The 70,938-nt window shown below is 38.4% G+C and overlaps 5 protein-coding genes across 10 annotated transcripts; 2 read left to right on the forward strand and 3 right to left on the reverse strand.

Moving 5' to 3' along the window:
• Window positions 1–788: 788 nt before the first annotated feature.
• LOC143879313 (alpha/beta-Hydrolases superfamily protein) lies at window positions 789–13,653 on the forward strand. The gene is made up of 5 exons (XM_077381655.1): window positions 789–1,871; window positions 3,017–3,053; window positions 3,995–4,231; window positions 4,341–4,388; window positions 12,856–13,653. Exons 1-5 carry the CDS (start codon window positions 1,573–1,575, stop codon window positions 13,261–13,263), a joined length of 1,029 nt encoding a protein of 342 aa, XP_077237770.1. The 5' UTR covers window positions 789–1,572; the 3' UTR covers window positions 13,264–13,653.
• A 2,852-nt stretch (window positions 13,654–16,505) lies between these two features.
• Window positions 16,506–20,780, reverse strand: LOC143879322 (putative xyloglucan endotransglucosylase/hydrolase protein 30). The gene is made up of 5 exons (XM_077381667.1): window positions 20,549–20,780; window positions 20,378–20,478; window positions 18,902–19,110; window positions 17,043–17,366; window positions 16,506–16,851 (listed from the first exon to the last, which is right to left on the reverse strand). The coding sequence occupies exons 1-5, from the start codon at window positions 20,724–20,726 to the stop codon at window positions 16,656–16,658; spliced, it is 1,008 nt and encodes a 335-aa protein (XP_077237782.1). The 5' UTR covers window positions 20,727–20,780; the 3' UTR covers window positions 16,506–16,655.
• Window positions 20,781–26,131: 5,351 nt separating this feature from the next.
• Window positions 26,132–32,581, reverse strand: LOC143887061 (protein AE7-like). 3 transcript variants are annotated; one of them, XM_077391188.1, is made up of 6 exons: window positions 32,451–32,581; window positions 32,028–32,222; window positions 30,227–30,320; window positions 30,009–30,108; window positions 26,720–26,765; window positions 26,132–26,621 (listed from the first exon to the last, which is right to left on the reverse strand). In XM_077391188.1, the coding sequence occupies exons 2-6, from the start codon at window positions 32,173–32,175 to the stop codon at window positions 26,521–26,523; spliced, it is 489 nt and encodes a 162-aa protein (XP_077247303.1). In that variant the 5' UTR covers window positions 32,176–32,222; window positions 32,451–32,581; the 3' UTR covers window positions 26,132–26,520. The 3 variants fall into 3 exon arrangements, with proteins under 3 accessions (XP_077247303.1, XP_077247294.1, XP_077247288.1); XM_077391179.1 differs by lacking the exons at window positions 32,028–32,222; window positions 32,451–32,581 and adding an exon at window positions 31,058–31,536 and having other exon boundaries at window positions 30,227–30,284; XM_077391173.1 differs by lacking the exons at window positions 32,028–32,222; window positions 32,451–32,581 and having other exon boundaries at window positions 30,227–31,530.
• A 5,104-nt stretch (window positions 32,582–37,685) lies between these two features.
• LOC143879330 (4-coumarate--CoA ligase 2-like) lies at window positions 37,686–48,397 on the reverse strand. The gene is made up of 6 exons (XM_077381678.1): window positions 47,033–48,397; window positions 41,220–41,418; window positions 40,012–40,157; window positions 39,787–39,854; window positions 39,411–39,513; window positions 37,686–38,009 (listed from the first exon to the last, which is right to left on the reverse strand). The coding sequence occupies exons 1-6, from the start codon at window positions 48,101–48,103 to the stop codon at window positions 37,896–37,898; spliced, it is 1,701 nt and encodes a 566-aa protein (XP_077237793.1). The 5' UTR covers window positions 48,104–48,397; the 3' UTR covers window positions 37,686–37,895.
• An 11,440-nt stretch (window positions 48,398–59,837) lies between these two features.
• On the forward strand, window positions 59,838–67,546 carry LOC143887080 (bZIP transcription factor 1-B-like). Of its 4 annotated transcripts, none has more exons than XR_013254025.1 (13): window positions 59,838–60,188; window positions 60,831–60,910; window positions 60,998–61,054; window positions 61,139–61,231; window positions 61,589–61,678; window positions 61,774–61,946; window positions 62,294–62,348; window positions 62,795–63,028; window positions 65,850–65,927; window positions 66,096–66,221; window positions 66,475–66,770; window positions 67,214–67,341; window positions 67,419–67,546. XR_013254025.1 is itself a non-coding variant. In XM_077391194.1 (13 exons), the coding sequence occupies exons 2-12, from the start codon at window positions 60,857–60,859 to the stop codon at window positions 67,298–67,300; spliced, it is 1,158 nt and encodes a 385-aa protein (XP_077247309.1). In that variant the 5' UTR covers window positions 59,838–60,188; window positions 60,831–60,856; the 3' UTR covers window positions 67,301–67,341; window positions 67,419–67,546. The 4 variants fall into 4 exon arrangements, 3 of the variants coding, with proteins under 3 accessions (XP_077247309.1, XP_077247324.1, XP_077247316.1); XM_077391194.1 differs by having other exon boundaries at window positions 66,475–66,585; XM_077391209.1 differs by lacking the exon at window positions 66,475–66,770.
• Window positions 67,547–70,938: the final 3,392 nt, after the last annotated feature.

Here is a 70,938-nt window from a genome sequence, read left to right on the forward strand (position 1 = left end):
CATTTCCCTTTTTTCAATTCTTCTCATCCCACTTTTACCCGTAAACAAACAGAAATCTCTTGGGTAAGCCCTGGGGATTTCCAATTCCTGTCACCACCATGAACCCTACATATTCCCAAATTTAAACTGCATCCAAACGTACGCTGCAGAATCAGGCAATGGAATCAACAACCTATTCTAATTCAATCTGAAATCAGTGTTCGGTTGAACCAAATGAATAGAATCAAGGACTTGTAAATGCCATTGGGACAAAATTAAAGTGGGAAAATGTCAAAAATCTATTTTCCCCACCAAGAGGTGGTATTCTAATTTTGCCTCTCACTCAAAATAAATTTTGTTAAGATTTTTAAAAAAAAATGGGAAGATCTAGGATTAGGTGTTGGTCCACCTGATAAATGGCCTAATCACCCTACATGGGGACCAGGGTGCACCTTAGTTTCCCGCAAATGATCCGATACACTTTTGTTGTCATTTGCCGGATTTAGCTAATAATAACATTGAACACACAGGGTTACATCATCACCACCATATTTGATAATGGGACGAACTCACCTTGTCGCTTCTTTTTAATTGGCTGTTGTCAAAACCTGGTACTGCCAGTGCCAATATCAGTAGCCTTTCAAAATCACACTAAAAATCGAAGTGCGAGATATGTAACGATAAGTTCATAGATAGGAATCTATATTATCACGAAAAACTGGGTGTTTCTGTGGAACTGACACAAACTCAATGAAGTTGGAGTTAGAGCCTGAATTTCACTCTTTCTCTGCATGCAACCTCCTTTCACCACCATTACCACACACACACACACTCTCTCTCTCTCTCTCTCTCTATCTCTCAGAAAAAAAGTCAGAAACCCAAATAGGAAAACCCTCACAGCTCTGCTACTACTTGATCTTAAGTCTTAACTTTGGAAGAGGGAAAAAAAACCCTCAACCCAAGAACCCTACTGTAAGCTCTGAAATCTCCCATATCTGAAATCTCTCTCTCTCTCTCTCTCTCTCTCTCTCTCTATTCCATGAAACATACCCAAATGATGAAACCCTAAAACACCCCTCTCTCCAACTTCATCATCTCTTCCAAAGGAACAACAATCAAAACCCTAAAACCCTAAGCTAAACCCTGTAGTCTCCCCTTCTTCAAAACCCCACTTCTCTATCCACCCCCTTCCCCCTTTTTCTCAGTAAAATCCACAAAAAACCCTAGTCAGCTCAAAAACCACTATCCTCTATAAATAAAACCCCCCCATCAAACCCTCAAATATTGCCTTTCCCCACCTTCTTTTTCTTCTTCTCCTCCCTCTAGCATTCATCGTCCGATCTCAGCCGCAATCTTCATCAGACTGAGATCTAACGGGTGTACAGTTGCAAGCTCGCTGGTGGTGTACCTACATACCACGTCAGGGTTCCTGATCATCTTCCATCTCATCGGATCGTAATCTCATTTCATGTGATTGCGTGTTCTTCTAATTTTTTTTTTGAAATAAACCCATCTCCAAATCCCCCCTCTCTCTCTCTCACACATTCTCTCATGTGTCAATGAGTTGGTTTTCCCTTGATTTTCTTGGGGGAAATGGGGTGTTTGGTTTCATATCTGGCAGCAAAATTCGCCTTCTTCCCGCCAGATCCCCCAACTTATCGTGTGAAGAAAGAGGAGGATGGAAGAGTGGTAGTTTCAGGGATTCCTCCTGACAATTCAATGGATGTTCTTTTACTCGACACCAAACGTGGAAACAAGATTGTTGCTTTCTACTTGAGGAATCCCTATGCGCGATTGACTGTGCTCTATTCGCACGGTAATGCTGCCGATCTTGGTCAGCTCTACGATCTCTTTGTTCAGCTCAAGCTCAACCTTAGGGTTAATTTGATGGGGTTAGTGTATGATTATCACCACTCTGTTTGAACATCTTTAGCATCTTGTTTTATTTTGATCTTTTGGCCTTTTGTATATGTTGATTTAAGATAGCCCATTAAGAGTTCTTGATATTACCACTTTGAACATCTATGACATTTTGTTTTATTTTTATCTTTTGGCCTTTGTTTGATGTTGATTTAAGATTGTTGTTTTTTTGGTATAAGTAAGCTGGGTTTTCACAAGGGTGTCAAACACCTTATCTCATGGTCAAAGATATAGCCCATTAAGAGTTCTTGATAAGTTTAAGAGGCATAGGACCCTTTATATAGAGCAAGGAACCCAACACTAGTTGATTTAAGTTAGTGGGGGAGTTCTCTTTCTGGGTTTTGTTTTTGCAATTTTTTGGGCTTTTTTTTTTTGGTTTCCTTTTCTTTTTCTCGACGATGTATATTACTTTCTGGGTTATCCTTCTTCTATTTCCTGTCACTGTCTTCAAGTGATTTAAGTTTGTAGAAGTTTTCGTTCTGAGTTTTTTTTTTTTTCATTTTGTTGTCTTTTTTTCTTGTTAATGTTTATTTAAAATGTTTAAACATATTTCTTTCTAGGTTCTTTTATGGGTATTCTCTTTGTTTCTATGGTGTTTGTTAGTTGATTCTTTTACTTGTTACAAATTCCCGGGACATGTTTATGATTTTGACTTTTTTCCCCTTCTATTTGGAAATGGTTTGTTATTGCTTTATGTTGTTTGGATGGAGATAAATTTTCCAGTGCTTTTACACAGTTGGGTGTATTTGATTTTCTAGAGATTTGTCTATTATTCTCCACTTTTTATGCATATTTTTTGGGTTTTTTTTCGAAATTTATCTATGTCTTTTCACTACCTCTTCTTTCAAGGCTGCCGGCTTGATTTTTGTTTGAAATGGTATTGCTGGTGTTGCTGGTTTCTGTTCTTGTTTTCTTCTGTTTCAGTAATAATTCCAGTTTTTCATTTTTTTTCTTCAGAAACATTTATTTATTTCTTATTCTCTGAATTGAATTTTCTGTGTAGAATCATTTACACTCCTGCGGTTCCACTGTGATCTGTTTGTACCATGCCATTTTAGTTTCTTAATATTTTCTTTCTTTGGATTCTAATTGGGCAATGCTCTATTTTTATCCGCAGATACGACTATTCTGGATATGGAGCCTCTACTGGTAAGGTATGGAATTGTTCTTCTTGCTCTTCCCTAATGCTTCGTTTGGTTGCTTGGGGTGGCTCGGACAGTAGTGGAATAGGAAGTCAAAGGGAAGGGACAAGCATTTTGATTTGCCTAGTGTTACCTTGGAAAATTGTGTAATAGTGTTTAATTGCACGGCATATACTCGGAGAGTAGGAGAAAAAGTAGGGGGTGTCATTACCAATATAGGGAGAGAGGAGAGAGAGGGAAAGCGAGAGAGAGAGAGCATCATTCCCTAGAAAACTAAACCATGATTCTTAGCTTCTGGAAGAAGGGGATAAGAAAGAGACAAGCAATTATTACATGAGAGACATCCAAGGGAATCAAAGGGAGTCCAATGCATTTTGGGAACCAAACGTGGAATGGCATGCCAATTCCAAACCAAATTCCGACGGCTGCCGAGCTTCTGTGCAACCAAATGAATCATAAACTTCTTTTATTTGCACTTTTGGGACGTCCCTTTGACATATTAATAGTTTGTTATATTTGGAGTTGTTGGATTGATTTTATTTTCCTTCAAAACCTTAATTTCCATAGAATCCTGAGGTACTCCAGAAACATTGTTCGTTATCAGTTCTGTTTTGTAATTTAAAGTAAAGATATTCTTGCATCTGAATTAATTTTTGCTGATTAAAGACGCTATCAACTTTCTCGTGTATCTTTGGTCAAATCTTCTTAGTGAACATGAAGAGATCATTGAATCTACAACCCTGCTATATTAATTACTAATCCAAGCAAACTACTTTGAAGGAACACCCAGATTTGCAAGACTGTTGCAGTATAATTCCCTTCGTTGTAAATATGAAAGCTACAAATAACCAAAGATGTTATTTAGCTTATCAGTCTTTGGCACATGCTTGGTTAGTGGTTGGATGAATCTATTATTATCCTGAATTTTTTTTTTTTTTTTTGATATGATTCAGCCCAGCGAATCCAATACTTACGCAGACATAGAGGCAGTGTACGAGTGCCTGGAAACTCAATATGGAGTTAGCCAGGAAGACTTGATTTTGTATGGGCAATCTGTTGGTAGTGGTCCAACATTGCACTTGGCGGCTCGGTTGCCAAGGCTGAGAGGTGTTGTTCTTCACAGTGCCATACTCTCAGGTCTTCGTGTACTCTGCCATTCGAAGGTCACACTATGCTTTGACATTTATAAAGTAAGTCACATTTATTGGCTACTACCATTTACCAATCGGTATGCACTGTTGATTTCTGTATTTCTGTATTTCTGCTTCGAGCTTCTAATTTGTCTATTGGGAAATGCAGAACATCAACAAAATTCGAAAAGTGAAGTGCCCGGTTCTCATAATCCATGTAAGTAATTGTCAATTTGTTGTTCTATTTATGTTGACATGAAATCAGCTGTTCAAAAGGAATGAATGGTTCTTTTATTCATTTCCATTCAATATCTTTCTGTATGATGACTGTAATTGATTGCTGGATGATGATAAAAAACTAACCAACATTTTCCTCACTTCAACATTAGTTACATTACTGATTGGCTACAAAGCTCACCAAGATTACTTTACGTAGGACTCCTCTATCTGCTCATTAAACTTACTATGCCAATCCTTGCGTTCTGAAACATTTCTGTCGGTACATGGATGGTGGGCATGAGCTGACTCTCTGTGAACTGTGCTATAAGTTGTAGGATGAGTTGTGATTGAATTGGGAGTAGTCAGTATTTGATATATCAAGTATTGTACGAAGCCAATCTTCAGTCAGTCCTTGTAATTGATATCACTCAAAAAAGAATCAAGAATTACCTGAAAGTGATGGTCACGTGTAGAAAAGATATTCCTGCTTTCCTTTTCTACTTTTAGTTCATTGTCATGTTATTGACTTTGAGGTGAGGCATTATTCACATCTGCTGAAACAAAGCTATATCATGCTTTGCCTTTATTCTTCTGGATATTAAAGTGGACCTATTGTATGTTCTCTTAAAGATCACAATAAATGTCAAAAATCACTCATGCCTAATGACCTTTGCTCAAGAATCTTCTGAATGATACTTAATGGATTGCACTCCATCAACTTACTTTGCACCACAATATTATAGTATAGGCATTTCTAGCACAAAAATAACAGTCCTCAGTCTTACACTCCTGAGATGGACAATGCAAAATTGATTAAGTGACATTACAAGTGGGAAATTTATTGATGATTTCTTGTCATAGTTACTTTGCCACGAAATTGATCAATGGTGGTAAGCTCCTAACACTATTGAAATGATTTATTATTCCATCTCCATAGCCCATATGAAGAAGTAAACGAATGCTGGATAAGCATTTTAAGTTGCTAAAACTTAGGCTGTAACAATCTGAAAAGTATGTGTATTATATCCATTGATTCTAGTAGTGTAAGTCACCGATAAACTAGAATAACAAGGATTTACACAATCCCGGTTCTAGTAGTATGTGTAGCTTTTCACTCCTTTGACTTGAACACTGATTCTCTGTGAATGACGGTCCTCTGTCTGTCATATATGAATCCCCTTAAGATGATCAATGTGTTTGCATTTTGCTACCTTTATGGATGTTGGAAAGGCAGATGAATGAATTCACATTTAGGAAAAGCTACCTTAATAATGGTGGTTTGCAGATGCTGTCGGTAACATCCATTGCAAGGAAATGTTGTCCATGATGTCCCAAAGGTAGTCTGATGTATTCATAGCAAGAGATGGATGGTGATAGTATATCTTGTTGATCTTTCATTGAGCATCCCACAAAACCCGTGCACATGGTTGATGGTTCCATCTAGGGTGGTATACCTCAGTAACATCCCATTTTAAGGAATGGTGACTATGATTTTCCGAAGACACTTTTGATGTATTTATATCCAGAGAGGGATGCAGATGATATATCTTGTAGGTCTCCGTTGGGCATCCCTCAAAACGCCAGCACATTGTTCCATCTCTCTTCTATTCCCACGTAAATTTCAAAATGTCTCCCTTTCGTGACATTCCCCCCTTTCTCCTAGATATTTACTCATATAGTGGAAGAAGGTTCTCAAGCTGATGCAAGTGCCGCCTTGGGTTTAAGGCATGGTTTATTTTCGTAAGCTTTCTAAATTTCCAAATGACATATTAATATTTAATCTAAGTCATGCATAGCATGGGTTGACCTGGTTGTATAAAAATATTGTTGGAATTTCAGATGTCATAGTTACTTAACGAAATGAACTAACTGACAAACATGAAATGATCAACAAATGTAATAATTGTAGATGAAAGTAAACATTAAGATCATTCAATATCGTGTTGGGGCACTGGTCAAATCTTGCTGCTCTTAAGGCAAGATTGCACTCATCGGCGGTGCAAATGGGTTGATGATGGTTGCCTCCATGATTCAGCTATTCCCACTGCTGGGAGAGTGCACTTATGGACCCCAGAAGCCTAGCAATCACACCCTATGTGCCTTGGCGTCATAAAAGGAAAAGAGAGAATTTGTTGCAGAGAGAAACCAAAACTGTTTTAAGGTTCCTTGTACATAACTAATCCTTATATACTAAATCCCTAAAAACTTGACTGCTAAAGTGAACATTAACACGTGATCAACATGTAACCCACTAATATCACTAAACATGATATTAACAAGTAGTTCAATGGAACAAAAACGATAAAGAAATTAAATGCATTAAAGAGGGGTAATTTCATAAATTCGAAAGAAAACATAAAATAAAATAGTAAAAACAAAGTGGGATCCAGGAGATACAAGCACAAATACTAGCATAAGCCATTAGGAGTGGACATGGTTCGGGTCCGACCCAAAGAACCGAACCGAACCGGCCTATTCGGTTCGGTTCGGTTCTGAAAATATATGGCTGTCAGCATCTGCGGCTGTCATCACTTGCAAAGGACGGAGCGCGACCGTGCTTCTGCGATGGAGGCTAGCATATCCCATATCAAATTTTAGATTTTCAAACTTAAGCAAATATGGGCCATTGGATCGAGCGAGGCTAGAAGGAAGTGTTAAAACTAATAGTCTTTTTTGTTTTTCATTAAAAATAAGAGAAGAGGGGGGCTGAATTTGGAAGAACCGAGGGGGGGTGTCTTTTTTGTTTTTCATTAAAAATAAGAGAAAAGAGGGGCTGAATTTGGAAGAACCGAGCGGGGTGAGGGTGGCAGCGGGGGGGAGGTGGGGCTAAAAAAATAAATTAAAAAGTTGGGTAAACCTAGAACCGAACCGAACCAACCCGATCAAGATCGGTTCTGGTTCGGTTCCAAGGTTCGGTTATGGGTTTACCCCATAACCGAACCATGTCCACCACTATAATCCCTGCCACGCCGTGTCCAAGACCTAGCTTGGCTCAGCACTGCTTGGTGTACGCACCACGGTGTGAGAAGTTTCTTCTCCAAATGTCTCCCATCTTCTTTAGATCCCAACCTTTACGGAATGCTATTATCTATATATGCACAAGAATAGTCTTATGCATAACCAATGTGGGACTAGAATTTGTAAGATATAATCAAAGACGAGTACTTTGTCACTAAAGACAAAATAAAAAAAATACAAAAATAAAAAAGGTATTTTAATATACCTTTTACAACACAAAACAAATCAAGATTTTGGAATATAATCATTTAATGACAAATCTTTTAAAACTCATTAAAAGATAACAATATAATATGCAGTTGCAAAACCTCAGTAACTTCCAATCGCATCCTTATGGACGATCGCAAGACCATACTAATTATGATTGCAAAACCCTCTAAGATAGAAACTATGTCACAACGAACTAAAAGGCCTACGATGTTCGATGGATCATACTTTTGTAGATGGCAACGGAGAATGTTGTTTTTCTTAGCCTTTGAACCTAGACTACTTGTTAGTGGATCATAACACAATCGAGCAAGAGGATGAACTTGCTAGTTCTCATATAGCTGACAAAAAGGAGAAGCGAAAGATTTTCACTGTAAAAGATACATCCTAATATTCTCAGTAATCAACTATTTGATTTGTTCTTTAGAATTGAGACTGCCAAAGAGTTGTGGGATACTCTTTTGACGGAAATACCAAGTTGAAGTGATAGGATCCAAGAGGCCTCAAATTGGAAAATACTCCCATTATTAGGTGGTTGATGAGAGATCGATAATGAATCAGGTCAATGAGATTCAGCTATCAGTGTTTGATATACATTCTAGGTGTATCAACGTAGATGAATTTCAATATCTGCAGTTTTTAAAAGAAAGGGTTTTGCTAATGAGTGCCTTTAGTTAAGCATCATTTAATTGCGCTTGGGATCATGAATTTACACAGACTCTGAGCAAAAAATCTCAAAACATGTGTAAAAGTCTCAAAGTATGTGTAAATTCATGTTCCCAATAGCAATTAAATGATGCTTAACGAGGTCCCAAAAGCCTTAAAAAATTACCACCTTCATGGGAGATATATGAAGAAACTTCTTGATCATAAAGGTTATTCACTTTGGGACTTGTTTGTCTATCTTGGAACAAAAGATGATAGCCTGCCTTTGCAGAAAGAAGTAACTGAAGTCCTCTGAATTCATTTTGAAGGTGAACTTGACTGATCCTGCATCGGACGAGAAACTTAAGTTCAAAATGCTGTATTAATCACAAAAGAATCGTGGTGGTCACTTTAAAAAGAAGCCTATGAATTTCAATGAAGAAAAAGGGCGACTGCTTTATATGTGGGAAGGCAAATCATTATGCAAAGGAATATAGGCATACGAAAGGGAAGAAAAACTTCCAAGCGAATGTGATAGAGAATAGTACACCTCAAGCAAATGTGGCTGAAGATCAGTATTTGTTGGTCATAATATTTGAAGTGGGCCTAATTAGTAATATAAAAAACTCTTAGGTGGAGATTGGGGCCATCAGACATATCTATAATGGCAAAAGTGCATTTTCCTCCTACAAGATTGTTTGAGATACAGAGCAGTTTTTCATGGGTTACTCATCGTCATTTGTATTAACCGGTAAAGGGAGAGTGCTTTTGAAGTTCACTGTAAAAAATGACGTGAAGCTTGGTGAAGTCCTTCATGTACCATATATTTGAAAGAATTTGTTGTCGGTTAACTCTGAATCCTGATCAAGAAAGGGTTTATAAGCTTGTGTAAGCTTGTGTTCGAGGCAGAAAAATTGTAATTTCAATAAATGAGTCTTACTCTATTGAGGGTTTGCTTAAACTCAATGTAACTGAGAATATTATGTATAAAGCTTCTTTTGCGTGCATTGTTGATTCTTTGGACATGTTGCATGGTAGATGAGGTCATGTGAATTATACTACTCTAAAGAAAATGATGACCTTAGGGCCGATTCCTAAGAATAAAAAAACATTATAAAATAAACTTCAAATCTATATACAATCTAAGTATACAAAGAAACCTTCTCATAAGGTTAAAGAAAGAAAAGAGGAGATTCTGTGTTTAATTTATAGTGATGTGTGTAATTTGAACAATACACTCACTAGAAGGGGTTAATGGTATTTTATTACCTTTATAGATGGTTCCTCAAGGTTTTACGTTGTGTACTTAATCAGAAATCAGAAACAAAGATAAAAGTTGAAAACCAATTAGAGAAGAAGATCAAAATATTTAGTTAGGAGGTGAATATAATTCCAATGAGCTTGGTGAATTCTGTGAAAGTCTGACATAATTAATCAAGTGACTACACCTTATGCTCCACAACATAATGAATTGTTATCTTTAATGAGTTTTTAAAGAGTATATTTCAAAATATTGTTTGTCTTTTATGTTGTAAAAGGTATAATAATTACCTTTATATATGTATTTTGTCTTTAGTGTTTGGTTTTGTCTTTAGTGACATTTTAGTTCCACGTTGATTGTGCACAAGAACATTCTTATCCATATAAAGACAATGAGATTCTCTAAAGGTTGGGATCTAAATAAGACTAGAGACCTTTGGGGATGAAACTTCTTACACGTGAGAGCGTCGTGATGAATCAAGCTGGGATGTGGACGTGGGGTGGTGCGGTATGGCTTGTGCTTGTGCTTGTTTCTCTTAGGTTTTACTTTGTTTTTATTAATTTATTTTTCTTCTTTGCAAATTTATGAAACTGCGCTTCTTAATGTGTTTATTATATTTTTATTATTTTTGTTCCATTGCACCCTGCAATGGTGGGAGCCTCGTGCGCTGGGCCGCTCTTATTCTGTTCCATTGCACTACTTGTTAATGAGACTGTCAGTGTTAACAATGGGCCACATGTTGGTCACATGTTAATGCTCATTTCAGTAGTTAGTTTTTAGAGTTTTGCAGTACAAGGAGAAGTTATTTTTTCTCTAATATATACAAGGAACCCAAAAACAAATTTGGCTTTTCTCTTTGAAACAAGTTTTGTCTTTTTCCTTCTAGTTGTCAAGGTTGACCGGGTGTGTTCGTTTGGCTTCTGGGTTCGTGAGTGCACACTCACAGCAACAAGAGTTGTTGAATCCTGGAGGCAACCAACAACCCATTTGCACCAACGATTCATCGTAGTAGGGGCCATCTTTCCTTAAGGACAACATGATTTAACTCATTCCTTAACTCTTTAAGTGATTTAACTATTTACTTTCATCTACAATTGTTACAGTTGTTGATATCATTGAATGTTTGTCGACCTGAATGAGATTTTATCCACTTGAGATGTTAATTATCTGTTAGTTTATTTGGTTAAGTTTATGCATTCTGAGTTCATTATTGGGAATTATATTAGATCTAAAATTCAAGCAATACTTGTGAATCTTAAGGTTAGATTCAAACAGTTCGATTTTGGAACTTGGAATTGTGCACTGGAACTTTGCGATTGCAAAACATTAGTACTTGCTGGCGCATCCAATTCTGAGTTCATTATTGGAAATTATATTAGATTTGAAATTCCAACAATACTTCCAGTCCAATGACCTGGCAGCTAATTGAAGTAAGTCACACTGGGGTCTAAATTCTCCAGGAATTCTTAGATTCCAAAGTGACTAGTTAGCCGTTCTTAGCAAATATTGTATGAAGCAAACTTCTAAATTATTTTCTAGCAGATGTCTCCCATATTTTCTAATTAGATAGTTGAGCTTGAATTAAAATGCCTTTTTCTTTTTTCCCGTACTCTTACCCAATCTCTTCTGTACGGGGCTGATTCTTTTTCCTAAATGACTTGAAGTAGAGAGAGCCCTCGGCTTTTAGCGTCGATTTAGAGCTAAATTTTAGTCTAGCCTGTAGTTGTGTGAAAGATTTTTCGTTTCCTTCCATTCCATTTCTCCCATGTGGTGTTCGGTAGATAAATTGAGGAGTAATGATGGCAATGGTTGTGCTACCTCTTCGAAGACCATTTCCATTGCAATACTCTGGAGCATATGACATTAAAGAGACCTCACATATTGATCGGAACCATCTGCCACGAGAATAAAAAAGGAGTTAAATAGGGTGATGGGACCCATCATTAGTGTTGAAACTGTTTTTATTTTAGTCATGGAGTTAAATAGGATGATAGGACCATGTTTCAAGTCCACTGATTTCCTAGTGATGCCAGTTCTGCATCCGCTAACTCCCATTCAGGATGAACTCCATTCAGGATGATGCGGCAAATGATCAACACATCCATGTGCCAGTATCAACTAGTATGTCAATAAGAAAATCACAGTCCAGCTTCAGGTTGAATCCCAGTTGATAAATTGTATGTGGATTATATACAATTTGCTCAAAAAATAAGATGCTTGAAATTCTTGATTGTTTTTAGTTTTGAGAAAAATACGCTTAGACCCCCTTTGGTTTCTGAGTTCTGACACATTCAACTTAACCCCTGATGTTTAAAAAGTTACAAGTAGACCCCCTGTGGTTTCAATTTGTGTAAGGTAGACCCCCTCAGTTGACGGTTCGTCCACAGATTGAAGGGTTAGGATGATCCTATGGAGCTGATTTTTTGGGCACACCCTATCTATGTCAGGGCCCATCAAATGAACGCTTTGGATCATCCAAATAATGTGGGCCCACTGTGTTTTTGGTAGTGTTTGGATTCGGCTATGGGGTTTGGGCCCACTACCAAAAACACAGTGGGCCCACATTGTTTGGATGATCCAAAGCGTTCATTTGATGGGCCCTGACATAGACAGGGTGTGCCCAAAAAATTAGCTCCATAGGATCATCCTAACCCTTCAATCTGTGGACAAATCGTCAACTGAGGGGGTCTACCTTACACAAATTGAAACCACAGGCGGTCTACTTGTAACTTTTTAAACATTAGGGGTTTAGTTGAATGTGTCAGAAACCACGGGGGGGGCCTAAGTGTATTTTTCCCTTTAGTTTTTGGTCTACCTTGTGGATTGAAGGGAGGTGGGGTTGCTTTATCAAAATGCTATTTTTTAATGCTATTAATACATAAAAAAATCTTTTAGAATGTGACCAATTGATTTCGATTTGATATATAATGCTAAAATTATTTTTGATTTAGACATTCCTGACATAGGGATGCACCTGAGTCGATAGGCTTTCTGTTGAGTTAGTGTTTTTGAGCCTTTAAAGTTACATCAAGTCGGTGTTTTACCTTTCCCTTGGTATGTGGGAGATAAACCCCTCTATTCTAAGGACAAAATTCGAAGGTTTAACAATTTTTTTTTGAATGGTAGGTTTAACACTAAAATATAAATCCATTAAAAAACATTAAAATCTAAATCTTAAACAACAATGGGCTGCTAGTCAGTTCAGCTTTCCTTAAATCTCACATCAAAGAAAATTTCAACAAAATTTGTAAACCTCATAGACTTATGAAGATCTTCTTTTTTTCCTCTAAATGTTTTGTTCATAGATTCTAATTGGGTTGGTGGCTTTCGACAGGGTACTGAAGATGATGTGGTAAATTGGTTTCACGGGAATGGGCTGTGGAAGTTAGCAAGGGAACCATACGAACCCTTATGGATCAAGGGAGGTGGGCACTGCAACTTAGAGCTATATCCTGACTACATTCGCCATCTTTGCCGGTTCATACAAGAAATGGAGAACATAACCACACAGACCCGTCTCAAGAAGATCCGCTCGAGCCTTCATCAACCTGCGAAGACTGTTTCCACTAAGGGATGCTGTTGTAGATTCAGACTCCGATGGCCAAAATGTTCAAACTGTTCGAGACCCGGATGTGTAACATTATTTGTCCCGCAATGCTCAACATGTTGTGGGTCACAATGCTCGACATGTTGTGGGTCCCGCTGCTCGACATGTTGTGAGGAGAGAGAAGGATGGTGTTAATGGTGGGTGTTTGTACAGGAATTGTCAAAAAGTTTACTAACCCCTTCCCTTTGCAGTGCAATCAAGAGGAAGTGTTGTCTGATGACCCTTTGTAGTGTAGGTAGGAATTTGTATGGATGCTCTTTATTGTTGTTGATTCTGATTTGGTGATCTCCATGACCACCTCTGTAGGGAAAATTTTATTTAATTGGTATCTGGCGATGCTCCGGATTTCATCGTAACCATCTTGATCGCTCAGTGGTAATGTTTTAGCTGGGGGTTGATATTTTAAACTGTGATTTGGCTTATTGTAGACAATTTGAAATCTGAAGTGATCAGCTGTTGTAAAATGAGCCTGTTGTTTGCATAGTTTTTCTTAACATATAATTAATTTTCATAAATTTCAAAGCTGCTAAAATGACTCTTCTTTATTAGGAACCCTCTGACTGTCAGGGCTCATTTGGATTGCTGAAATCTGGTGCTGGGATTGGCATCATATTCTGATTCTCCTTGAGTTATTGTGATTCTTTTAGGGCCTGTTTGGATACCCCTTGGATTTGGATTTGGAGGTGAATTTGGATTTTAAATCCAAATTCGGCGTTTGGCAAGCCTTTTATGACATTTGGATTTGGATTTGTGTGAAATCCACAAGATTTACAAATTCCTCATGTTAGTGTAATTTTTTAGATTTATAATTTTTTTCTGCGAGGGGTTATTTATAAATCTAAATCTCACCCATAAGGGGTTAAATGATTAAAATATACCAAAAAAAGTATTAAATGACTCAAGTACCCACATGACATTAAAAACTGATCAAAATACATCGTATTAGGTAAAATGACTAGAAAACCCCCGAGTCTGGCAAAATGATAGAAATACCCTTATATACCAGGTAAAAATGACAAAATTTCCTGGAGTCGTGCAAAATGACTAAAGTACCCTTATGAGATAAAAATGATCAAAGTAATCTCATACAATGTAAAATGACTAGAATAACCCAATATCATGAAAATTACTAAAATACCCCTAGATCAAGTAAAAATGACTCATGGCTCATAAAAAATGACTAGAAATACTCATATACTAGGTAAAAATGACAAAATACCCCCGAGTCCTGCAAAATGACCAAAATACCCTTATGGCATAAAAATGATCAAAATAATCTCATATAGGGTAAAATGACTAAAATGACTAAAAATACCCTCATGAGATAAAAATACGCCATATTAGGTAAAATGACTAGAATACAGGGTCCTGCAAAATGACCGGAATACACCTATACCGGGTGAAAATGACCAAATACCCTGAGTCATGGAAAATGACTAAAACACCCTTATGACATAAAAAATTATCAAAATCCCCCATATAGGGTAAAATGACTAGAATACCCCTGGATTATGGAAAATGGCTGAAATGCCCCTATATCAAGTATTTTAGGGTTTTTTGGTTTTGTTAGATTTCAAATTCAAATCCAAAGAGGATCCAAACAAAAAAAAATTAATTTAGATTTGAAATCCAAATCTATACGTGGTCATCCAAACGGCATTATTTATAAATTTGTGAATTTTAAAATTCTTGATTTCAAATCCATGGATTTTGGAAATCCAAATTCACCTCCAAATTCAAATCCAAGAGGTATCCAAACGGGCCCTTATCGAATTTCCATCCCTTTTACAACGGAATAGGAATCAGAATCCAAATAGAGCGCAGATCATAAGTTCATGTTTGGATGCACATAAAATAGAAGTAGAAGGAAAGCAAAATTACATCATTTTCCAAGTAAAAATCCTATTTACTTTTCCTTTCTCCAGATTTGGGAGGAAGGTCATTTGGCTATTATTTGAAAAATTCCTCGCGGACAAGAAAATGAAGAATGAATAATGAAAACCGACTACTCCAAGTGGGATGACGAGTGTGAATCTCTTTACGGGTCTGTTAGTTTTAGATTTTGAGAATTAATTTTTCAGTCCAAAACTGATTTTTTTTTTTTTTTTGATGGTGAGATATCATTAAAAGAAGATCGAGATGGTAAAAAAATACAAAAAAGGAGAATACAAAGAATATACAGAAAAACAGAGGAAAAAGATGTTTCTCAAGGTGGAAGGAAGTCGTATTGCTCAAGAGACTCCAAGTGGACCCCTCTTCTAGCTAACGATTCCGCCACATCATTATGCCTAACGTGGATAGAAGAAACAGAAGAGGAACCCACGATGTCCTTAATATCGTTGAAGAAGTCCGCAAAGCACCAAGGGAAACTATGTGAACCGCAGAGCCAACGGATAACGTTGATGGAGTCTCCTTCCACAACTCCACGGTTGAGATTTTCCCAACTAAATAATTAATACCTTGGTGCACCGCCCGAACTTCCGCCTCATTCGAATCGGCAAAACCAATAGGGGCATCAAATGACTATCACACCACTCCATTCTAGTCCCTAAAGGACTCCCCAATGCCGGCCGGGCCCGGATTGCCTAAACGGGATTCCAAAACTGATTATTAGACTCCAAAATATGTTTAATCATGGGGCCAACACATAATAAGCATCACAAATCCTAGATTATCTAACACAACCAGAGGTGGGCCCATTGCCTAACACAATTTTTAATCAAAACCAAAACAAAAATTAAATATTAAATATTCTACGTAGTAATGTAAAGCCATCTATAATGATCCAAATTAAACAGAGAATAGTATCCATGCTGTTCCCTTCCAAAGCCCAAATCCCTCCACCTAGCTGGCCACAGCTCACCCACACCAAAAGCTCCAAAAATACTAACCCCCACTTTACAAATTTAGAATAAATGGAAATGGTTGGGTCACACACTCCACCAAACTCTCTCTACTGAATTTCACCCCTTTTTGTTTGTCATTACAAACAATGAGTTATTTTCAGGGAAAGACAGAGAAGGAAATGCTGGGAAAGGGCTGGAAATATCATTTTCCGTTTCTTATTTACATCCAGTACCTAACAAAGTGGAGAAAACCAAGGTTACCACTATGCAAGTATACAACTAGCACGCTATATGTCACTGTTCCAATGAACCCAGAGAGAGAGAGAGAGTTTTCCTTTGAACCAAAAGCTAAGGACAAAAACCTATTTCCTATAGGTTGTTAATTTGTCTTAGACTAAGGACAAAAACTATGCAACTATACAACTTTTGTTTTGGATACAAAAGCCATTGAATGCCCAACGTCTATACGCTACACTATACACTCAAAAACAAAAGATAAACACCATTTCCTCTACACTGCAAAACGAGAAGAAAACAAATAACAAGGCCTTAAATATAATCAACCAATTCCCCCTTTAAATTCCATTTCATATAACACAGTATAAATCATCATTATTCATATGTAATTGTTCTCTTCACAATAGAATTTCCAAACCCAACATCTTATCTTCATAAATCCCATCACATTGTAGCTGCATGGTTATCGGATTTCGTCATTGATGGAACCCGACTCCGGCGCTTCACATGCCGGTGGTGACCACCGAATTTTAGCCTCCCGGTATCTCGGAAACGCTTCTTCTCAGATGGAATTATCACACACTCTGGCGGTGGGACCGGGTACCTTAGTGTGTCATAACAATAGGCATAGGTCATGTACCTGTTAGAACATGTGAGATTAGTATCTATTTGTGGAATGAGACAGAGACAGAAACATTCTAATTCAACCTAAATATCACATCTAGCTTAGTTGCCTAATCAAAGCATATTTCCCTAATCTATCACCCAAGTAATCCAACTGTGAGTTCTCAACTCAATCTAAATGTGAAATCTCATATAGTCTAATACTACCTCTGCCGGAACTTTCGCATGGCAAGCCTCCTCTCCGGCGTGACAACGGCATAGTCAGCAGCCAACAATTCGGCATTGGCTTCGGTGCACTTGCCAGAGGGGAGCTGTTGGATGGGGTCCACGGCGCAACCTTTCAGGACGAGATGGGTAAATTCGGAGATGAAGGGGGCAAATTTGTAATTCACCTTGTATCGGCCACCCGACGTGGCCCAATCTGAGCCGTCCCATATGGTGGCATAGAGAGACATCGGCTTCGACGGGTAGTCGCCGCCCATTGCATCGCTGCGAATTACCTCCCTGATTGGAACCTCATCGATGTAGAAGCTGGAGGAAATTAATTTAGAAAAAAATACATGTTAATATGGTTCATGCTTCAACGGGGCCACCACATCAGGTCAATGTGGACCGTTCAGGAGGTGGGACCAATCAATAGATAGATGCTATATCCTTACAAACAATGGAATTGGACAACCTCGTAGCCATCCAATTCGTCCATCACAAACTGACAGTTACGAAAAAGAGAGCAAGTACAGGGAAAGTGACTTTTTCTATCAATGCTAAAAGGCAAGTTTCTGGCCCTTAGGAGGCTCAGATTTTGTCCTTTTCATTTAATTCATCTGATGTGGCTGCTCTCACATGCAATAGCCTAGGCGCGAAATGCTTTATGCAATGGTCCCTAGTAAATCCCTTATTTTAAATATGCAAATGGTTTTGAAGTTAAATATAGGGAAATGTTATCCGCACTACTGTATTTTGATGAGGGCACTCCTCACTTTAATAGAAGTACGGTATGGCCCACAACATAGGATGATCCAAACCGTCCATTAAATGGGCCACAGCCTAAATAGAATGTGCCCCAAAAATTATTTCCATAGGTTGATCCTAACCCTCCGATCTACAGAGGGTTAGGATCAACACTATAACGTTCAGATCGGAGGGTTCTGATTAACCTATAGAAATGATTTTTGGGGCACAACCTATTTAGGCTGTGGCCCATCTAATGGACGGTTTGGATCATCCTATAGTGCTGTCCATACCGTACTTCTAATAAAGTGAGGAGTGCCCTCATCAAAATATAGTAGTGCTGATAACATTTCCCTAAATATAATATAATTTGCAAAAATATTGGGTAGAGATATTGTCTTGTTTGGATGCCACAAAGACAGGTCTTTGGAAGTTGCAAGTATATATGATGGGGAAAGTTTGATGGTTTACAAGGTTTTTTGAATCCTCATAAATATGAAGTTTCTTTATAAAGACCTTCTAATTGTAAATTTCTTTTATAACTTCCGTCGCATTTCATAGCAGCCACCTTGTGAATGAAGACAAAATATGCTAAAAAGTGAGCCTATGTAGCTGTTAAAACGTGCGACATATCATCTGCAAAATGTCTTTTACGATGAACGGTAGCATATCCCTATTCTAAATATGTAATTTTGTTTGTTAAATGATGGAATTTTATTAAAGAGAAGGAACCAAGGGAGGAGGTGGTGACTTGTAAGAACATAGAAGATAGAAAGGAGAGAGAACAAATGCAATTAAGGAGGTCAAAAGTCGAATATCTCTAGCTAAGGGCGATATTCCCAAAGTGACCCACAATTAATATCTTCCAATGAGGCCATAATATCCCATTTGTGAACCAAAAAACTAAATTAAGAAAAGGGAAATGATATATTCTCTCCCTTTTCTTCCCTTAGCCATCCCCTTCTAGTGTAAAAATAGTAGTCATAAATAAACTAAATTAGGGGTGACCGTGGGAAGAAAAGGGGGCGAATGTATCCCAAATGAGGCAAGGCTGTACTGTGCGTGTGTGAGCGAGAGAGAGAGAGAGAGAGAGAGAGAGAGAGAGAGAGGGTTACATGATATTTTGGTGGGTCCAAAGAATGCTGTAACGATGAAAGTCTTTTGTAGGATCAAACCACAAGAAGTATCTCTCTTCCCTTCCACGGCTAGTGCTTCCGTTGCCATACACGTTCGTTTGTACACGCCATTCTTTTCCTCTTATATTCCCTAAAAATTCAAAATCCAATTCGTCGTGTGTCTTCTCGAAAATGTCTCCATTCGATGTCTGTCAAAACCAAACCCCAAAATTTCCAATTAAGTGAAAAACAAAGCCAAATTTAATTTAATGCAACCACTTGTATTTTTGCTATCACTTGTATGTACACAAGCATAAACTTTGTCTTTTTGGCCTACCAAAAGGTTGTAGAGGAAATGCTAGATGCGACCAACAGTGTAACCATTATATAAGTAATAAAATTGTTGCATTTTTTTCTAAAGGGGTTTGGTGTTAGAACAAAATTAGGCGGAAACTTGGTCTTTTGGGATTCGGCCTGCCTACCAAAGGATTCTAGAGGAGCTGCTTCATGTGACCAAACTCTATATCAATTATATAGTTAGGGCCCGTTTAGATGAGCAGATTTTAAAATTATAGTTGGGAGACGAGAGAAGAAAGAGATCATCCCATGTTTTTGGATTTTACAAATCTCTCCTGAAATTACTAAAACTTAGATTTCTTACTTAAAATCCAAGATTATAAAGAGAAGGGAACCTCTTTCTCTTGTCTCCCTACTACAATTTTGAGGAAATCCAAGATTCTAAAATCCACATATCGTCCAAACGGCCCATTAATAAATAGGGACTTGCTAGGAAATTTGGCAAAAAGCCATTTCAGGGGTCCTTTGCTTGATATTTGGCACATTCTGTTTTAAAGCAGTGATAAATCCACCCCAAATATCTTAAATCGACCACCTTTGTGTCTTTCTCTCTCCTCTGGGTGAGAGAGAGAAGGAGGAGAGAGAAAGACAACATAGGGGTCGATTTAAGATATAAGGGGTCGATTTATAACTCCGAATTCATACGAGGTGGCTCTTCAATTATGCAAAAGCCAGCTGCGAAATAGCTTTCCGCGAACTTGCCTAGCAAATACCATTAAAAATATCATTTTTGAAAGAAAGAAACCAATAAATTCACGAGCGTGCTCATTACTCGTGTTTGAACGGGAATGGAGTTAGTGAACGCAATATCAGGAACAGATCGAACACAAGAAAAGGGTCTGTGCCAGATGTCGAAAATACCCTTTTTACTTTTCAAAAAAAAAAAAAAAAAAAAAGCTTTATATGATTGGCTGAAATTTCCACCGTTTCATGCCTGCTAATAACGGAAGAGCAAGCCGATCATTTTACAACAATAAAAAACCAAATATAGAAACAGTTTCGGAAAGAAATCCAAAAACCGAATACACAAATCTAAACAAAATTTGCAAATCAAAATTTCCATCAAATCAAAATCCAATACAAGAAAAGAAAAATCCGATCGATGTTATTAATACTCACGTAGAAGGCAACGACAACGCCCGCCGTGTAATCAGACGGAAGTTTGATGGAAGCGCTAAAGAATCCATGTTGGTATTGATTTGACGAGATGAAACCCGAGCCTGTAATATAACGGACGTTAAAGGAAAAAGATAACGGCAAGGGAGGAGATTGAAATATATATTTATATACCTGTGTAACGGTCGAGATGGAGACGGACGGATTTATCGTCGTTAGAACGGATTAGGTTTCCGTCACCGAATAGTGGGTTATAAGCCTCGCGAAAGGAGAGGGTTGAGAGGTTGAAAGAGAGAGTTATGGGGGCGAAACAGGAGAGAGAGAGGAGAAAGATTAGAGGAAGAAAACCCATTTTCCCTCTCTATTCTTTCGTTCTTTTTTCTCTACTACCTTTTTTCCTCCTCTTTTTATAAATGAAGGGGGTGGAAAATACAAGAGAGAGAGAGAGAGAGTAGTGAGTCTGTATTTGACGAAAATAGCCCTAGTTTTTTACTGAAATTAGGCAAATGCCACCAGTCAAATACGTGGGTCTCGGTCCTCTCGGAGTTTCTAGGTTGGATATTGTTTTCCTTTTGTTTGGGAAATGAACGATTCTATTGAGGGTAGTTTTGTCATTTTATGAATTTGGGGACTTTTTTGTCATTTTATCTAGGAGGGACCACGGTTGTAGGTGTGAATTTTTCTTGTAGGAAGGAAGAAGTTGAAGGCGATGTATCCTTGGTCAAAGTTTGAATGTGATATTATATGACGCAAATACCCCTACATACTTTTCTAATTTATTTTTAGAGGACTTAGAATTTGAGGAGTAGGACCATGGTTTTAAAGGCCCTCGTAAAAACCTATTCCGCAATATTCACATTGATTATGGAATAACCTAAACCTATCATATGATTGGTCGTGGATCAATCGAAATTTCGATTCTATCTGAACTGCTCGTTTTCAAATGATATCCACATTAGGTCATATCGACCATTCTGATAGGATTCGTTGGCCGATATATCAATTTCATATTTATTTCTCTTATAACTTATGATTTCCGTCAATCGCCGATCATCAACATAGAAAGTTTGAATTATTTATCCATCGTTGTGAGAAATAAAACGACAATAGATTGTGTTTGTCCAATAAATTTTATATCAGACAATAAGCTTTATGGTGATATAAATTAAAATATTAAGGGTTGATACCAAACAATATTCCTATCTCAACGGAAGTATCGGCCGACATATGGGTTTGTATCGAAGATCACCTGCCATGAATACTATAGTAATGATTTACCGCCGAAAGTTTATTAATCATTATACGCAATTAGTATGATACAATCAAGTTTTATCAATCATATCTCCCGATAGTGTTTTTTTTTTTTTTATGGTAATTTTTCTGGTTTATATGATTTTTTCAGGGTTTCTTGGTGGATATTCTCCTTCCGAAATAAGCGGAATGCTTTAATAACCCGGCCGCAATGTCGCTCCCATTAGATCCATGTTACCCAACCGCATTTATCATTCCTTTAATTTTACATTATTTAGTGTCATTATAAATGTGATCGAGTGACGCGGATCCAACGGGGCACCCTGCGGCGGATCGTTGCAAGGACGCCCTTTAGTTTAGCATTCCTTGCAAAATAAATAAATAAATACAATTTGTTGGCTAATAAACCCCATTATATGCAATTTTTCGATATCGGGCCGATATTTCTGAGATATCAGGAATTTAAAGCCTCGATATCAAAGATATATAGGAGATATTGGTGGGGCTAAAAGCTAAGAAAGAAGCCCACGAAAAATCAACGCCTTAGCTCCTCTGGATGAAAACATAAACATGGCCTAATAGATCAAAGGGCTATGATCATCCGATCAAGGTGGGACTAACTTCAATATGCTGCATTTAGCTCTTCTGGTAGGATCAATGGACCCGATTACATCCACGTGGCACACGGTGGATCTGAACGTGATTTTTAGGAAGAAGCCTATGCTTAGACAACAAAAAATAAAATAAAAAAAAACGTTGTATACTATGAGGTTTGGTATTTTTGTAATATTATCCTAAGAGACTCTTTCTCGTCGGTACCCTTCTCTCCCTTTGAAACTTTCTGCCATTTCTCCGGTAACCTCGTCTGGCACTAACAATTCCATGCTGGCATTTCTTTGTTTTTTTTTTTTTAACATTAATACCCTCTAATACATTTTAGGAATTATCTTTAGGGATAACTATTAATTTAATTTAGGATTTTAAATTGGAAAAGACAGCTTTTCTACCTTTACAAGTGAGAGTTTAAGGAAAGTTTATTAGAGTTGATGACGCACAATTAGCCCTTTAAACACGGTTGGCGAGTAGTCCACATCCAAAAAGCCAGTGTTTACTATTAATGTTTGGTTATAATTATAGGAAATGATATATTCTCCCCCTTTTATTACCCGGGCCAGCTCCTTCTAGTCTAAAAAAGCAGTGATAAATACACTAAACGGGGTAGTCCACGAAGAAAACGGGGTGAATATATCACTTCCCATAATTATGTATTAATAAAAAAATTGGACCGGTGTCTATCCAAAAGGAACTTGGAAACGGGTCTCTATCAAGAAAGCCCACGTGTACGATGGAGATAGGATTTTGGATACTTCTAAAAACAGAATTTTATTATTTTAACAAGCATGAGCTAAAATTGTCAATTTACACCTCATGGGCCCACTTGGAATGTGGAAGTTTGCAATTGGCAGAAGGAAATTGCCAATTTGGTACTGACACCCATAGATAGAGGGATCTTGAACCCCCCAAATTTAAGCATTTCCACCTTCTCCATTTTTATTTTTTTTTGATCGGTAAATAAAGGCTTTGCCACGTGTATACTGGCAATTTGTGTAGGTCCCACAACTTTCTTCTTTCATCGGATTTTGGCAGCTTCTTGAGTTGACGTTCCAGATTCTTTTACCTCTTGTGGGGCCACCCACACATGCAATATAGATCCTATGGACCTATACTGTTGTTTTTCACTTGCAGGTGTGTTCTAGTTAGGGTTTGTTTTGGTTTTTCTTTCTATCCATGGTCTATTTCTTTGTTTCTTCCTGTAGCTAATCATTAGCTAATCTCTACTAAACCAAATGATTAGCTAATATCGAATTTGTTTAAATTATTTTATCTCCTTTACTGGTCATGAAGCAAATCTAATATTTTTGTTTCTTAATTCCAAAGAGAATGGATGCTTTGAATGGTCGAAGGTTTAAGAAGGTGCTTGGACTCCATATGGCGGTGCTTAAGCTCCACAGTGAGCTTTTGTACTGTTCCAGGGAGTCATCAAAGATCATGAAGAAGGAGGATGCATTGAACACAGCTGAAGCCATTTTGCGGCTTGCTTTTGCATGAGACACCAGTCCCCTCAGATGAATTAAATGAATAGAACAAAAAATCAGACAGTGCATCTCTGTCGTCTGGCGGTACCCATTAAACTAAGCCCATCCAAGGGATAACCCAAACCCTGCATTGCTATTAATTGGTCAAATAAAATTGCTAAAAGAAAGATGGGGGCAGCTAGGCTCTTTTGGTACAGGCACCTTTGGGCCCACAATAGTAACTCCTGCGAGATGTCCTTCGGAAGATGATCTTAGACCCTTGATCCCTTAAACTGGGTGTGTTTGGATTGCCAAAATCATGCACTAGACATCCTACTACCATAGCGATCATAAATAAATTTTTATTAGAATCGTTCAATTCAGTTTACAAAAGAATTTGAATTGGATGCCGATTCCAATTCTTGAATATTGCAATCCGAGTACACCCTAGGGTGTGCTTAGATTGACGAAATCAAGTGATGGAATCGACATCCCATTCCGATTTCACCCAATTTAATTCCAATGTTTGGTTAAATAAATGGTATAAGGGGGTGCTAATGACACCATAGCAGAATTAAAGGGGAAACAAAATGCTGGAATCTACCGGAACATGTGGGAAAACATAGAAACGCATCAAAACTAGACCTTTCTTTTGCATGTCAATTAGATATCAGTTTGTAGAGTTTAATAGGCCTTTTGGAGGGAGCTTTGGGTGCGGACCGCGAGCTATTCATAAGGATGCTCCAGTTTTTTTGGTCGGAGACGGGAGCCAAAGACAGTGCATGTTGGGTTGGGTTCTCACATGCATTGCACGTACGGACCGGTGCAGGGTGCTAACTATACTATCTGCCTTTTGTACCGCGGTACGTCATGTGGGTATGCCATTCTCTAGGTCTTCCATCAGTTCGGGTCGGGGCAACCTCGGTTTCCCCTGCGAGGTGTATTCCTTGTATATCAGTCTATGGGGCATCTTGCACCTTGGATGACCAAGCTTTTATGCTTGGCGGATTAGTACGTGGCATCGTCATGCCTCGTACTCGATGAACTTTGCTTTGGGCTCCAAGGCTTCATGTTCGATGTACTGGTGATGAAGGCTAATCACGAGAGCGGGATTAGAGTTGGTCTCGGCAAAATCAAGAGGTGTTGGGCATGTAGGGCCTTAAGAACCTTGCACCGTTGAAGGCATGCCCTAGCATACACATATGTTGAACAGTGGAAAAAAAAATCTGATTTTCAAATCTTTTCTGCAAGACATTATTTGGAAATCCATATTGTGGCAATTACCTTCACCCTCCCTTCCCCCATCTCTCCCTCCCTCGTACAACATGAGGATGAGATAGCATAATTTGGGCATTCTTAGGACCAATAGAGATAGCAGATGCTAATAAGGCCGAGATTAGAGCAGTGTATCAAGGAATAAGGATGGTGGAAAGACCTTCTCGATAAGGTTATAGCGGAGGAAGATTTTGTAACTGTGATAATGTGGTTGAAGGGTCACAAAAGCCATCCTTGGAGATTCGAAAGATGGATTGGTGTGATATTGGATAGAGTGGAGGGATCCTCCATCACATTTGAGCATGTTAGAAGATCGGCTAATAGTGAGACTGACAGACTAGCTAGGGAGGGTACCTCTAGAGTGGAATTGGAAGTCTAGAGGGGAGCTGGAAGTATTCGATTTCCTCCCTCCTAGACGACGCTCAGTATACATTGATTCTAAGGCCAAGATACAATGTAAATATATAGGTAGTTATTATGAGAAGTTAGACATTCCCAAACCCCTCTGCCTCAGTTGAAATGAAGATAGACATGTCTTCCCTTGCCAATCTCTTTTGATGTTCAATATTTGGATTGATCAGCCATACCAAGTCTCGAATTTCCGCTATATAAGTTTGTAGTTTCCACGGTCCCTTTGAATTTCCGGATGCCCAGACAATTGCATTTGTTAAATCACCCTCTATAATGAGCGGTCCCGTGATCTAAATTATTCATTTAGATCTCTTTCTACCGTAGAAAGAGATCTAAATTATTCATTTGTTAGTTTCTACCGTAGAAAGATCCTAATCTTTTCATCTGTGAAGGCTTCTACACCATCATTTTTTAACTTTCTGGGCCGTCCTTTTACACCAAATATGTAGAGGAAAGATTAATTTTACGAAGAGATATGTTATTTTAAACTCAGCCCTTCAAAGAAAAGTGAAAGGTTGATTTCCAGAGCAAGTGAGGCAGCTATGAGATGGGGATGGAAAATAGAGAATTAAGTAAAATTTATTCTAAAGTGGGATTTTTTTTTCCTAACTTCCCAGCATCTAATACCTTCCTCACCAACCTTCTCACGCTAGTACTCGTCAGTCCCATGAGAATTTCCACAAACCAAAGAAAATTTCAAGAATTATCATTTACATGCAACTCTTATTAGACAAAGTTTCCCCAATTCAATAAACAACAATCAAAATCAATAAAAGTGATTAGAGCTTGTAACAACTGTAACTGTTCTCTCTACCCAATGTTTGATACTTCAATCCGAAACATCAAACTCTTAAATTACAAAAAGTTTTGAGATGGAAAACAGATCATAACATGACAAACAGTAGAAACCATTCAGTCGTTTTTTTTTGTTTTTTGTTTTTCTTTCTGGTTCTGCTGATAGCTAACAGAACTCTACTCCAAAAAAATTTCTTTTCATGAGATCATCAGGCCTCAGTTACACTATCTAACCTTTTTTTGTATGGACGTATCTAGAAGTAGATCATTCTTGTGATTCAAATATTTGTTTTCTTAGGCTTTCTGCACCTAAAGAGATTCTCGCACATGGTCAGACTGTCAAGAATAAGTCGGAGCGAGACACTCATCAACCATCTCCAAGAGGTTGGGGTTTTCCAATGCTGCTGCTACTCGTTCTTTATCATTTAACTGTTTATTTACTGCAAGTTAAAAAAAGAAATGAAAAATAGAGATGACAAAGATAATACACAGATAATGTTGCACTCTAATCCAAATCAATGCAGAAACGAATAGATACCGGCAGTTTCAGTCGCATGAGTTCCCGGTGCTACTCTAATATCCACCTGAAGGTAATGCGCAAAAAGAAAATTGTATAAGAGGAAGAATCAAATTAATATGCTGCACAAAAGAAAGAAGAAGAAACAAAATACGCTGAACACACTTTGGAAGGACATATAGGGAAATAACACTAAGGGAAACACCAAAGAGAGGTTCTAAAATGCTAGAAGCATGAAATTTTCTGAATTTTTCAAATATTATAAATGCAAAATAAAAAAATAAAAAAATCAGAATCAAGCATTAATCATATTCAAGAAGTCACAAAAACATGACTCAGTTCAGTGCATCTAAGAATTACTTCTATCAAGATAAGTAAAGACTGCCGTTCGATAGCTTCAACAACTTCACGTAGGTTATCACGGCAAATTATTATTATTTTTTGAATGGCAATGAATTAATAATTAAAAAAAAGAAAAAAAAAGAATGTACAACAACGACCAAGAAGATCAGCTCAAGAGAAAGAAGGAGGAAATCAGGAAAACAAAGAACATTCAAACCCTCATGGAGGGGGAAGGTCAAAAAGTTATAACGCCCCTCTAGCGACTCCTTCTCTAACTTAACAAGTCTATCGGCATCCATGTTTGCCGATCTTTTCACATGATAAAAGTTATTTCTAGTCCCTCTACACGATCCATGATATCGTCAATCCAGCGGGAAAACTTCCATGGGTGCCCCTAAGTGCGGTCAGCTAGCACACTACAAGTGGGGGACCAAGACAATTGGCAATTAGCTAGCACACAACAAGTGTGGAACATGACACTTGCAAATTTTGGAGATCATTGCACTAAGTGCGGTCAAGTGGCATGTTGGGACCAACTGACCGGAAGGTTTTAGACCTCTTCCCTACCTCTATAAATAGAGGTGAGGGGCCTCTATTTTATAGTTTTTGAAGATGTGGAAATTTGTGGAGTGTTGAGAGGGAGGAAGATTCCCTTCTTTGTGGAGATCGTGAGGTGGATAATGGAGATAAGCTTGAGTGAGAAGAAAGAGAGGAAATCCTTGGATGAGTAAGGCCTTCCTATCTACTTCTACATCCGATGTGCTTGTAGATCTTGTTTTCATCTCCATTTGAAATTCAATTATCCTTCTTTTTTCTATCTTTGTTTCCTTCTTTGTGATTTTCATATCAAATTCTACTTTCTTTGCTATCTTAGGATCTCTTCTTAGTCGCATTCTTCTTTCATCCATCTTCTCAGCTAAATTTGAGTTTAGATTCTTTTTAGATTTGTTATGAGGAAATTGCTAGCGTCCATCGCAAAAGGCATTTCGCGGCTGGTCTGTCGCACGTCAGACCAGCCACCTCGTGAATGGAAACAAAAGCTGTTGTCTTCATTCACGAGGTGGCTGGTCTGACATGCGACAGACCAGCCACGAAATGCCTTTTGCGATGGACCCTAGCAAATCCCTTGTTATGATCCTAAAGAATTACAGCAAGCATTCAAAGACAGATTGCTGGTGTTGGTCCTAATTTTGAGCACATGACTGATGTCCAAATCAAAAAATATCTTGGGGTTTTAATTCCTAAACGGATTCTTAATTGCCTCCTTTACTCTAGTTGCCATTTCGGTGCCATTTTGGGTGCGGTTCACCTTCTTCAAAGTGGTTGTTGGAGAGACGTTTTCTCTCTTGAAGAGTCATCTTTCTCTTTATAAAGAGAGAATCTCACCGCCCATGAGACATCGTCTTCTAACATAGAGAAAAGCCTCTGAATACAGAAATAATTTTCTCCTTGAGATTTTTGTTCCATGTTCCACCATCATTCTTCAGTGCCTGAGCACATTTGTGAGGTGTTTCGAAGTGGACTAGTAAGCGAGTGCACGCCTACTGGAGCCTGTGGGGCTGTTTTATCTTGGAGCGTCGATTCATGTATCCCGGTTGCACAGTAGGTGGCGAATACGATTCTTAAGGAGAGTGACAAAGTGGCATGACTCAGCCATTCTTCCCTCTTCATCAACAATCAGAACTTTCAAAAGTATTTTATCTTCAAATCGACAAGTGCAATCTTCCTTCCCAATTTTATTTACATTCTGATTTCCAACAGTACCAAGCATTGGTTCAGATTAGCACCAAACTTTGGTTCTGATTAGCCATAGATCAGTTTGTTTATCTGAATATTTCCAACATGATGGCATGCCACACATGCCCAAAATTGAGGTGGAAAACTGAGTTGCCATCACAAAATCGTCCACGCAATTTCAACAATTAACTCCAACACAGCACGACCAAACTCAAAATCAAGGGAAAAATAGGTGAAGGTTTTCATAAAATGATTATTAAATTTCTTCATAGAATTCAGTCTAGCACTTGGGAGAGTGTTCAATGTTTTAAAATTCAGTCTAGCACCGAAAACACACCTGAGACCACTTGACTCAATCATGACTCAAGTGTTCTCATTTTTTTAAAGACCCAAGAAACCCAAGAATCCTATGCCATTCAAAATAAAAAACAGAAAGAAAAGAAACCCAAGAATGCTCACAAAAATAATAATAATCAAGCTCAGAAAACTTGATAGAGTACTTAAAAAGGTCAAAATTTTGAGCTAAAGCATAACTTTATGATCTTGAAGAAACTCGATCAAGTATTCGAACCAGATTCAATCTGACTTGAACCCAGCCATCATCAACTCCAGTTAGTGCAGAGAGCTCAAAAAGTTGAATAGGGTCATAGATAAATCCGATCAGTTTGTTGGCAGTCGGGTTAGTGGATGATGAGGAGAGATGAAGCTCTGCAACTAATATTTGTCAAATTGTCCATAAATTTAATTCACATTAATGAATAAATAAACCTGTATTTCTTCTTGTAAAAGAAAAGTGAGAAGGAGCTGAGCAAAGTTTAACATTGTATAGCATTGTTGGCTTCCTGTGTGTTAATTGTGTCCCATAAAGGTTACACAATGCTATAAAGGTCATGGGGTTATAGTAAGGATAAACCATGGTGGGAAAAAGGTTCTGTAACAAAGGTTCTGGAGTCGTAGTGTATCATCTTCGATATGGGATCGGAGATTCGGAGCACAATATTGAAGGTCAGTAGGTCACCCATGGAGGCATTTTTTCCCTTAAGATATTCTTAGCCGGAAGAATTCTATGCTAAGAATAATTCTACCTTAATAATTAAATCATACATTGAAATTTATGGCATTAAATAAAACATATCAGAATACACATTGAAATTTATGGCATTAATTAAATCATTAGCAGATCCTTATTTTTTACTCTGGTTTACTGAAAATGAGGGAAAGAGTGGCATACCTTGTAATGAGAAGGGAGACTACGCATTAGTTTCACACGTATACAGAGACCAATAACTGTAGCCATACTGCAGTGTTCAACTGTAGGGGTGAATGTGACCCTGATTCAGGAGCCAGTAAGCAATTCATTCGACATGAAGTATCATGATAACTAACTTGAACTTGGAATACTTTATAAGCAAAGGCCAACTTAAAAGAAACAAAAATTGGCACGCTTACGTAACATGGCTTTGCTCATCATTAACTTCAATAGCATCTTCTGAAACCACTTTCAGTTCTTCCAAAGAATAAGGATGTTCTGGGTCTTTAATATCTCTAACATGATGTAAAATTGTTAAGATAACAAAACATTTCATTCTAACAGAGGATAAATAAAGTATACAAATATATATACATACAAGCAAACAAACATACACATAACTTAATGAAGCTTTTACATTTACTAGTTTAAAAAGAACACATACATACAAGCAAACAAACATACACATAACTTAATGAAGCTTTTACATTTACTAGTTCAAAAAGAATTGACTGTGTAACTGAAGAACATATTGATTGCAGCCGGATAGATCGAGACTCGGGCTGAGTTAGCAGGGAAGTAGTTCTCTTAAAACAAGGAGAGAAAGAAATCCTTCGAATCTAGAAGCTCAATAAACCAGTGGAAAAAAAACAGAACAGAGCAAAAGCTTTTTAAACTCAAAACTCAATCAATTGGTAAAAGAGCTTTGAATTAACTCACCGTCAAGCTTGGGTTATGAATTTTCAAACATTGAATTTTTACAAAAATTTACCTTCTAAAGCAAGCTTTTTCATGTGATATGACATGTAAATATGCTCCATGAACAGTAGCTTACAGAAAGCACCAAACCAAGAAACCATCAATACAATCCAAATGTGTAAACCAAACATATTTATTACAGGCATAAAAATTCCTTTTTTTAATGGCAATGAATTATATTAAGAAATGAAATAAGAGAAGAACCCCGCGACCGAGATGGTCAATACAGAGCAAGAGTTAACAAAGAAAGCTATAAAAGCAAGAAAAACGACCCTCATGGAGGAAGGAAATCAAATACTCCAAGGAGGCCCTATCTACTCCATCTCTGGCAAGTCTATCGGCCTCAGAATTTGCCGATCTTCTAATATGATGTAAAGAAATCAATGATCCTCCAATACGATCTGAAAATTCGTCCATCCAATGAGCAAACCTCCATGGAGGCCTAGATGAACCTTTTAGTCATCGAATGATATTGAGCGAATCACCTTCCACCACAATCTTACCTAGGTTATACGATTCTAATTTCCTTATTCCTTCGATTACCGCTCGCACCTACGCCTCATTAGAATCCGCGACACCTATGGGACCTGAAAAAGCCCATATGGTCGAAAATCCGGGACACTTACTTATTAAAATTTCACAGCACACCATCAAGAGAAGGATCAAATAGATAGGAATTCCCACATTTTGTTGGGAAACAGGTTTTCTGGGAAAACACTCGGGTACTAAAATCAAGCAGTTAAAATTTCCAAGAAATTTACTTATCTACAGTCCTAAAGTAACTCAGACAACCCCAACAACATATAAACTGCAATTTCAATTTAGAAAAAGAATGTAGGTCCAATACTCAACTCAACTAAGCCTTTGTCCCAAACTAGTTGGGGTCGGCTAATATAGGTCCAATAAACAATATTTTTATCACTCAACTCAATTAAACAATCTTCCCTTTCACTTGGTGTATACTACATACAAATTGAATAAGTTCTGAATTTTGAATTTTCTATATACATAAGCTCATAAACACATGTAGAATGAAAATAAAGAAAGACGAAGATTTGTGTAATAAAGTTTTTTTTTTTTAGTGTTTGGCCGCCCACAGTTTATAAGATTTATGTCATAAATTATGCTCAATAATGCAGAATCCACCTATTATTCCATAATAAATTAGAAAATAAACAAAATGAATGGTGCAACTCATATTGGCATTCAAATCTATTTGGAGGCAACAAAACGGGGACTCACTATTCGCATCAAACTGAAGGATATCAAAAACCTCTTGTTGGTCGATGGGTTCCACAGCAAATTCATCTGCATCAGTCTGCACACTCCGCTCCCGTCTTTCTTTTCTTTCATAGATGATAGGATTAGCATTAATCAACCCAGAAACCATTTATAAGTGTAGAGCACAACAACACCTTTTATCAAAAATTACTGTTCCTGTATTAAAAGAATATGTATAAGAGAAATCACCATTACAGAAAAAAAAATTACATAAAAAAATTAATGATTTTTCATGAACCCAATGCAAGATTTACCAATAGAAAGAAATAATTTTTTATTTAGATTAAAACTAGTGTAAAAAAATATATTATAAACAATTTAGAAATAAAACTACAGTAATAAAATAAATTATAAACAATACAGTAGAAGATTTAAAGAACTTACATAAGGCCCTGTTTGGATTGAAATAAAAACATTTCTGAGAGGAAAATTTTTTTGCTCTACAATTTAAAGGGAAATGATATAATTATAGTTAATTTAGAGGGATATTATCGTTAAACGAAGATCCCTCTAAGTAAAAAATTGATTAGGGTGGTTCAAGTTAATTTGTTTTTATAAGTATAAAAGGGAAGAAATTTGAGAAATATTTTCCTTTCCAAACTTTTCCAAAAATTTCTGATACGATCCTATTTTTCAGGATTGCTTATTCCACACGGGTTGTGTTGGTTAGCTTATTTTATAGTTATCTCTACCGTATCATAGTTATCTTTATCTTTATTTGTAGTAATCCTTTTTTCATTGCTGTTAGATGTTATTTTTATTGCACTTGGCTGTAATGAGAGAAGCAGTGAATGAAAAACGTCTGGAATTAGGAGGTCGTAGCCCATCTATTGGCTATTTCTCTTCCCTTTCTCTTCTTCAATTTTTATCTTTTTCTTTACAATACGATCTAGGATCGCATTATTTGGTATCAGAGCCGCGATTTAATCAATTAGCGACAACCGTCCATGAAGAAATTGGTTCTTTAAAGAATCAATCACAACCAGCCTCCCTGGAAGCATCTAATCATGAAAACAACCCGCAACATGGAGTTCACCAAAATGCCGACGAAATTGATGGACCACCTTGACCACCTACATATCATCGGTCCGTTAAACTTGACTTTCCACGATTCGATGGAGCAGATCCATCCGGATGGGTCTTTCAATGCCGAAAAATTCAAAGATTTTAACAATATTCCGGATGATCGGATGGTAGATCTAGTTACCATCTATCTTACTAGTGATGCCATCCCTTGGTATCAGTGGATGCGACGCACTATATCACTCGTGCTTTATGCACACGGTTAGGGCCTAGTGAACAGGAATATCCAAATGGGGCACTCGCGAAACTGAATCAAACCTCAACAGTTCGATCCTACCAAGCACAGTTCGAACGCATGGCGAATCGCACCTCGCGCTTACAGGAATCATTTTTTATAGGATGTTTCATATCTGGTCTTCGAGAGGATATCCGTTGTTACGATTCTTTCTTTTTTAAGCTATTTCCATAATTTATGTTTCCTTTTCGTTATTTTCCTTTTCTCTTTTGCTGATTTTATTTCCTTATTTGCTACCCTAGATTTCTATAAATCCATGCAGATGCCGTATGGCTATTCTCAAGCAATAATATTCGTTTCAGTGCTTTTGCACATTGGAGGCCTTAGTTTCCTCGAATAAACTCTGATTTCTTCATCTCTCTCTATTTTCTCTCTTCTTTTTCTTTAAGTTCTGTTTTGAGAGAACGGTGTTCTATCATCCGTGCGGGTGTAAGAATTTCACAGCCGACTACTCTAAGACAAGCCTTCCAACTATACAATTCTTTTTGGTCTTTAACAATTCTATACAACCAAACCCAATTTGGAGAAAGAAATTACTATAAGTCCAACCATGCACAATTTGGGAGCAGTTGTAACTAAAAAAAAAAAGAATCAATGGTGAAATCTATTCAATGAAACCCACATGAAGAGAGAATCCAAACAAAAAAGACAATAAGATTGTACTCACACACGCGATTTCAACAGAGACAAAAGCTTAGGGTTCTCGACTTTCAATTACTCCTGATCCAATGCGTTCTTCTTCCACAGGAAAAAAAATTCGGGTTTGCCGAGAAAGACAACCGTTTCGCGTGAAGGAAGAGAAACAACGAAAATCCGGTTGTAAATAGAGACTTTGTGGTGCTCGTGCAGAAAAGAGTTTTTGAAAGTGATATTGGCACTACTATGTTTGTTTTGATAATTACACAAACTCAGCTTGTGTTTTCCTCTTGTCTTACTGAGAAGTTTTTGTGTATTGTAGTACGCTAATAGCTGTTTAAATATACTTTAATCATGGCTATTGATAAGGGATTTGCTAGGCAATTTTTTTTTGGTGGGCTTAGGCAGGACCCCTACAATGTTTGGAGTAAAAACGTAGTACAAAGAGTTACAATCGAGAATAGGGATCTCTAGTTGAGTCGCTTGACACAATTTCAACCTGAGGGGGAGGAATAGAAGATGGAGGAATATCATCCCCTTGGCATGGGCAATTTAGACTTGGAGAGATAATCAGCGGCCGAGTTGGCTTCTCTCCGAAGTATGAGAAATCTTCCTAGTTTTGAGCTGAGACAAAGAGCTTTGGATGTTGTTTTTATATACTAGCTTTTTCCAAGGGCTTTTGAATTTGCGGGAGATAACATTTACCGCCACAAGAGAATTTGATTCAATCCATATGAGCTGCGAAACTGGCTTTCCGCAAAATTCACCTTGTCTTTTACTATTTAACCAGTTGTGAAAGGTTATTACAATTTCCAACAAAGATACCGGAGCAAATTAGAAGAAAGAAAAGACAAGGTGAGTTTGTGAAATTATCAAAACATTGTAGTGCCAATAATATCAATGGCATACTTTTAAAAATGAAGTCATTGGCAGTTAGAACATGCTCTCACCATCATTCAAGCACAATCGCAGCTAATGACTATTCTCAAGCCAAGCAATGAATTGATGGTTGTGAATACCATAACAATATAATTTATAGAGATAGTGAAATGAATCCATTTGATTGATATTACTGGATAGTACAGTATGACATTATTAATAAAACAATGGACAAAAGTAATTCTTGGATTACAAATGGATTACAGAAATGCTTCCAAATTAGAAAACAATGTCAATAAAAAAAAAAAAAGATAAAAACAATTTAGGATAAGCTATACGCGACAACAAAATTTTGAGACGAGCTTGTTTCAGATGAAACTTGTCCTGCAATCAAACAGGCCGTAGAACAACTTATGAACGCGGTTCGGCTTTTTCATTCGCGAATTTGGCTTGCTCCAACATTGTCATTAGTTATGATTAAGAAAACTATTCAGATCCTCATTCAATCTTAATATGAATGGGAAGTAGGAAGTTATGGCCAAAAGTGGAAAGTATGATCTCAACCATTTGTTTGTTGGTCACCAATGTAGATGGGTTGCATGTGCCCCAAAAATCTTCTCTAATATATTTGGTGTAAAATGGACAACACAATGTAGAAACATAAACAAATCAGAGGTTTAGGATTGTCCTATGGAGAAATTCTTTGGGGCAATACCTATTTAAGTATCTGTGCGGGAGATCAACAGATGAATGGGGCAGACCAAAGGCCATTGAGAACTCCTTGATCGGATGGTCTTAGGCCCTTAATGCATCCAGCTTCATTTATGGTTATGCAAAGGTTAAGCCATTGATTGTAGTCCTTTGTCTTGCCTTTTAAGTCCCTAACTTTTCTCTTCAAATCATAACGAGTTGCTACCCAATTTCGCATATAGTCATTTTCCAGCTGACTTTTGCATGTGAGAACAGCCGCACTGGTTGACTTTTTGGCAGATTTTGTCTTATTCAGTTAAGTCAACTGAGGTGGCCGTTCTCACATGCAAAAGCCAGCCCCAAAAGGGCTTTCCACGAAATTGGCTAGCAAGTCCCATATTTATGATATATTTCATTGGGGCGAGGTTTCTGAGGTATCGCTCACCCTGACCAAGCCACTATAAATACACCATCTCCATGTTGTTTGACTCATCCAACCCATTCTATAAGACCTCACATAGATAGGGTGTTCCTAACAAATCATCTCCATACCATAATCCTAACCATACGATCTATAGAAGCACTTTTTCTAGCCATCTATTTTAAACCTCCACAAATCATAATCCTAACCATGGTTTTAAATTTCGACCGAAATCCGAAACTGAAATTTCCCAAAATTCTGAATTTCGGTCTGAAATTTCAAGAAATTGTAATTTTAAAAAAAATATATATATGTTACAATTTTTCGTTTGAAATTTCGAAATGAATTAAATATTCTTTTTTAATTATTACCAAATTTCGACCGAAATTTCGATTTTTGGAATGTCCGAAACCGGTACCGAAATCAAAATTTTAAACCATGATCCTAACTATATATATAACCTAAATCCTAACCATAACCACAAATCATAATCCTAACCATAACCTATAGAATGAATTGGTTGGATGAGTCAAACAACTATGGGAGATGGTGTATTTAGATGGCTGCTCAGGATGTGCGATACCTCAGAAACTTTTCCCCTTATTCAATATGTCTAAGACAATAAAAAGGTGATTTTATAATGTTACCTACATGGCTACATATAATCATAAATTTAAAAAATCACTTTAATTAACATGGTTATTACTAATTTTGAAGTAAACTTTTATTTTATCAAAAATCTACTTGTAGGGAAATGATATTGGCAAACCCTCGTTTTAATAATCATAGTCCTTGTTAGAAGTTTTTTTCTTTGAACTTACTAACCTTGGAAACTAATTACATGTGTTTGGGAAGGTTCTTGGGCTCCAAGTTAGCACTAAAACACATGCTAATATTGAGACAAAGGTGCCAAACGAATTTGCTATGTTAGGAAAGCATTATGGGAGCTTTCTTGGCCTATAATAAAGGCTTTTAGTCCCTCTTCCTCATACCATATATTCCAACTCTTCCTAGAGGGTATTCATGTTAGAGGAAAGGTTTCCCATGAACCGTGTAGTGAAGAGAAGGAAGAGAAGAACAAAGGGCGTTTACAGATAAATCCATTTCAAAAAACTTATTACAGATAAATTTTTCCCATCTTCTCTTTCTCTCTATAGTATAGATGATAAAAATTTCCCATCTTCTCTTCTCTCTCAATAGTATAGAGATGCATCAGTCAACTCTGGGGATTTTATTTATTCCGCCACGTCTGAGGGGAAGCTTTGAAGTATTAATGATTAAATGACACCAACTCTAACAGGTTTAAGCTTTTGAAGTAGTTGGTTGTTTCAAATGGAGTATTAAAAGTATGAATGTTAGAGTACTTCAAGCTTAGCTTTTGGAGTAATCGATTAAAATACAAATGATATCGTTAACTCTAAAATCATTTCATATGAGTTTATAAGCAAATGATTTTCAGAGAGTATCCAAAGATGGCAAAAGTAGTGGCTTTGCAAATAGTCTATTTGATAAGCAAAGCAAAGGATATAATTTAGAAAAAGTAAAGAATTTTAAAAGTGATATTAAGCTAGTTATTCACTTATTTGTATATATATTTTTATCAAATACCAGCACCGATGACATCAAACCATGCTAACATCTAGTAACCAATTTGTAGATCAAATACCAGCACCGATGACATCAAACCAGCAAAACCATTTCCTTCTCCAAATATAAGAAAATTCAATGGGCACCACAAAATCAAATACACTACTAAATGAGAGAAGACATCCAATACAAAATCATGTGGAGTTGAATTTCCTCTCCTTGCCTCTCAGAGAGAGAGAGAGAGAGAGAGAGAGAGAGAGAGAGAGTTCTATTATAAATTAAAAAGAAGATCGAGGTCCTAAGAAACCTGGGCTAATTTGGCCCTTAAATCTTTTCTCAATATCTTTCCCGAGGGGGATTTGGGAATGGCATGAATGAAGTACACTTTGTGCAATCTCTTATAGAATACCACCTGAAACCAACACAAAAACAAACATTCCTTAGCTGCCAAAGGATTACAAGATCATGGGTAGCTAGCATACACAAGATCTTATCGTACTTTAATAAAGGTACATATGAATGAATTCGGGTTTAATAGGGTATTGGTTAAAAAAAGTAGTTAAAAGGTCAAAGAAAGGTAAATGCAAAAAATACGTTCAATGAATAGAAATCATATAATAAGTTTTGGGTTTAAATGATTTCCTGTGCATGTGATACAATGTACATGTAAAATCAAAATCCTACAAGGGTTTTTGTCTTATTCATTTAATTTATCTGAGGTTGTTGTTCTCTCCTCTAAAATTCAGACGCGAAATGGCTTTCGGCGAAATTGCCTAGCAAATCCCATCATAAAATTAACATTAACTTTAGTATAACACTTCTAAAACTGGATTCCACGGCAAGCACATCAACCGTACTGAGCCCTTTTGTTTGTCATTTCCTAGAATTGACTCAAATTAATGCTCCCTCTTCTCTGTCTTCTTCTGAAAATGACTTCATTTTCATGAAAAAAGACAAACAAAAGATGGTGAAGATGCTGATAAACGCATACGTCCAAAGATACAGGGAGAAATTTCCATTGAACTCCGCACTCTCATTAAATCATGCCAACATTTTAGCTATGAGTACCCATCAATGGAAGCTAGATAAATGATTTGTTCATTGGTTTGATGTTGAGACTTGAGAGGGAGCATGTACACTGAGAATTGGTTTATCCACTTCTACTAACACTACTACTTACTAGTATTATAACTACTATTAGTAAGGGTGTCAATTTTGGCTCGGGCTCGGAGGCTCGCTCGAGCTCGGCTCAAAAAAAGCTCGGCTCGAATCCTTAACGAGCCGAGCCGACTCACCAGGCTCGTTAAGCTTAACGAGCCGAGCCTAATTTAGGCCAAGCTCGGCTCGTTAAGGCTCGTTAAGAATTTAATATATTTAAATATATTTAAATATATATATATATATATATATATATATATATATATATTATATATATATATTATATTAATTTATACATTAAAAGGGTTATCCAGGGAGTGAAAGGGGGGGGGCAAAATATGTCACTTCATTTTTGGAACCCCATTTGTTACTAGGACCACCCCCCATAGCGTAAAAAAAGTAGTCAAATTACACTAGTAGGGCTGTCCAGGGAAGATGAAGGGTGTGAACATAAAATAACCCGAGCTCGGTAAGGCTCGCGAGCCTGGCCGAGCCTGACCGAGCCCGAGCCCGAGCCGAGCCCGAGCCGAGCCGTGCTTTTGAGCTTAACGGGCCAGGCTCGGCTCGTTTACACCCCTAACTATTAGTCTATTAATGCTACTACTACTACGTACTACAATTAATTACTGAAAAAGCAGATAATTTTTTCACTAACCTGTTTGGCTATGAATTCTCTTACAGCCTCCTCCGTGAGCTCGAAACCCTTGGATCGGACTACGAAAGCAACCGGAACTTCTCCTGCACCTTCATCTTTTTGCCTAATACCAAATGCGAGTTCTTATAAATCATAATTAGTGAGTATGTGGTTTTGTTTGAAGAATTTTTCTATCTGCACGACCATGTCTTGACTCTTGATAATGGGACTAAAAATATGGGGCTATAAGGGCACGATATAAAAACTCCCCAAAAAGAGCCTTCTACGGCTGATTAGAGAAGTGTAAGAGTATGTGCACAATGCATATTATATTCCTTTGATTATATGCTTGACCTTTAAATGGTGCTTAATTAATTATAAAACTAATCATGCTTACGGTACTACAGCTGCATCTGCGATGGATGGATGGCTAATAAGAAGCGCCTCAAGCTCCGCCGGCGGCACCTGAAAGACGAGGGGTATTTCAGGAAAAGGAAAATGAGCAAAATACCCTCTTTATTTGCACTCAATAACATGATTATTTCTTAATGGCAGAGACTAATTCTGTCATCTGAAGGTAAATTTCATGTGAATTTAGAAGAAGAAAAATTAAGATGCTTGCCTGAAAGCCTTTGAATTTGATCAGTTCCTTCATTCTATCAACTATGAAGATCTCCTCGTCATCGTCCACGTAGCCTATGTCTCCTGTGTGGAGCCAACCCTCCACGTCAATTGTTGATGACGTGGCATCAGGGTCATTCAGGTACCCTTTAATTGACACGTGGATACACATGTTAGCTACATGACATGTCGGCGGCCAATGGATATGTGTATGTGCACAGTGCATATTATACAACCATAAGGGTCCGTTTGGATTGCAACAGAATAGGGATCTGATTCCAATTCCACCCAATTCTAGCATTTGGACTTGTCAGTATCATCAAAGGTAAAAGACAAATTCCCTTGGCACACAATAGAAAAGTGGTATATCCACCCCTTTTGATTACTTGGGACACACAGCAGCAGTGTGCTGCTGGGTGTCCCAAGTAATAAAAAATGGGACGATTTATCACTTCCCTTCACAATATTCTAAAAGGTTATTACTCCATTTCAAAAAAAAAAAAAAAAAATTTGAATTTTGTTATTACTCACATTTTCAGGGAGGGTAATCTTGTTGCGGACAGCTTGGTCAATCATACTTGTGATACCGACAATGATGCAGTCTATTGAGAATGGGCTACTCTCCCCAATAGCTTTAGAGGAACAGTTAGATGCGACTGATTATATATTGCTTATATTCGTACTAAATAAACATTGTTTGTTTCATTTTAAAGAGGTAAGGGGTTTTAATTGTATCTTCTTGGCTTAGATGCAAGGTTCTGTGTGAAACAACCAATTACTCCAAAAGCTTAAGACATTGGAGAAGGCGTTATACAATCATTTATACTAACACCCCACCTCCCTGCTCACGTGTGGCCCCTGTTTTTAAGGGTTGGCTTACATGTAGCACATGTGGATTTTTAATATCAAAGAGTTCTGAACCCACGTCAATTGCTCATACCATGTGAAACAGAGGGCGAGAAAATGCCGAGAATCTGTCTCCCAACCCAAGATGTAGTATTATGATTCGAATGAAATTTTTATTAGAATTTTTTGAATTAATTTATTTTATTTTATTTTTCTTAATCCATTCAAGGGAGAGTTGGAATACGAATTGAAATATGATGTTGAAGTTGATTCTGATTCCGGCAATCCAAACACAAATGTATATGCAACACTAGAGACATCAAAATTCAATAGATTAATAAGGAGTAAGAGAGTGAGGTTAACCTTTCATGATCTGTTGTCCACGAATGCAAATCTCGCCTTGTTGGTTATGGGGGAGCGATAAACCAGTTTCAGGATCGACGACCTTGAGCTCGGCGTTCCTCACGACGGTCCCGCATCCACCGGACTTGGTTGGGAAGGGTTGCTTAGCAAACCCTAGACACATGGACAGCACGGGACCAGCTTCTGTCATTCCATAACCCTGCAACATTTCTTTAAGCATGAATAAATCTACCCTTAAATTTTTGTTTATCATAAATAACAGTAGGACCACATCTTCAGCATTTTTCACCTTGTTTTGTTTGTCTATTTCTGAAAGGTCACTGATATTGACACTAAAATGTTTTGATAATTGCACAAACACAGCTTGGCTTTTATTATTTAACCAGCTGCCAAAGGTTATTAAAATTCCCAGGAGGAATTTTTTTGGAAAAGTTTGGGAAGGAAAAAATATTTTTTAAATTTCTTACTTTTCTTCTTACACACGAAAAAACATAACTTGAACCAACCCTATTTAATTTTTATTTAGAGTGACCTTCAATTCGTATGACGTCACTCTAAATTAGTAATAATCATATTATTTTCCGGGGTTTGCTAGGGACCAGGCATTTCGTGGAACGGCTGTTGCATGAGAGTGCAGCCACATACTCTCAGAATTCGTCTTAATCATTTAGTTCATCCTATATGGCTGCACTATCATGCAGCAGAAAGTCCGCGAAATGCCCTTCCGTAATGGTCCTTAGCACCCAGATAAAATTTTCTGTGACAAATGTTTTACTTACAATCCAATTGGGGCTTTAGTGGAGTTATCAAAACATTGTAGTGCCATTATCAGTGGCCTTGGTTTCTTCTTGGGAAAATGACCAAATAGAAACGGTTTCTTCTGACTATGACATTTCAAGAGTGGTGTTTTCTAAATCACCAAATAGAAGTGATGTTGACTGGTTTGGATGCTTATGTGACAAAAATACCCTTAGTAAAAAATACCCTCATTTTAAAATACCGTCACCTCTCTCTCTCTCTCTCATGGGATGATCCCAACCATCAATTAGAGGGTCACAATTCCTCTCTCTTTCTCTCTCATGGGATGATCCCAACAGTCCATTAGAGGGCTCTCTCTCTCTCTCTCTCTCTCTCTCTCTCTCTCATGGGATGATCCCAACCGTCCATTAGAGGGCCCCAATGCCCCCCACTCTCTCATGGGATGATCCCAACCGTCTATTAAAGGGCCACAATGCCCCCCTCTCTCTCTCATGGGATGATCCCAACCGTCTATTAGAGGGCCACAATTCCTCTCTCTTTCTCTCTCATGGGATGATCCCAACAGTCCATTAGAGGGCCACAATGCTCTCTCTCTCTCTCTCTCTCTCTCTCTCTCTCTCTCTCTCTCTCTCTCTCGTGGGATGATCCCAACCGTCCATTAGAGGGCCCCAATGCCCCCTATCTCTCATGGCATGATCCCAACCGTCCATTAAAGGGCCACAATGCCCCCCTCTCTCTCATGGGATGATCCCAACCGTCTATTAGAGGGTCACAATGCCCCTCTCTCTCTCATGGGATGATCCCAACCGTCCATTAGAGGGCCACAATGCCCTCTTTCTCTCATGGGATGATCCCAATCGTTCATTAGAGAGTCACAATGCCCCGCAGGTTCGTGCACCTCTCTCCGGTATCCTCTTATTCTGAGTGAACCTCCTCTCACAGGTTGGTAGTCTCTCCCTCTCAGTTGTTTAAACCCCTAATTTTTTTAGAAATCTATGGTTTAAAGCCATAAAGTTTGGTTTAAACCCCTAATTTTCTCCAAATTTTTCACAGATTTTTGGTTTAAACCTTCAAGTTTGGTTTAGAAATTTAGTTTAGAAAACCCTATATTTTACCAAATTAGTTGAGAAAATCGTATATTTTGGAAAATCAGTTTAGAAAACTCTATAATTTTCCCAAATCAGTTTAGACTCAAACCAATAAGTTAGGGTTGGTACTCTCTCTCTTTCAGTTTGGAAAATCAGCAACTAAAACCCTAATTTTTTTTAAAAATCTATGGTTTAAAGCCCTAAAGTTTGGTTATGTTTTTTAGAAATATATGGTTTAAAGTCGTAAATTTTTGTTTGAACCCCTAATTTCTTAGATTTGTATGGTTTAGAGCTCTAAAGTTTGGTTTAAATCCTTAATTACTTCCAATTTTTTCACAAATTTTTTTCGACCCACAATTACGGGCAACTTCTTCCCGCCGACGTATTGAAATGATACCGCATCCTTTACAAAGCCGTCGACGTGTAAGATAAAAGAAGCTCTTTGTTCTACCGTTCTTCTGTTTACACAAAATTAAACCATTGTCAAAATAACCAATTGAAAAAAAATCATTCCAATTAACAAGTAAAGCAGCCATTTTAGAATTATGCACAACTTCAACCACTACTAAATCTCCATAAAACAACATAAACCACTATTAAGACAATTTGAGCCACTTTTAAACACTCTAGACCACTACTAAGTCATGACAAGGAAATATGAACCACTGCTTACCCTATATAAACCACTTATAAATTCTATAAACCACTGTTAAGCCAATATAAACCACTTATAAACACTCTAAACCATTGGTAATCCTAAATAAACAACTTATAAACACTCTAAAACCACTGGTAAGTCTATATAAACCACTTATAAACACTTTAAACCACTGATAGGGTTATATAAACCACTTATAAACACTATAAACCACTTATAAACACTATAAACCACTGATAAGCCACTCTAAAACCACTGGTAAGTCTATATAAACCACTTCTTACCCTGTATAAACCATGTATAAACACTCTAAACCACTGATAAGCCTACATAAACCACCTATAAACAGTCTAAACCACTGATAGGCCTATATAAACCACTGTTTACTTTATATAAACCAGTTGTAAAAACTCTAAACCACTGATAAACCTATATAAACCACTTATAAACACTATAAACTACTTCTTACCCTGTATAAACTATGTATAAACACTCTAAACCACTGATAAGCCTACATAAACCACTTATAAACAGTATAAACCACTGATAGGCCTATATAAACCACTGTTTACCTTATATAAATCAATTGTAAAAACTCTAAACCACTGATAAACGTATATAAACCACTTATAAACACTATAAACTACTTCTTACCCTGTATAAACCATGTATAAACACTCTAAACCACTGATAAGCCTACATAAACCACTTATAAACAGTCTAAACCACTGATAAACTTATATAAACCACTGTGTAACCTATATAAACCACTGTGTAACCTATATAAACCACTGTTTACCCTATCTAAACCACTTGTAAACACTCTAAACCACTGATAAGCCTATATAAACACCTTATAAACACTATAAACTACTTCTTACCCTGTATAAATCATTTATAAACACAATTATAAACACTCTAAACCACTGGTAACCCTTAATAAACCACTACTTACGATTATAAATCACTACGGAGGAATCTTACCCAAAGAACTTATATAAATCACTTATAAACACCCACTTCAGTACTGGTTTATGGTAGTGAAATAGTGGTTTAACTTAAGAAATTAGTGGATTACAGTAAAATAACAATGATTATAAAGTGTTTAAAGTAATTTAAATAAGATTAAATAGTGATTGAAGGCTTTCTGCAATGAAAGACAGTAGTTTAACATGAAAAACTTTCATTCAAGTTTATAAACATGCCTTATAATGGAAAGAGAAGGGAGAGGGGTAAAAATACACACCTTTCCATTCAATGGAAGCTTTCTGCAATGGAATGGTGGTTTCTAGTGAAGATTTTTCAGATTTCCAAATCCAATAACGTTTTTTTCCAATATTTCTTGAAAATAGAGGCGTTGTGCAATGCAATGAAGGGTTAGGAAGGCTTTCACATCTAAATATGAGGTTTTTAGCAATAGAATGGAGCTTTTCGCATCTAACAATGGAGGTTTTTGGGTTTCAAAAATGGAGGTTTTTGGGTTTTTCATACGTACGTTTTTTGGGTAGGTGGGAAGAAGAAGAAGAAGAGGGAAAAAGGTGGGTTTTGGGATTTGTTTTCCCCTAAATGTAATCATTTCAAATAGGTGATTTGATAGAGAGAGAGAGAGAGAGAGAGAGAGAAAAAGAGAGAGAGTCAAGGGCATTTTAGTCATATGCACTATTGATTGGTGATTTAGAAAATAGCCCTCTTGAAATGTCATAGTCAGAAGAAACTATTTCTATTTGGTCATTTTCCCTTTCTTCTTATTAGAGAAATACATAAATTTAGGCGTATTTATCATATCTGATTTGTTTTTTCCTACCGTAAGGGTGTCTATACCAACTCCCACGTTTATTACTCATTAAAGTCATGGGGAGATTATCTGGTGGGAATTGTCACCACGTAGCACGTGCGCTAAAATACCATTCCATACGCTACGGTCCACACCCCTACTCCCATACAGGATTCAGGAATGATGATAACCGCATTCCCTTGTTTTGATATTGCCACTCCATTATTTTAAACTTTTTGTGGGAAACGTAACGTAACTACTAAAAAGTAATCCAATTATTAAACTAGAAACGCACAGCTAACAAACAATTATATAGTTAGAAATTCAATTATAAAATTTTATTGTATTAGAAAACCTATCTCTTTCCTGCCAAATCCAAATAAATTCTATCTCTTTTCTTTCAAATCCCACCCAACCAACGTTTGATATAAGTAAAGGGAAAACAAATATAAAAAAAAAAGGGATTTGGTAGGGAATTTAGCAGAAAGGCATAGGATGATCCAAGCCTTTTCCCTGGCAAATCCCCTAAAAAAAATACAATAAACCACACCTGCCCATATTTCTAAAACAAGGAGAAAATCTTTTCCAGTCATGACAAATAACGTGTTTGTGATTCCAACAAATCCGTCAACACCCTCTTAAAAATCAAAGAAAATCACCTTGACAAACAAAAAAGGCCAAAAATCAAAAGAACTTGTAATTTTCAGCGCTGGCTGAAACAGATTCCACATCTCAAAAGGAAGAAAACAGCAAATAGAATCCAACTCCCTTTTAAAAATCAAACAAAACTACCTTTTACACACAAAAATGGCTTTTATCCCTGCCTGAGACAGGTTCCACATCTCAAAACCCCATCTAAAAAGGGCGCTGATATTCACCCCTGACGGCTGGCTAACGTTAAACGTTAGGATATGTCACTTTCCCACCATTTGACCGCTCTCTCTCTCTTAAAAATAGGAGAGTTATCAACAAGCCCAAACCTCTCAAGAAATATACGAATTCAAACACATCTATCCAACCAAGACTTAGTGAATAAAACGATAAGACAAAATCTCAAAATCAACATGACCAAGAACTCAGATCTCAACCCTTAACAATAGTAGAACAGTAGTCAGAGACCCTAGAACCTCATCTAAAAACAGGACAGAAATCTACAAATTCATACAAAATTCATTCAAAAAAACCATCAGACCAAAGCACAAAACACTTGAACCAATAACCCATATCTCTAACCAGAGTATAACTGTTGGAAAGTCGCCTTGTTTCCTCCAGTTTAGTAGGAGGCTAAATTGGAAACAAGTGTTTTTAGGTTTGCGGGTTCCTAGGTTTGCAGATTATTCTGGTTGTAATCCTTGTATCTTGTTTTCTCATATTGGAAGATCGTGTTCTCGTGGATGTACGCATCTTAGCCAAATCAGATAAAATCTTAGTATTCATCTTGTGGTTTGTGTTTATTTTTTCTAGCGGATTTTTTCAACAATAACAAAGCTAGACATGCTGAAATACAGTTGAATTTGTTTCTTAAGACACTCACCTGCCCAAAATTTGCCTGTGGAACCCGCCTTCTAAGAGCGTCCTCTAACTCCTTGCCGAGGGGCGCTGCACCCGAAAGAACAATCCTAATCGAGCTCAAATCGAAGCTCTCAACCATCGGATTCTTTGCCAATGCCAAAACCAACGGTGGAACGACCATTGCGACTGAAACTCGATGTCGCTGAATCAATTCTAATAGCACCCCAATATCAAATTTCTGCATCAATAGAACTCCAGCCCCAACTCTCAAAGAACAGAGCAAAACAGAGTTCAATGAAAATATATGAAACAGAGGCAAAACACATAGAACAATATCATCAGATTTCAAATGCAAGTTGGGATTCTCCCCATCTACTTGCTGAGCAACACTAGTGATCAAACTCTTGTGTGTTAGAATAACCCCTTTAGGCAACCCGGTCGTTCCCGAAGAGAACGGCAGGGCAACAGGGCTATCCGAATCGATCGAAACAGAGGGCAATTCCCTCTCGTCGGCATCGGAAATTACAGAGTAATGTAGGCAATTCTCCGGCGGATCATCAATGGTTATAACAGTGAAATCTTCTCCGATTTTCGGGAAATTTTCCCCTGCATCACGGAGCTTGTCGACATATTGGGATTGGGTTATGATGATTTTCGCGCCGGAGCTTGAAAATTGCTTGAAAATCTCAGATGGAGTGTAAAATGGATTAGCAGAAGTAGTTACTGCGCCGATCATGGAGGCACCCATGAAAGAGAATACAAATTCAGGGGAATTTTGGTCTAGGAGCATGATCACATCGCCTTTTTTGATACCGAGATTCGATAATCCAGTGGCGACTTTTTGGCAAATGAGATGGGTCTCAGCGTAAGTGTATGTTCTGCCATTGGAGCCTGAAATTAGACATGGCCTGTCTGAGAATTCTGAGATATTCTCAAAGCAATATGTGTGGAGAGGCAAGTGGTTTGAAATTGGGATATCAGGAAGTTTTGACGTAAAGATAAAGCTTTCTTCTGGTAGATTTTTTTCAAGTGGTTGGGTTGTGGAAGGGATCTGGGGTTGGGGTTGGGTTTCAGGAGAAGCAAGAGTTATCATGGTTGTGATAAGGAAAATGAATTGTCTTTTTCCGTGCTCTGTTAAAAAACAGAGCAAAAACAGAGTAAAACAGCTGAAATTTGAATTGAAATCGAAACTCAAATTGGGCAAATAAGCAATTGATCGGGTGAATCACAAGTGAAGTATGGCAAAAAAAAAATACGCACAAAACGAATCTAAGAAATTTTGATTTTCCTCACTGAAATTCAGAAGGAAAGCATTACACTAATGGGGGTTTCCAAAGGGAAAACCATTAAAGTAAGGGCCTTGTGAATAGAAAAAGAGAGAGATGGAGAGAGATGGAGAGAGAAAGAGAAAGGGTGGTGCAATAAATACAAAGGTGGGAAGAAAGGGTAGGTAGGAATATCGTGGAATTGAAGGTTAGATTTGAACATGAGGTGTAGGCAGACACCACGCTCATCTCACCTAAAAGAAAATTAGGCTTTTTTCCCTCGTTCTTCATCAGCTACCTAACATTCATTACCCTGTCATTCCTAAGCTCTTCGTTTTTCACAGCGTCGCTTGCATGGTCTCAATCTCTTTCCCATAATTGCGGACTTGCCACTAATCTACTACCATCATTTGATAATGACACCACTTGATTTGTTTTGTACTAACTAAAATATCTTTTCATGGCCTGTTACGATTTGCCATCAACATCCAATAAAAAAGTGTAAAATTAACAAAGTGGGTGGTGTGTGTGAATTAGAAGTTTTTGAAACTTATGCTAGGGATTTGCTAGGGACCTTCGCAGAAGGCATTTCGCGGATGGGCTGTTGCATGTGAGAGCAGCCCGAGCAAATCCCCTTATACTAATAAACCTATACTAATATGATTTAAAAACTATTAAATATTAGAATTTGAATGAAGATAAAATCAAAACTTCAAAGATCAAACATCAACTGGTCTGGTAAAATGATTTGGATTTTTAAAAGAACAAACTTGATACTGGTGAATGTAATCAAATCTACATCATGCATATTGCAACAATTTGATCTACAAATGTGAGATAGACTAATGTAAGGCTAACTGCATCTTTTTTTTTCTTATGTTTCTTCTTATGTATATATTTTTTAACCCGGAATATATCTAGGAACCTGTGGTGGCACCGGAAAAATAGAGATACACCCCCTCTAGTTTTTGACACATTCAACTCTAATCCTGACTTTCAAAACGTGACAAGTACACCCCTGAGGTTTTGTTAACATGATGGAGTAGATGGCGAGGTGGAAATGACCAAAATGCCCTCGTCTTCCCCAATTGAAAATTAGGGTTTTCAGACTTGAAAATTGAAAATTAGGGTTTGATTCAAACCCTTGTTTATTTATCAACAGAAACCCTCAATTTATGAGTTTTATTTGTCTTCATTCACACCATTATCATGATTTGCACATAAACCCTAATATTTTAGGACTTTCTTTTTTATTTTCATCAATGTTTTTTTCTTGAAATGTGGTTTTGATGTAGGCATGGGGTGGGGTTTCATTGTTTGTGGTGGAGGTGACGGCGGTGGCCGGAGATGATGAGGGCGGCGGTGGGAAATGACGTAACCCTAATCCCTCTGCAAATGAGGGAATTTTTGTCCTCAAAATATTAACCATGGTTAGTTTCAGTCTTTCTGTCAGGTTAAACTGATGGACTGTTGACGGAGGGGGTGTACTTGTCACATTTTGAAACCTCAGGGGGTGTACTTGTCACGTTTTGAAAGTCAGGGTTAGAGTTGAATGTGTCAGAAACTAGAGTGGCTGTAAATGTAATTTTTCCTAAATTTTATTAATAAGAAATAAAAAAATACAAGAGGAGGACCTAGAATCTTGCCTCTAACCTATAATACACGGGATAAACCCCTTTTCCCTCTCCCAAAAGAGGAAAAAAATAACACATTATTTCTTACGAAATAAAGAAAGGACAATTGGTCACATCTAGCAGCCCCTCTGAAGTTCTTCGGTAGGCTGGAAGGCTAACTACATCTAAAACATGCAAGAAACTATGAACTTGAAAAGCTTAAAGAAAATATTTTAAAATAGATGATGGGAAGGGGTGAGATTGTATGCTTGCCTCTAGTTCCCTAGTTGGGTAACCTTTGAACTTAAGGTTGAGCTTTGAAAAGCATTCTTGCAAAAGTTCTTAGGCTCTCTTCTTAGGTAATTGGGGCTAATTAGATCTAATTAGATTATTGATTGATGTCGAAACTCATCTATCAAGGAACCATGCCATCAAGCGCTAGACTTGGCTGTCTATCCCTCGGCTGTCAAAAAATTCATGAAAATATAAGGGTATTCTGTTCCATTTAGAAATGGTTTTGGCTATAAAACTCCTCTTTCAACATATTTAAAGAAACACAGCTGATCGACATTGACACACATGACCTCTTACTAATGGTAGATCACTCAAGACAAAAATGTGATTTTTTTTTTGACAAAATGAGATTTCTCCAACTAAGATATGTGATGGTGGTGGCTAGGAAGAGAGGAAATGGTCAAGGGGAAGAAAAAACAAGAGAGTTGGTAGTTGGCTAAAAAGGGGAAGAAATATCTCATCACCTATAAAGTGAGACGCGAAATTGCTTTCTGTGAAATTGCCTACCAATTCCCCTCCCATAATTTTAATGTTTATTTAAACAAACCAATTGAAGAGCTGAGGAATATCATATGGTTGAGAAATTTGAGGTGTCGAGCCATCCAAATTAACAACCAACGATTTGGATCATTGAGCAAGTGGTGTTTGGATCATTGATCAAGAGATTCCCTCTTAGGTTGATATGGGTTTGAAATTGATATCACACTTCTTCCTTATTTATAGTTCTGGGCAATGATATCCACTCCCTTGTCATGATAATGACACTCACTTTACTAAACACTTTTTTATTGATACCTAAATTTTGGGAGTGCATATATCATTTCCTTATTTTATGGAGAAATATTGACATGCACCATATCTCCTCTATTGCTTGTTAGGTAAGCTGGGTTTGGTAGAGACACCATTTTAACCAAGTAGGGACCATATTTACTCTCTTTTACCATCACCAAAATATACAAGGGGACACAGCCAAAACGATCTTCAAGAGCCCTTAAAATTCACATTTTTTTATTACATTAGATGCATATCACTGTATATTGACATTATGTTAAAATTTAATAGACCTATTTATTATAGAGTTCTTCTAGGGCACATGATCTTGACTCAAGTCATGTGGTGCCTATGGCCAATAATTGTTTTTTTGAAGCAACCAAGGGCCGTTCTTAACTTCCTGCAGAGTGCTTTTGCACCTTTTCATTGAGGCTCCATTTCTTTCAGTATAAAATCGGACATAAAATTTGTTTTATGTTCATTTTTACAACATAAAACAAATTTTAAGTCGAAAGAAAAAGAGCCTGAGGAGAAGAGAAAAAGAAAAAGGGAGAATGGTGTTCCTAAAATTCAGTCTATTCCACATGTTTTTTTTTTTTTTTTTTGGATTCTTAAGCTGTTATTGGCATAAATCTGGGCTGAATTCTCAGAGGGAAGTGGAGTCAATCTAAACGATTCTGTTCCACCCATTTTTCCCACTCCGACAGAAGGAGAATGAGAAGTTTTGAAGAATGTGAAACAACAAATTATTCCCAAAGCTTAAGCTGTTAGCATTGGTGTTATTTAATCATTTATACTTCAACACTCTCCCTCACCTGTGGCCTTCCTTTTGAGTTGGCCGTACATGTGAATTTTTAATATCAAGGAGTTGTTAGGTTTTGAACCCAACACCCACCACGAGGCAATAGCTTTGATACCATGTGAAACAACCAATTGCTCCAAAATCTTAAGGTGTTAGAGATGATGTTATTTAATCACTTCAACAATTGTCCCCTAACTGATTATTGGACAATAATGGGTTTGGGGCCCACAATCTGTTGTCACAATCTAAAACGAACAGAGCATGGGGAAGGACGACAGGGTTGCATTTTAATCGTGGAGGTTTATATACAGTGCATCCCACCTAATATATGTGGGAAGGTTAGGAACATACTATGGAGAATTTAAATGATACAATTACATGTCACAGGTATCTAGACATCGGCACCGTATAAAAGCTCAAATACCACAGGCACTTTCTTGGGATTTACTAGCATCCATCGCCAAAAGGCATTTCGCAGATGGGCTGTTGCATGTGAGAGCAGCCACACAGGTTCACTTTTTCAGCAGATTTTGTCTTCATTCACGAGATCACATGCAACAGCCCATCCGCAAAATGCCTTCTGCCATGGACGCTAGCAAATCCCCACTTTTTTTTGAGAAATAAAATATTCGCTCCCCTTTTTTTTTTTTACCTGGGACACCCCTTCTAGTGTAAAAGAGGAGTCATAAATATAGTGGAAGAGGCTGTCTCAAGTAAAAACCCTATGTTTTTCTTCTCGACTTTCTATATGCAATACGCACAGTCGCGCATGCCGCGGTTCGGGTGCCACCTAAAAAGGGATGGTGTATCCCTAATCGAGGGGTTTAAGATCATCAATGTAATAATAATTCATCAAATCAAAAGGTTTAGGGTCATCCAACGGCTCTCATTTTGTGGGCAAACCATAATCTACTACGAGCCCCAAAATGAAGAGTTTAGATTGTCTATTCATTTTGGGCTTCTTTCTATATCATCCCTTTTTGGGCTTCATGTCGGCCCAAAAATGATAAAAATGAACAGGTTAGAATTTAGATCATCCATTCATGTGGGCCCACTGTCCATTTTGGGCTTCATGCAACATCATCCCTTTTTTGGGCTTCATGTGGGGCCCAGAAAGGAACAGTTCAGATCATCCATTCATGTGGGCCACTATCCATTTTGGGCTTCAGCTAGATCATCCCTTTTTGGGCTTCATGTGGGCCCACTATCCTTTAAAAGTATCAAGCACTCTTCACGTGTTATGTCTGTGATCTAGACCGTTCATTCAATATCCTAATGAAGGGACCCTACTCCAAAATCATCATCTTTTGTTTTCAAGGCTTCACAGCATACAGAGGGTAGAAAAAACGTTGAATTAAATAGATCTGGAGTCAAAAGATAAAACTCCCCTTCGGATGGTTAGGATTGTCCTAGAAATCCGATTACTAGTGTCCATCTATCAAATAAACGGTTCGGATCACAGAGTGGTGTTTTATAATCCCGTCCCCACCAGTGGTTAACTTAACTCGCGGCTGAGTTACGTTAACCCCATCTCCGTCCGGAGCACCACTCCGGGTTGGTCTTCTGACCCTTTGTATCCTTGTCTGTGCCCTTGTGCAGCGCAGGACTCCATTAGCTCTTCAGCTGTGGCTTGCCAGATCAGCCCTTCCGGCCCTACCATATAACCTGTTACCAATTTTAGACCTAACAGATTTGGCGCCATCCGTGGGACTCCGGAACAAAAAGCTGTTCGGAACCTCACTCAAGCAATGGTAGGGAAGACCGGAAAGCATGTGCCTACCTCCCGGACGACCGCGAAGGAAGAAGCGAGCGACTAGCCCCGCAGATAGAGGTCGGGACTGTAGGGGAGCAAAGTCCGACTCGCTCGGACCGCTCAGACCCTACCCCGACCCCAAGGGAGATGCGGGCCCTTTTCCAAGAAATGACCGCTGTGATTGCGCAGTTCAGGAATCCGGCCCCCACACTCCAGCAGCACCCATTCGAGGCTTCTCAGCCCACCCAGAGGAGGGGAAGCTCCCGCAGAGAGCACACGCCCCTGCCCCGGGATCAGACTCGTCACTCCACAAGACGAGATCACCTCTCCCGGGACAAGCATGTGCGCCCCGAGCCTCGCCTACATCACCGGTCACGATCTCCTTCCGTACAAAAGCATGGTAGCAGGAGAGACCCCACGCACGGAGAAGGATCGCGGCACCAGCGAAGGAGTCCGCCCAGTCAGTCCGGCTCTGCTATGAGCCCGCCGGCAAAAAGAGAGAGGCCCGTCCACCGGGCAGAGAAGAGAGACGACCCGATGTTACTAAGGATCCAGCAGATCAACCACCGGATTGAAGAGCTCGCCAGAGAGCAGGGCCGGCCTGCCTCCCCGATCTTCACGAGCACTCCCCCATTTTCGGACAGAGTGCTCAGCGCGGCAGCCCCCGCGGGCTGGAAGATGCCGCAGATTTCGCAGTATGACGGGACCACCGACCCCGTGGACCACTTGGAGACTTTCAGGACTACAATGCTCCTCCACGGAGCGTCGGATGGATTCCTTTGCCGGGCGTTCCCCACCACATTGACTGGAGCCGTGAGGGACTGGTACTCGCGGCTCAAACCCAGGCTCGTCACTTTATGAGCAGCAGAAGACCCATGAAGACGACGGCTTCGCTGATAGCCCTCAGGCAGGGAGATGATGATGCCTTAAAAGTGTTCGTTGGTCACTTTAATAGGGAAGCCCTTCAGGTTCCCAACCTGGATCCCTCCGCGGCCACGAATGCCCTTCTGGCCGGCGCCCGATCAACTGACTTCAGACGAGCAGTGGCCCGGCGCAATCCGCAGTCCCTCGCAGACCTGATGGCCGGGGCGGAGGAGTACATCTCGGTAGAGGAAACTCTCGCCGCCCTGGACTCTGCTAGCAGAAGAAGGCCTGAGGAGAAGAACCCTACCAAGCAGCATAGGGATGATAAATCTCAGAAGAAGGAGAGAAGCCCTTCCCGAAAGGAGAGAAGCCCCCACCCGAGAGAGCATTACACGCGGCTGACCGCGTCCAGAGCACGTATCCTGGCAGCCATTCGGAAAGAGGATTTCATCCGGTGGCCGGAGAGGCAAACCTCGACGGGGAAAAGAAACATGTCCCAGTACTGCAGGTTCCACAAGGACCACGGCCATGACACCAATGCGTGCATTCATTTGAAGGAGGAGATCGAGCAGCTGATCAGCAGAGGGTACCTCGGAAGGTACTTAAAAAATAATGACAACAGAAGAGAGCGCAAGGACAAGCCGAGGACCAGAGGCAGAAGCCCCCGGGGCGCTCAACCTCTGGGCGACCGCATCCAAGCTCCTGCTCCGGCCAGCCCCCCCCCCCTCAGGTACCTCAACCTCAACCTCATGGTGTTATTGGTACCATTTCAGGAGGGCCGACCGCAGGAGGAACCTCTTCATCAGCCCGCAGGACTTATGCCCGGCAGGTCAACGCCGTCCATACCTGCAGCAAGAAGGCCAGGCGAGAGAACGAGATATCCTTTTCAGATGCAGATCTCGACGGCCTGATCCTCCCGCATGATGATGCCCTGGTCATCACCATGCTGGTGGCGAACTGGGAAATGAAGAAGATCTTGGTCGACAACGGGAGCTCCGCAGACATCCTCTATTATCACACCTTCGAGCAGATGCTGATCGGAACTGACCGTCTGAAGCCGGCCAACTCTGATCTGTTCGGGTTCTCCGGAGAAGTTGTCAAAGTTGAAGGGCAGATCGAGCTTCCAGTTCTTATCGGGGAGCCGCCCTGCCAGTCCTTCGTCATGGTGAACTTCTTGGTGGTAAGGGCCAAGTCGGCCTACAATGCTATCCTGGGACGCCCCGGCCAGAATCTCCTCCGAGCTGTTCCCTCCGCCTATCATCAGAAGATGAAGTTCACTACACCAGGAGGTATAGGGGAAATCAGAGGGGATCAGCCTTAGTCGAGGCAGTGCTATGCAGCGGCACTGAAAGGGAAGAATACGTCCGAGTCTCTGCCAATCGAGCTGTTTGATCTAAGGGATGAAGCCCAGATCATAGTAAACGAACCGGCCGAGGACCTTATATCTATCCCTTTGTACAGCGATGACGACCAGAGGGTTGTCCAGATCGGCTCTGCCCTGTCAGAGGCCGCGCAGCAGGATCTTGCTCAGTTCCTCAGAGCCAATGCAGATGTCTTTGCCTGGGCTCCTTCAGACATGCCCGGCATCGACCCTGCAATTAGCACCCATGAGCGCGGGGTTGATCAATAGTCTTTTCTCTTGCCTTTGAAGGCCTGTAATGAAATTTCAAAGAGAAATAAAGTGGAGTTGTCACTAAACTGTGTCCCTCACTTTTGAGTCACTAATATATGCCAGCTCCTCCAATCAAAGACTCTAAGTGTTTGCAGACTTAGCTCTCAGCCTAAGTGTTTGCAGACTTAGAGGGCGGCAGTGGTGTACTCCGGCGCGTCCAATTTGGTGTGGAGATCAGTTCCAACCATGGACCCGCCCTAGTGGAAAACCACCTCAAAGACTCTAAGTGTTTGCAGACTTAGCTCTCAGCCTAAGTGTTTGCAGACTTAGAGAGCGGCAGTGGTGCACTCCGGCGCGTCCAATTTGGTGTGGAGATCAGTTCCAACCATGGACCCGCCCTAGTGGAAAACCACCTCAAAGACTCTAAGTGTTTGCAGACTTAGCTCTCAGCCTAAGTGTTTGCAGACTTAGAGAGCGGCAGTGGTGCACTCCGGCGCGTCCAATTTGGTGTGGAGATCAGTCTTTCTGTCAGGTTAAACTGATGGACTGTTGACAGAGGGGGTGTACTTGTCACATTTTGAAACCTCAGGGGGTGTACTTGTCACGTTTTGAAAGTCAGGGTTAGAGTTGAATGTGTCAGAAACTAGAGTGGCTGTAAATGTAATTTTTCCTAAATTTTATTAATAAGAAATAAAAAAATACAAGAGGAGGACCTGGAATCTTGCCTCTAACCTATAATACACGGGATAAACCCCTTTTCCCTCTCCCAAAAGAGGAAAAAAACAACACATTATTTCTTACGAAATAAAGAAAGGACAATTGGTCACATCTAGCAGCCCCTCTGAAGTTCTTCGGTAGGCTGGAAGGCTAACTACATCTAAAACATGCAAGAAACTATGAACTTGAAAGGCTTAAAGAGAATATTCAAGACTAGAAACTTGAAAATACTTTAAAATAGATGATGGGAAGGGGTGAGATTGTATGCTTGCCTCTAGTTCCCTAGTTGGGTAACCTTTGAACTTAAGGTTGAGCTTTGAAAAGCATTCTTGCAAAAGTTCTTAGGCTCTCTTCTTAGGTAATTGGGGCTAATTAGATCTAATTAGATTATTGATTGATGTCGAAACTCATCTATCAAGGAACCATGCCATCAAGCGCTAGACTTGGCTGTCTATCCCTCGGCTGTCAAAAAATTCATGAAAATATAAGGGTATTCTGTTCCATTTAGAAATGGTTTTGGCTATAAAACTCCTCTTTCAACATATTTAAAGAAACACAGCTGATCGACATTGACACACATGACCTCTTACTAATGGTAGATCACTCAAGACAAAAATGTGATTTTTTTTTTGACAAAATGAGATTTCTCCAACTAAGATATGTGATGGTGGCTAGGAAGAGAGGAAATGGTCAAGGGGAAGAAAAAACAAGAGAGTTGGTAGTTGGCTAAAAAGGGGAAGAAATATCTCATCACCTATAAAGTGAGACGCGAAATGGCTTTATGTGAAATTGCCTAGCAATTCCGCTCCCATAATTTTAATGGTTATTTAAACAAACCAATTGAAGAGCTGAGGAATATCATATGGTTGAGAAATTTGAGGTGTCGAGCCATCCAAATTAACAACCAACGATTTGGATCATTGAGCAAGTGGTGTTTGGATCATTGATCAAGAGATTCCCTCTTAGGTTGATATGGGTTTGAAATTGATATCACACTTCTTCCTTATTTATAGTTCTGGGCAATGATATCCACTCCCTTGTCATGATAATGACACTCACTTTACTCAACACTTTTTTATTGATACCTAAATTTTGGGAGTGCATATATCATTTCCTTATTTTATGGAGAAATATTGACATGCACCATATCTCCTCTATTGCTTGTTAGGTAAGCTGGGTTTGGTAGAGACACCATTTTAACCAAGTAGGGACCATATTTACTCTCTTTTACCATCACCAAAATATACAAGGGGACACAGCCAAAACGATCTTCAAGAGCCCTTGAAATTCACATTTTTTATTACATTAGATGCATATCACTGTATATTGACATTATGTTAAAATTTAATAGACCTATTTATTATAGAGTTCTTCTAGGGCACATGATCTTGACTCAAGTCATGTGGTGCCTATGGCCAATAATTGTTTTTTTGAAGCAACCAAGGGCCATTCTTAACTTCCTGCAAGTGCTTTTGCACCTTTTCATTGAGGCTCCATTTCTTTCAGTATAAAATCGGACATAAAATTTGTTTTATGTTCATTTTTACAACATAAAACAAATTTTAAGTCGAAAGAAAAAGAGCCCGAGGAGAAGAGAAAAAAAAAGGAGAATGGTGTTCCTAAAATTCAGTCGATTCCGAATGTTTTTTTTTTTTTTTTTTTTTGGGTTCTTAAGTTGTTATTGGCATAAATCTGGGCTGAATTCTCAGAGGGAAGTGGAGTCAATCTAAACGATTCTGTTCCACCCATTTTTCCCACTTCGACAGAAGGAGAATGAGAAGTTTTGAAGAATGTGAAACAACAAATTATTCCCAAAGCTCACCTGTGGCCTCCCTTTTGAGTTGGCCGTACATGTGAATTTTTAATATTAAGGAGTTGTTAGGTTTTGAACCCAAGACCCACCACGAGACAATAGCTTTGATACCATGTGAAACAACCAATTACTCCAAAATCTTAAGGTGTTAGAGATGATGTTATTTAATCACTTCAACAATTGTCCCCGAACTGATTAATTGACAATAATGGGTTTGGGGCCCACAATCTGTTGTCACAATCTAAAACGAACAGAGCATGGGGAAGGACGACAGGGTTGCATTTTAATCGTGGAGGTTTATATACAGTGCATCCCACCTAACATATGTGGGAAGGTTAGGAACATACTATGGAGAATTTAAATGATACAATTACATGTCACAGGTATCTAGACATCGGCACCATATAAAAACTCAAATACCACAGGCACTTTCTTGGGATTTACTAGGATCCATCGCCAAAGGCATTTCGCAGATGGACTATTGCATGTGAGAGCAGCCACACAGGTTCACTTTTTCAGCAGATTTTGTCTTCATTCACGAGATCACATGCAACAGCCCATCCGCAAAATGCCTTCTGCCATGGACGCTAGCAAATCCCCACTTTTTTTTGAGAAATAAAATATTCGCTCCCCTTTTTTTTTTATACCTGGGACACCCCTTCTAGTGTAAAAGAGGAGTCATAAATATAGTGGAAGAGGCTGTCTCAAGTAAAAACCCTATGTTTTTCTTCTCGACTTTCTATATGCAATACGCACAGTCGCGCATGCCGCGGTTCCAGTGCCACCTAAAAAGGGATGGTGTATCCCTAATCGAGGGGGGGGGTTTAAGATCATCAATGTAATAATAATTCATCAAATCAAAAGGTTTAGGGTCATCCAACGGCTCTCATTTTGTGGGCAAACCATAATCTACTACGAGCCCCAAAATGAAAAGTTTAGATTGTCTATTCATTTTGGGCTTCTTTCTATATCATCCCTTTTTGGGCTTCATGTCGGCCCAAAAATGATAAAAATGAACAGGTTAGAATTTAGATCATCCATTCATGTGGGCCCACTGTCCATTTTGGGCTTCATGCAACATCATCCCTTTTTTTGGGCTTCATGTGGGGCCCAGAAAGGAACAGTTCAGATCATCCATTCATGTGGGCCACTATCCATTTTGGGCTTCAGCTAGATCATCCCTTTTTGGGCTTCATGTGGGCCCACTATCCTTTAAAAGTATCAAGCACTCTTCACGTGTTATGTCTGTGATCTAGACCGTTCATTCAATATCCTAATGAAGGGACCCTACTCCAAAATCATCATCTTTTGTTTTCAAGGCTTCACAGCATACAGAGGGTAGAAAAAACGTTGAATTAAATAGATCTGGATTCAAAAGATAAAACTCCCCTTCGGATGGTTAGGATTGTCCTAGAAATCCGATTACTAGTGTCCATCTATCAAATAAACGGTTCGGATCACAGAGGGGTGTTTTATAATCCCGTCCCCACCAGTGGTTAACTTAACTCGCGGCTGAGTTACGTTAACCCCATCTCCGTCCACCATCCTTCCTTACCGGAGTGAAATACACCGAGATCATTCACCACCACGGTCTCTGCCTTTCATAAACGCATATACCATTCTTCTGTCTATTCTCGGAACAGAGAGAGATCGACCCGAGACTTGTTCTTGAATGTAAGTTTCAATCGCCTCGTTTGATTAACTCTCGATTTTTTTATTGGATTGATTCCTTGCATTTGCAGTTGAAGTACCTCTCTTATTCGGATTTTAATGGAATTATGCATTTCCCTGCTGGAATATTGCATTTTTTTTCTTGTTCTAGGGTTTTGATTTTCTAGGGTTTGTACCTGGCCAAGTTTGAGTTTTTTTTTTTTTTTTCCTGTTTAGATCGATGTCGTAGCTCTTTCTTTTATAGATTGGAATTGCTATTATATTGATTAATCGTTTTTCTTTTACTTTTGAGGATTTGAATTTGTGCCCTAATTGATGCCAATGTTCGTACTTTCTTGTGCATAATTGCATATTTTGAGAATTTCTTAGTCTTACCTGTTTGATGCTTGAATTGAATTGCTTGTTTACTATTATGATCTTCATTGCCTGCGTTAGCCGAGTTGATTAGGATTTTCTTTGCCCGCGTTTTGAAATAGTGGTTAGCAGTCTATATCTCTGAGTTATTGGACTGTTATTTACGTTTTGCAAGAAGGAATAGAGAAAAACAGCAGAATTTCATTTGAACTTGTGTTTTCACATGAGAAGGACTGGCTCACCTTGACAATTTATTCACAGATCCATCTTTTTCATACTTCTCTTCTGCAGGTACCTATCAGAGGTGCTCTTGGATCATGGGCAGCAGTGAGGATACACCGGGAAAGAAATCGAAGCCATCCGCCACACAGGTCTACTTTGATATCCATGTCTCCCCTTCCATTCATTTAGGTGTTTCAGTTTTAGTTTCATTAATTTATTTTTACTGTCTTATTCAGGATCAGCCTCCTACCACTAGCAGAGCCATTGTTTATCCTGACTGGGCTAAATTTCAGGTGCTTAAATATCTTTTGGTCACTATTTTTAGGGTCATTTTGGATTTTTTTTCTTCTCAACATATGTATTTGTTTCTACAATAGGCTTATTCTCCTATTCCACACCCACCACATGGATTCTTTCATTCTTCTGTGGCATCAAGTCCCCCAGCTCATCCTTACATGTGGGGACCTCAGGTATTTCATCTCTGTTTTATTTAGTTTTGTTTGATTATTTACTCATCTTATACTCTTGAGTATTTGCCTTGGTTGTACGTGATGTTTACTTTGTGTCCATGTGGTTTATATGGTTACATAGGGAGGTTTCCATTAGAAAATAGGGCTGGGACAATTAGCGTAGGGGAGTTGTATGACCACCAAACTCGGTGGATCCCCACAAAATAAAAAATGTAAAAAAGAAAAGAGAGCTTTAAAAATAGTGATTTTAAGCGTAGAGATGATCTGTGCTTTGAAAAATTGATTTGGAGGACAAATATAATTCATTTTTGTGTTATTGCTGGTATCAGTTCCTTTGATGTTTTCCTTTCTATGCAGCATCTTATTCCTCCATATGGGACCCCGCCACATCCATATGTTGCAATGTATCCTCATGGCCGGTTTTACGCTCATCCATCAATGCCACCGGTATTTTCTTATGCATTGTTATATACAAATGTGCATGCATGTGTGAATGTATATTAGGGGGATCATAAGTTCATAACACATATTGTGTCTTTTAGGGAGCCATGCCTGGTGGGATGGAAGTGGACTGTAAGTCATCTGAAGGTAAAGAAAGAAGTCCCCTAAAGCGATCGAAAGGAAATTTAGGCAGTTTGCATATGGTTACAGGCAAGAACAATAATGATCTGGTTAAAGCATCGGGGGCATCTGCCTATGAAAGCTTCTCCCAGAGGTATGGGTCAAGCTTTTTTGCTATCCACCGAGGCCTTTTGCTATACATTGATGCGTATGTTAAAGTATAAAAGATTAAATAGCGCCTTCTCCAACGGCTTAAGTTTTTGAAGTAATTGGTTGTTTCACATGGTATCAAAGCAATTGCCCTGGGTTCAAAACTCCTTGATATTAAAATCCGCATGTAATGGCCAACCCAAAAGAGGGGCCACACTTGAGGGGGAGTGTTAAAGTATAAAAGATTAAATAACGCCTTCCCCAACAGCTTAAGCTTTTGGAGTAATTGGTTGTTTCACAGTGTACATTCGTCATTCAGCTGAGAATTGAAACAAAACCTGATATCTGCAGTGGCGAGAGTTCAAGTGAAGGTTCAAGTGAAGGAAGCGACGCCAATTCTCAGAATGTAAGTACCACGACAACTCAGTTGTTTTTCGTTCATAGCTTTAATAGAGCTGTGTGAATCTAATGTTCCAGATATTATTTGCTACAAACTTTAAAAGTATGTTAGTGTTCATTGGCTCTTCTCTAAGCATTTTTCATGATTGTACCTTGCCTTTTTTTTTTAAATCTACTCTGCCTTTTATTTCTTTTTCTTTATGAAAATTAACCACTTTATCAAGGCAAAAGTTCAAATGCAAGGTGAATTTTTTCTCAGAAATGTGATTTTTTTATACTATTTGGATTTTAAAATGCTGGCACCAACATAGATGCACTGTTGTTGCGTTCTTACATCTCATATTTCATTGCTGTAAGCTTATTGGGTTTTGTGTAGGACCCACAACAAAAGGCATGCTGTGGGCAGGTTTCTTTGGAAGGTATCCTTATAGAAAATGTTCTCCTGATTCACAGAATGGGAATACTGTACGTGGTTCTCAAAATGGAGTAGCTTATAGTTCGCGGCGGACAATGCTAAATCAACCAATGGCCATTATGCCAATGACACCAGCTGGAACTCCTGGAGGTGTTGCTGGTCCTACTACAAACTTAAATATTGGGATGGACTATTGGGGTGCCCCCTATCCATTTCCTCTGCCTATGCTGCGAGAGAAAATTCCACATGAGCCGTCAGATCAATGGCTACAGGTCTCTTTCAAGTCTGAATTTCTGAATTTTGAGGTTTAATGAGTGTCAGTTCTATACTATTTCTGTATATACTTCACAGGATTAGAGTTCAGTATGTATTAACTGAAGATATAATTCCTATAGTGTTTGGGTTAAAATTCAGAACAATTACGCTGTAGACAACCCTTTATTTTTATAAGGTCTTCAAAAATCTCAGGCACATTTTCTTCTTTTAATTATTTGTTCTTTTATTGTATCTTTGATAATTTGGTTAAACTGAATACAAATCGTGTACCCAAAATTTCTTCTTTAACATTTAAACCCAACCATTCTACTGATACATTTTTTTGCTGCTTGACAATTGCCAAGGCACTTATCATGATTTTTTCCTTTATTTTATTATCTTTGATAGTGACACATGACACACTTTAGAATGATGCTTGACATGATGGAGGAGTGCTATGTGTATCTATGTTTATGCAGTGGTGCTTTGATTTGCTGTTTGATATTTTGGAAGTATGTTCCCATGTGATGTGACACTTCGCAAGGGAACTATGTATTTGGAAGTTGTAGAAGTAACCTGTGCCATAGTTTTGGCCTTCTTGGTGGTAGCAACCACTTTATTAAAACTAGTTCTATGGGTTAGAGCTTTTTACTGAATATATTTCTAAATAGACGTCATTGGTGTAGATGCCCATCATAGCAACCCGACCCTCCACTCTCCTTTAACCCACCACTACGTAATCACCTGGAACCCCTCAAAGGTCTAGCAACCTGAGTAGTGGCTCTTGAATCCACCCAACAAGAATTGAAGGGACTAGAAAACAAATTGGATTCCATAACTCTGAAGGTTTAAGCCTTAGCTGAAGATGAGTCGGCTAATGAGTTCTTAATAGCACGAGCACCATGCTTGATGTGACCTGGTTTGTTGTAGGAAAAGTACTTCCCTTTGGGGTTGCTCTTTTATTGTTTTCCAGTTGTGTGAGTTTCTGAACATTAGGTATAGGTGGCTTAAGCCCATTAGAGTTCTTGCCTTTTTCTCATTGCTTGTTGTTAAAGTATAAAAGATAAATAACGCCTTTCTCCAACAGCTTAAGCTTTTGGAGAAGCTGGTAAGTTAACATGGCGTCAGAGCCAAGGGTCTCAAGTTCAAACCCCCCGGATAGCAAAAATCCACATGCGATGGTTGGCCCAAAGTGGGACCACATGTGCCACGTGTTTGCCAAGTGGGCCACACGTGCAGGGGAGTGTTAAAGTATAAAAGATAAATAACGCCTTTTCTCCAACAGCTTAAGCTTTTGGAGAAGTTGGTAAGTTAACACTTGTGATTTCCTTCCACTTCCCTTTAGCTTTAGCAATTTGAACCAATTCAGTTTTCCTCTCTTTGATGAAATCCTTAACGACCAGAAACTTGTAACATTTACTCTGTCAAGATGAGGTTCATTTTGGACATGTTATGGTCTATGACGAAACCATTGAAGGACCTCATAAGGGAGTTAAGGATGGCATAAAAAAAGGGTCACCTTCTGGTATCTCTAGGTCATTGTCATACCAAATTATATCTAGAGTATGTCTTCCCTCATTGGAGTTCCTTCCATCATGACACAGATTAGATAGCACAATACTAAATTTATGCTCAGGATCATGCCGATATCGAATATGTTAATTTTGCTTTCTATAGCCTTTTATGCATAAATACATGCCTTTATATTTTCCCTCTTTATTTTTATTTAAAACTGGTGGCATTCAAGACATGAATATATTTTTTTCAAAGGATTTTATATCTTAGTTTCTCTGTTGTTTCCACATGTTTAGTGATATTTTCCCTCACATTTTAATTTGTTCCAGTGTAGTTCTAAGTTCTAACCTTGTTTCTCATGCGTATTGGATATTTTTCAGAAAAATTCCTTATCTATGCCTGAACTTTTTTTTTTTTTTTTTTTTTTGCTAATTTCTCCAGATGTTTCCCAGGTTTTTCTTTTCCAAAAGTTTCCTCTGCACTTCAAAAGTGTGTTTATGCAGAACCGTTAAGATGGTTTTAAAATTCCACCGAAACCAACATGAAACGATCGATATGTTTCCATTTCCATCTCCACAGCAATGCATGCCGAAATCGAAATGCATACCAAAACTGAAACCGTTAGTGTATTAGTGGTATAGTGTATCAATATGTGTTACATAATTATATTTATCTAAATTGAATGTGAAATGTGGTGTATGTAATATGTATAAATATTTATATGAATTACATGTGAAATGTGGTGGTATTGAATTACCAGACATGCACCGCAAAACATGTCACTTGGTGTTTGATATTGTTAAATCATTATGGATCATGTGTTGCTCATGTGATGGTTCCTAAGTATGTATTTGTGTGTATTCTAGCATTTCCTAAAGTTTCATCTTAAAATTCTATAATTTGCATATGTTTTCATATATTTCCATAATTTTACAGGATTTCTACCAAAATTTCCAACCGAAATCGAAAGGTTTAGGTTTCTGTGGCGAGCGAAACTGAAACCGAAGCTTAAAACCTTGCTGGTTACCCACTCTCTTTAGTGTTTCCAGTAGCTATGGTTTAAACCTGTTAAACAACCCAAAACCCTTGATATGATCCAGTGCGGAAAAATGCTATATGAAATTCAAAATCATGAAAAAACATAACTAGCATTCGGAATGTATATTTCTGACTCTTGCGTTTCAGCCATGTTAGCCTCAAGTTAGTACTTGGGGTCTGGCTGTGGTTATGTGGTGCCACCATCAACTATGATTCCTAGTTTCTTCGTTTTCTTTTGATTCTACTGACTATTTGTCCTGACACATTGCATTTCCTCAAATTTAGAATGAGAGGGAACTTAAACGGCAGAGGAGAAAGCAATCAAACAGGGAATCAGCACGTCAATCCAGGTTGCGCAAGCTGGTGAGAAACTATACTTGCTTTTCCTTTTCTTGATACAATCATTGCATATTTCATGGCATGCCAATCATCTACTCGCTGAAATCGAGTTGGTTTTACCTTGGGTAAGTTAGTCTTACTATGAGTTTTTAAACACTTGTTATTAGTATTTATGGGTGGGATGAGTTTCAGGCTGAATGTGAAGAGCTGGCCCTGCGAGTTGAAGTTCTGAAAGAGCGAAACGCTACTTTTAGATTAGACGTGGATCACGTCAGGGAAGAGTACGAACAGCTTGCTCATAAGCATATAGATCTCCAGGTGATGTTTGCTTCTTATTTCAAGATAGGGCAGTGATATATTCACCCTCTTTAACATTAATCATTAGAATGAGTTTTAACAGTGGAAGGAGGAAGCTCTAACAAATGCCAAAAAGGGGCACTAAAACTTAACGGTTATTATTAAAGGGCGTGAATTCATCCTTCAAGGGGGTGAATTTATCACTACCCTTCAAGATATATTGGTCTATCTAACAGCATTATGCTTGTGGATTTTAACAACACTGGCTTTGCAGGAGAGGCTTGAGGAAATTTCCGAAGGACATGAAGGTTCAAGATCTGACAGCAATGACCAACATTCAAGTGATCATGATAATCACAGATGCCAGGAGTCTGATTCGCAAGATGTGAAAACAGAACTTTCGCTGAGTGGTCGCTAAGACCAATCGTGCTACAGATACATTTTGATGATCACAGACTAACTAATTACCAGCAAATCCTTATTACATTGAACGTCAAAAATAATTGAAATTCATTGTGGTTGATTGTTTCTAGGTAGCATCGTCATTAGTGCTGACCTTTCTAGTCACAGGTTCTGTTTAAACCATAATCCTCAGTGTCATTTCAGCTGATCTTTAACAGTGAAACCCAAAAACAAAAAATAAACCCTGATGTTTTCCTTGGGAATAATACATTTTTGGGAAGTTTTGTCAATTGATGATGGAATGGAACTAAATGATTCAAATTCTGAAACAACTATTGTGATTATCTGCGTCACTGGTGGTTGTCACAACATTATTCCAAATGTCTCCTTAATTTTTTTTTTGACGTAGATTTTTCTTGATCTGAATGTCTATTGCAGCAACTAGACAGATGCACATAGAATTCAAATGAAGGCCTTTGCTATATCTGAAAAATTAATGATAAAATCAACCATGATGTTATTATGGTGCCAAATATTTCTGTTCCTTGAAGCAGATTTTTTTTTAATAGCTCCTTGAAGCAGATTTTGAGTAGTTGATTTTTGTGACGCAGTATTTGAATCAATGGGAGTTGGAATGTGGCCACGGGAGGCCAGATCTGCTGGAACTTCTAGAGGCGGCAGTGTTGGGGTGGTTGTGATGGATCTGAGGACTCGCAGGAAAACCATCTTTTTTACTCAGGTGAACAGATTTTACTTTTGTATTCAGTTGATGTCACTCCACTTATGTCTGTGATTTGTGGTTTTTTTGTTTGGTAGGTAAGCTGGGATTGAACCTGCGGTTGAAGAACAAAGCTTTGATCATTGAGCTGGAGGCTCAATCCCGTGATTTGTGCTTCTTATTAGCAACTCAGTTTTGTTTAACTCTTGGTGTTATATATATATATATATATATATATATATATATATATATATATATATATATATATATATATATTGGTTTGTGAGCGAGGTTTCTGAGCTATAGCTCAGCCTGAGCAAGCCACTATAAACACTCCATCTCCATGTTGTTTAACTCATCCTACCTATTCATTCTATAACACCTCACACAGATAGGGTGTTCCTAACAAACCATCTCCATACCATAATCCTAACCATTCGATCTATAGGAGCTAATTTCTAGCCATCCATTTTAAACCTCCACAAATCATAACTGTAACCATAACCTATAATCCTAACTATAACCTATAGAATGGATGGGTTGGATGAGTCAAACAACTATGTGAGATGGTGTATTTAGAGGGCTGCTCAGGCTGCGCGATACCTCAGAACCCTTTTCCTGATATATATATATATATATGAGGAGAAGGAGTGTGCGGTCGGGCGCACATAAGCATAGGTGCGGTCGAGGGCCCAAACACATGGGTCCCACATTTTTTGTGCTGATCAAAACCATTCATTTGCAAGGCCCCATCATAGATAGGGTGTGTACAAAAAATCAGGTCCATTGTATCATCCTAACCCCTCCAAAAGTGGAGGGCAAAAATGGGCAGATTTGTAGCAAACGGTGTCTGTCCATTTTGACCTCCACAAATGGATGGGTTAGGATGATCCTATGGAGCTGATTTTTTGTACATACCCCATCTATGTAAGGGCCTTTCAAATGAATGTTTTGGATCATCCTAACAAAGTGTGCCCACATGAGTTTGGGGCCCTCAACCGCACCAAGCTTAGGTGCGGTCGACCGCACAATCTTATTCCTCATATATATATACTGTTGATGCGCTTAAGCTCACCATTTTTTTGGTGCACTTAAGTTGTTATAATGCCTCCCATTTGTTTAAATGTTTGGGTCCCGCTTAAGCGCACCAATGGGAGGTGTTATAACAACTTAATTGCACCAAAAAAATGGGGCGCTTAAGCTCACCAATAGTTTTCTCATATATATATATATATATATATATATATATATGAGGAAATGGTTTCTGCACTCGAGCGCAGAAACAGGGTGGGGCCACATTTTGGGTGAGATCCCTTGCATTCATTTGATGGGCCCTTTCATGGGTAGGGTGTCCACCAAAAATCAGCTCCATTTGATCACCTTAGGGTGTCCATTTGTGTGGACAAACAGTATTTGTCCATTTTTTGCCCCACAAATGGACACCCGTTGGTGATCCAATGGAGCTGATTTTTCGTAGGCCCCCCCATCCATGATGGGGCCTTCCAAATGAATGGTTAGGATCACCCCCACCCCTCCTGTTTCTGTGCTCGAGCGCAGATAAGCCTTCTCTCTCTCTCTCTCTCTCTCTCTCTCTCTATATATATATATATATATATATATATATATATATATATATATATATTATATATATTATAGCAGAAGAGAAATTAGAGAATTTTTTGAATATTTCCAAAATTCTGTGAGATTTACACGCCACAGTTTTTTACTTTTTTGAACAAATGCACCCATTCAACTATATAATTTCAATCTTACCCCATATACATGCAGCTTCTGTATACCTCCTGTTAAAGAGAAAGATATACACTGTATTTCTGTGTATAGAAAGGAATACGTCCCTTCAATTTACCCCATATACATGCAGCTTCTGTGTATATCTCCTTTTAAAGAGAAAGATATACACTGTATTTCTGTGTATAGTTATGTCAGAGATGTCTGACTTTTTTCCAGTAATTGTCATATCTTACTACATGTTGTTCGTATTTTTTTTGGTAATTTAAAAACTTTGTAACCATTGGTAATTTTTCATTGAAAACTTTATACTTTAGCTTATTTACTTTTTTTTGTAATGATTACCTTTTTTTTGTTTTTGCTACCAACATTTGCCATCATTTGCCATGCGCATTGCACGAGGATATTTTATTTGTAATGATTACTTTTTTTTTTAATTTTCTAGCCACAGTTGCCATCCGCATCTTTTCACCGAGAAAATTTCAATCCTACCCTCCTTTATGCTTTTAACAAAGGCACCCATTAGATCAAATAATTTCAATCCTACCCCCTCCTTTATGCTTTTAACAAAGGCACCCATTAAAGTCATATAATTTCGATCTTACTCCCTCCTTTATGGTTTTTTAATTAAAAAACTACAGGGTGATCTTGACCATCAGATTTAAGATAAGAGGAATTATGGAAACATCTATAGATTGGAGGGCTAGGATCGGCCTATGGAAATGATTTTTGGGGCACAACCTATTTATGTTGTGTTCCATCACATGGACGGTTTGGATCAACCTATGACGTGGTCCGTACAGTTCTTTGTCGGCCCGTGCATCGCACGGGGTTTTTTACTAGTATATATATATATATATAGCTTCACATTCTTCGCTGCAGATTTTGCATCTAGGGTGGTTTATATATGAGCAGGCCTGTTTCAATGGTTTGGTGTGTGGATATCAATAGCAGAAATTAAGAGTTAGAGAAGTTGAGAATATATATATATATATATATATATATATATATATATATATATATATATATATGAGAAAACGGTTCCTACACATATGTGTAGAGAGTTCTCTACACACTAGCTTAAAATACAATGGGGCCCACATTGTTTTCTATATATATATGTGAAGATGCATGGCAGTTGGTTGTTGTATTTAAGCATTCAGGATTGGGAAAAAGAAGATCTATCGAAGTTAGTAAGGTTTGGGAGGTTGACTGTTTAAGAATTTTTTTCGAGAAGGTAAAAGATTTTTAGTTGGGTTAATATTTTTTAAGGCATACGGTTGAATGGATACCCTTGCCTATACATTGTTTTTGGCAGTCACACATTCAGTGAACAAAGAAACCCACAACTGCAAATTAGGCTGATATAATATTTCTGGCCCATTTCATTTCTTTTTTAAAATAGGCAGTGTTATTTTTGGCAGTCACACATTAGGCTTATGTTTGACAAGAAAAAAAAAATCGAACATCTTAATACCATCATCAAGCAGAACTCTAGAGATGCTGCTTTGTTAATATTTGTACTATGACAAGTTCTATTGAAGAGACTAGAGTGTTTCCTATGTACATATGTATGTAAGGAGTTTGCTAGGGACCATCGCATTAGCCATTTCGCAGGCTGACTTTTGCATGAGAGAGCACCCACCTCAGATGAATTAAATGAATAAGACAAAATCTGAGCCTATGTGGCTGCTATCTCATACAACAACTGGCCTGTGAAATGCCTTCTGCGCTATAACCACTTGGAAAGCCATCCAACTGAAGCTTCTAACGAAGGATCATCCAGCATTGCGGAATGCTAATATCGACGCCTCTTTTGTTCTCTGTAAAGCTGCAAGGGAATCCATAAATCACCTGTTTTGTCGATCT

This window comes from Tasmannia lanceolata, unplaced genomic scaffold (genome assembly GCF_043159265.1).
Source record: "Tasmannia lanceolata isolate RefF3 unplaced genomic scaffold, GAP_Taslan_0.1 ptg000002l, whole genome shotgun sequence".
Taxonomy (NCBI): Eukaryota; Viridiplantae; Streptophyta; class Magnoliopsida; order Canellales; family Winteraceae; genus Tasmannia; species Tasmannia lanceolata.

Excerpts from the sequence above, each read along its gene's own strand:
- LOC143879330 (XM_077381678.1), bottom strand. The coding sequence starts at position 48,103 with ATGATAACTCTTGCTTCTCCTGAAACCCAACCCCAACCCCAGATCCCT. Across the intron at positions 41,419-47,032 it reads CACAGGCAAATTTTGGGCAG|GGTTATGGAATGACAGAAGC; the intron begins GTGAGTGTCTTA and ends GAAATGTTGCAG. Across the intron at positions 39,514-39,786 it reads GCAGATGCAGCTGTAGTACC|GCAAAAAGATGAAGGTGCAG; the intron begins GTAAGCATGATT and ends ATTTGGTATTAG.
- LOC143879322 (XM_077381667.1), bottom strand. The coding sequence starts at position 20,726 with ATGGGTTTTCTTCCTCTAATCTTTCTCCTCTCTCTCTCCTGTTTCGCC. Across the intron at positions 20,479-20,548 it reads CCATCTCGACCGTTACACAG|GCTCGGGTTTCATCTCGTCA; the intron begins GTATATAAATAT and ends GTTATATTACAG. Across the intron at positions 16,852-17,042 it reads ATGCGAAAGTTCCGGCAGAG|GTACATGACCTATGCCTATT; the intron begins GTAGTATTAGAC and ends ATGTTCTAACAG.
- LOC143887061 (XM_077391173.1), bottom strand. The coding sequence starts at position 30,495 with ATGTGTATGTTTGTTTGCTTGTATGTATGTGTTCTTTTTAAACTAGTA. Across the intron at positions 26,766-30,008 it reads GTCTCCCTTCTCATTACAAG|GTGGATATTAGAGTAGCACC; the intron begins GTATGCCACTCT and ends CATTACCTTCAG. Across the intron at positions 26,622-26,719 it reads TCATGCGACTGAAACTGCCG|TAAATAAACAGTTAAATGAT; the intron begins GTATCTATTCGT and ends TTTAACTTGCAG.
- LOC143887080 (XM_077391194.1), top strand. The coding sequence starts at position 60,857 with ATGGGCAGCAGTGAGGATACACCGGGAAAGAAATCGAAGCCATCCGCC. Across the intron at positions 61,232-61,588 it reads CTTACATGTGGGGACCTCAG|CATCTTATTCCTCCATATGG; the intron begins GTATTTCATCTC and ends CTTTCTATGCAG. Across the intron at positions 65,928-66,095 it reads AATCCAGGTTGCGCAAGCTG|GCTGAATGTGAAGAGCTGGC; the intron begins GTGAGAAACTAT and ends GATGAGTTTCAG.
- LOC143879313 (XM_077381655.1), top strand. The coding sequence starts at position 1,573 with ATGGGGTGTTTGGTTTCATATCTGGCAGCAAAATTCGCCTTCTTCCCG. Across the intron at positions 1,872-3,016 it reads CTTAGGGTTAATTTGATGGG|ATACGACTATTCTGGATATG; the intron begins GTTAGTGTATGA and ends TTTTATCCGCAG. Across the intron at positions 4,389-12,855 it reads GCCCGGTTCTCATAATCCAT|GGTACTGAAGATGATGTGGT; the intron begins GTAAGTAATTGT and ends GGCTTTCGACAG.